Here is a 64,329-nt window from a genome sequence, read left to right on the forward strand (position 1 = left end):
AAGATCTCAGGGTAAACCGAAAAGGGTATGGGTAAAAGTAGTAAAAAATGATATAAAGACTAACAATTTAACAATGGATATGACTTTAAATACACAATTGGAAAAACAAGATGATGAAACCTCATATAAATGGGATAATGCATGGATAATGATGATGATGAAGATTTTCATTGTGGATGTTAGATGCTTCAAGCCAATTCAATTTCATTTCACAGCTAGTTTCACTCAATGTTCTACAAAACTGGATTAACCAATGAACCAAAACTATGAATGGTTTGGTTCAGTCCAGTTGGGCCACAATCTTTTTTTTTTTTTTTTTTAATGAAGGTTCGGCGACAATCTGTACCTACAGAAAGCTGGTTTCTATGGTTTATTAATGTGGTTTCTTATCAAACTAGTTTCCTAGCTAGCTTGGTTCATCAATAAACACGTTTCTTGATCAGTCGATCTAAAGAAGAATTGGGGTTTGGTTGATCAAACGAGGGGATACTGAAAATTACAAGGTGGATCAATGGGTGCTCGATTTCCTCATTTGGTTCAAGTTGATGTCCTTGTCCTTGAATATGTCATCAGTGATGTCAGGATCTGTTTAAGAACAAGGAATAAAAGACCAGCAATACGACCCCCAAGTATACCAGCTTTGAAAGCACAACAGAAAATAGTTATCAAATGTGGAGGTGATGATACTGGGTATTGATTTTCAGGCCAAAACCCAGTTGACTGCTGGAACCCTCTTTCTAGTAGGATGATACACATCTAAGATGAAAGTCTCTCTGCACTATCAATTAGATATGGCTTTAGGATGAGTTTGCGGCTTTGATCTCGGCTAAGGGGTTTCAACGTGATAAGGACCAACCAAAGCTGTCTGCTTCAATGGACTCTTCAAATGAAATACAACATTTTTGAACAAAAAAAATTGAGAAGAAGATAAGGGTATGGTGCCCTGGATGGTCCACTTTCTGCTATTGTAATCGGGTTCTTTCTAAAGTTGTTTAAATGGAAACAAGGAAACGACAAATAAAGGAAGATATGGCGTGGCTATTTGGCTCTGTTTGTAAAAAGAAATGAAAAGAAGAGAGAGAGAGAGGAAAGAAAAGAAAGGAGAAACTCTCACTCTTTGTAGCTTCCTGGTCAGAAAGATAATTAGATAGAAGCTACCCATATATGTTTATTTCAATTTGGGGTGGACCATTGTCCTCTAAATGGTATTAATTAAGTATTGGGCAGTGGGCACCCTTGTCTCTGATAAGTCAGTGGTCTTTTCATGACTCAGCATTCACACCCATTACTAATTACTATTTTCTGGCAACTGTTTTTTATTCATTGAAACACTCAAGCTGGTGATGGGTCCATCTACTTTTGAAATTTTGAATCACTACCAAATTGTGGGGCAATAGATAGCTAACACACGACCCTACAAAACTTGCATTTTACCACAATAATAAGCAATACAAAATTGTGGAAACCGAAAGCAAGAAAGTATTTGTATGTGTGAGTGATTTTGCTCGTAAAATATCAAAAGAGGATGGTAGGTGGTGTGGATGAGAACATCATCATGCTTGAGACATTATTCAAATCTGATTAGACCATTCATTAATTCCATTCTGTGAGCTATATCTTCAATGGCTCATTATTGTCTAAACCTGCTTAAATTCTTTGATTTTTAATAATTTTTTATACAAGTTATACTTTTTTTTGGTAAATCACCCTCAAGTGGTCACATTATATGCATCTTATTCAGATGAATATGGCTGCGTTACAATGCAAACGAAGATGTGTACACTGAAATATGGTTTAGATTTTAAACTATTTTTGCATTCATCTTGTTTATTTGAAATCAGTGCTAAGTGTGGGTCTCATCATTAAATCAATGTCTTAACTTTGGTTAAAAAATTGATTATAAAAAAGAATACAAAATTGTATCCAAAAAATAGGTATAGTAATACTCTTTTTTCAGAGTATAAAAAATCAAAAAATACATTTTTGATCTAATAATCATTACATTTTTATATATCAAACAAATACTTGCAAGAACCGCAGTATATAAATACCCTAATTCGGCGTTTGTATTACAAACAAACGGAGCCTACGGGAATAGACATAGGGATTTGGAATAAGGCCCAAAATATAGCAAAGATTCAACCTATTAGTATTTATCATATGATACATACAAGTTTTTAAACCCATCGAAATATTGTTAATATTAACTTATGTTCAAACATAAAACCCCTCTTAACAAGTGTTTGGAAGGGTATAGCTCATTAGGCTCAGTTTGGAAAGAGTATAAATACAAATATGTATAGTATAAAATCTTGTATTTTGTGTATGTATTTATATTGTGCATTAGACCTGTTCATGGGCCGGGTCGGGCCAAGTTCGGGTTTTGAATATGTATCAACAGAATACACTCAGGCGCGAGCCTGAGCTCGGCGCAACCATCAGGCCTAAGTCTTGAGCTTGAGCCTGGCCCTCATTAAAAGCCCAAAGCCCGGGCCCAAGCCCGAGCCTGGCCAGAAATTTGAAAATAGATTTTTTTCTTCTTTTTTATTCAATAAAAAGTGTTTTATTTATATTAAAAACCTTCAAATCTCAAAAATAATAAACATCTCACTATTACTTGAAAAAAAGAGAAGAACAAAGAAAAAATATTGATATATATTTTTTATTAGCGGGCCTAAAATTATGACCAAGCCCGACTTAATAATGGGCCAGGCTAGGCAAACCTGTCAGGCTACCTGACCCATGAACAGGTCTACTGTACATATTTGTATTTATACACCTTCCAAACTGAGCCTAAGAAACATGTGAAACGCAATTTTTGCATTTTGTACAAATTGATATTTTGAACCATGGTTTGGAAGGGCAAGCCAGGTCTACATTGGCTTAGCTTTATCAATTTAATAGGAGACTTGAGGAGCTTAGGAGGCAGAAGCTGTGAATCTACCTGGCTTTGGCTTTGTCTTTAGCTTTAGAAAACCATGGTGTTATTATCACCTAGGACTTCATCAAATCTGCAGCCTATACCTATGGTTCTCTTCTATACCTAGCATTGCCAATTGGTTGGGTTAGGTATGACTATCCACAAGAACACTATCCACATCAACCCATAATACACTTAGGCCTCGTTCATTTATTGGTAAATAGGGGGAGAGGGGGGGGGGGGGGAGTTGGTCAATGGGTATCTATTTTCCACTGACCAATTTTACCATGTGCTTTTTACATAATGAATGGCCCCCTACAATAAAACCAGTTCTATTTACACAGGTGAAACTTATTCATCTCCTAAGTAGATAAATAACTTTTCCACTTGAGGAAAATTTTATAAAATATGATAGGACAACATCATTTATAGGTAAAAATGTAATTTTATTACTTATCTTGAAAACCTGAGAATTAAAAGAACAAGAATAAATAAATTTATCCAAATAAATATTACCCAAAAAAATTTACCTGATAAATGCACTTAGCCGAATAAATTATAAGATTCTAAACAAACAAATTGTATATTATAATCATGTCCTCGTAAATAAGTAAAATATAAATAGAGGAGATATTCCCAATATAATGCTAAAATGTAATGTATAGATCGCATTCTTGGGTAATAGATATATGCATGTCTAGTCCCAAGTGGCCAATAAGTAGATGTGTTTCCCATTTATGAATCAGACCTTATATACGGTTCCAAAACTGACCCAACTAATATTAGAAGCTATCAGGTCTATTCTAATAACATCCAACCATAATTTACAGCCCTGCGTTTTGGGCTGTAATTTGATAATAAACCTATTTAATAAGTATATCATGAGAAATAGGCTTGGGCCCTAAACGGGTGTAAATGATCACACCAATTCTGACCCAATTATAACGGTGACAAGTTATGCAGACTCCAGACCTGATCCTGTATATTTGGATCGGGTCAGTTCAGTTTTGTCAGGTCTGCCTGACTCTATTGATAGCCCTACCCCTACTACATATACATTGGCTTGAAACCACTTTTGATAGTGTTGGATTAAAACCGTGAAATCACGGCCTTTGAAGTATTGATGTGACCCCACTTGTAGTAGATGAAGTACGTCAAGGTGGGGCCATTGAAGGCTGGGATTCACGGTTTAACCCAAGGCTAAGACCACGTCACCAGACTTTCACATGGTGTTGTCATTATACCATACACCATGATGTCTTTTTGTCATGAAACCAGTGGCTTTGTTTGTTGAATTTAATTAATCCACTATCACATGGTCTGAAGTCTGAACCTACGTCTAATTATTAATTGTTTTTTAATTACTAGATTATGCTAATTTTTTAAATCCAAATAATTCGAAAGAAAAATAAGGAAGTCCACGTCAGTGGACGTACATACTGGATAGGCCATCCATGCGAGTTCAAACCGTCTACGGTTCTAATGGCAACACAAGGGCCTATTGCGATGGACCACGTCATCTCCGTACACGTGAGCCCCACGCGCCATGGTGACGTGGCAGATCTTGATTGAGAAAGAGATGACGTGAGTACACGTCATCCACAGCAATGACGCGTTGTGGTGCGTAACTGGCGTTGACGCAGGACTCCTCCGTTCCTCCCTCCCCGTATTTAACCACTCTCCCGTGCCCCTACCTTAAGGGCAGGGGACAACCCAGCCCATCTCTCTCTCTCTCTCTCTCTCTCTGAATTCTTCTTCAGTTGTTCTTCTCTCAAAACTCTCAAATCCATATCTACCCCATCAACTTTGAGTCATGCAACAGGCAATCCCATACAGGAATTGGCTGCGGGTGACGGCGGCGGCCGATGGTCCAATCGGACGGACGCCTCCGGCGGTTCATGCCGAAACTTCCTCGGTGTCAGGGAAGAGTGTCAAGGGAATGGTGTCGGAAAACGCTGTGATAGTGTTTGGGAAAAGAGGGTGTTGTATGAGCCATGTGATGAAGAGATTGTTGTTGGGTTTGGGAGTGAACCCAGCTGTGTGTGAGGTTGATGAAGCAGATGAGGTGCGTGTGATTGATGAATTGTCCACAGTTGGTGGTGGGAAAGACCACGGCAGACCCCAGTTCCCGGCGGTGTTCATTGGAGGGAAGTTGTTTGGAGGGTTGGATCGGCTCATGGGTGCTCATATTTCTGGTGATTTGATACCTGTGTTGAAGCAAGCTGGGGCCTTGTGGCTTTGATTAACTCATTCTTTTCTCCTCTTCAAGCAATTTTATTGTGGGAGAGGATTGCAGACAGCAGACTACTTTTCTTTTTCTTTTCCTTGATAGAATCGGGTCTTTTGTTCTTGCTGCTTTCTGCTTTCTTTTAGAGTTAGAAATGGGATGATACATACTGAAACAGAAACACAGAAATAACTTGAGGGTTTGTAGATTTGTAAGCTTTTCTTGTGTAGATTAATGGGCTTGATTTGTTTGGATTTGAAGAAATGGGAAACTATGAATGTTATCTCTCCATCTTTCTCACTTGCAAAAAAAAAAAAGGAAAAATAGAAGCTTCCTTCCGCTGTGCTTTTCGTTGCTTATTCTTTTCTCAAATTTTGAATAAAGGTTTTGTTTCTCACCATCTTTCTCTTTCATGTTTACTCCTCACATTTAGGTATATGTTCAACTCCATGCTGAATTTGAAATATAGAATTCAATGCATGGCCAGTCATTAATTTATTATTATTGTTATTATTTTCAATTTTTTTGTTTTATATTACATATTAAATAAAAAACTAAACTCTCAAAAGTAAATATTCAAAAAAGAAAGGGAGGAAGGAGAGGGCAATGGATTTATTTAAGTGGACAGTATTCTATTGAATCGCAGTCCAGAGTCTAGACTAATAAATTGAGGGTACCCATTTGGTAGCTCCTGAAGTCTGAACCAGAGTCCAGACTAATAAATTGAGGGTACCCATTTGGTAGCTCCTGAAGTCTGAACCAGAGAACCCACCATGCTTTAGGATGCCAGCTTTTAAAACATTGACATTGTTACTGATCTGAGGTGTTCAGTTTTGTAATCTGTTCAGCTTTAGCAGTATATGGCTACAGGAATGAAGTAATGGAAAAAAGAACAATTCCTACCCTGACAATGATGAAAATTAATTGAATTGAAAGAGCCCCATAAAAGATTTCTAATTTTAAAAGGAATTAAAAGTTGTTCTTCACCTTATTAGATGAATAGATCCCCTCTGATACAACTACGATTTCTATTTTAAGGGGTTTGATTCAAAGAGGGCTCCTCACAAGTGGTTGTCACAATAATCAAATATTCAGAAGCGTCACCTGAATCAGGTGTCCCCTCATGAACAGCTAGCGATCCTTAATTTTATTGAAGGAGGATAGACAAAGTCTAGAACGCGCCAGTGGGGTTTGTACATTATACTTTTCACCCTAATTAACAATTAAAAATTTAAAACTTCAAAACAGCTCTAGAAAAAAAAAAAGCAAAGGTAAAATTCAGTGGAATGACCTATTAAGGCTATAACCAGTTATCAACGATAAGGTGGGTATCAATGATCAGAACCGTCCAACTAAGCCATTTGATCAGTGGTCTCACTGTTTGAACAGTCAAGATGGTCTAACTAATAAGACATGATATATAATTTCCCATCAGAGGAAACCATCCATGGTCAATCATGTTAAATTTGAGATTTTGATAATGCAACTTGCTGAGTTCGATCCCACTGGGTTTTGGACCGGACCATCCTTAACTTCCTCCTAACTTGTGTAATCTATGTGCACACCCAATTAAATTTTTATTTGAGCCAATGAGCGTTGTTTGATTACTGATAAAATTAGGTGTCCGAGGTCAACCACAACTGTCATTACATGTAAGGGATGACAGAAGAATAGGAGAGAAAAACCAAAAAGAAATCCCCTCACCTGTGTCAACTACCCAAGATTTCTCCAAACCCTATCATAAGAATCCTCTCTCTGATTTCAGATTAAAAAAAGATAAAGAAAGAGCCATCCGTTACACAAAAATCTTCAACTGCTGTTGAATATTCGCACCTTGATTAAAAGGATGCCAACTGGACCAATTGATATACAATTTTGTTTCAAGCTTGATACTTGGAAAAGGAGAGCAGAATTCTATAACCCGGTCAGGGATGCATGGAGTCAATCTGCAGTTGTGCATCTGATTCTGGTGGCGGGACTCAGCGGTTACTTGTGTTAGAACTCGGAGCAAATCGTCATACAACACACAAATAGAGGTGTGGAGGAGAGATGAGACTGAGAAGCTGTGATAAACTAATCGTGGACTTGTATAAACTCATCTAAATTAATGGGCATGTGCTATGTGCAATTTTATACTATTGGATGGTCCTGAGTACTCCAGAGTCTGGATAGCTTGTGTAGCCAAGTTTTCTATAGGACCTGGCAAATATCGTTCTTTTTCCCTCAATAAAAATGTGGATTATTGCCAAACAATGAGATGAGCTGCCAAATCTACAAGACAAAGTCCCTGTGTATTGTCCTTTTCACTATGAGATCTAAATAAGCTGCCTTGGGCCTTGGCATCCTCCAACTGGGTCGGTCACTCCTTACGTAGCATAGGAGGGAAGGTAAGAGAAAGCTCTGTTTGTGTCGGTCACTCCTTCGATAGTTGAGTTGACCCACATTAGATTAGAATACATGGTTCTGATAAGGGTCATGTCTGACTCATGAGGATTCTGGGTTCAATTTGTTTCCAAGGAAAGAAATCTGGGTAATGATGCAACTGCAGCCTGCAAGGTCAAGGCAAGGCACACCCTGCTGCGGCCCCAATGTAGTCATAACTTACAGCCCTGAAACGACACTGAGAAGCCAACCCCCTCGGGACTCAAATTCATTGCTTATGTTGGTATTTGGTGAAAACTGAAAACTAAAAGCCTTCTTGTCAATGGTCATCCGCCACATCATCACCACTCAAGACTCAACATTACATCCTCTAACCAGTAACTGTATCTAGCTATAGATATTCTCCTACAGAGAGGAGCGGGATTATTGCCACATTTCATGTCATCATATATATAATATTCAACTATTGCCTGAAGCATCATGCTTTGATTGGTTGGGCAGGAATGATTGAAGGGTCAACCGAGGTTATTAAATCTGACATCCAATTGAGTCCTTTATCGACTATGATATGAAAGAGATGATATTCGAAAAACAACTGACCAATAAATAGGAATCATAAATGTGGTAGGTAATAAGGTGTTATTTATCAAAATTCATGGGTAGGCTTTGATAGGTCAAAACTCCTTCCATACCATATCTTTTCCGTATCATAGATTTTCCTAAAAAATAAAAAATAAAAGCATGTTGTTGAATTGTATTTTGTTTTAAGAAGCAAAAATAAGTTGGCATGGTTTTTGAAACCATCGAAATGCTGATTTTCAAAACAAAAAGAAAACAAATGTTAGAATACAGTTAACGTATGATTTATTAAAGATGATAAGATATATTGTATGATTTAAAACAAAAACATGTTCTCCAAACCAGGAATTCAAGAACACAGTTTTTGTTTCAGTTGAAACAAAAAACACATTTACAACCAAGAACATGTCTTCCATGTTTTTGCTTTAAGAAATAAATTGTTTTCAAACAAGATTGTTTTAACTTGTTTTTGGAGTTCTCAACAAGAAAAAACAATTCACATTGAGGAACACTCCCTAATAAACCAGAGGTGATACTTGAAAAGGGGGGGGGAGAAATATTACAAAGAACCTTTTTAGTGAACATCTCGTCCCAACTTATACCAGTATCATCCCAGAGTGAAACTCAATAATCACCAATTCCTGCTCTCTTCCGTGCATAGTGGAAAAGGATGTATGCGACTCGATCGGGAGATTTTCTTCCCAGGATCTTAAAGCATTCTCTAGGTTGAAGATGCACAAACTGAAACATTGAGGGTGAGGGTGGGAGGAAACTTGACTATAGATTAACCATAATAAGGAGAATCCAAAAAAGGAGGTGCAGTATCAAACCCTGGAACTGCAGGCTCTCTGTGGTATGGTCGGTGGGCCTGGACCTCACATGCACTCTGCTCTGTTCCTATACCTGAGTCCCCACTAATATGTTGTATGTAAGACCAAAAAAACAAAAGAAAAAATAATTATAATAAGGTTAATCAAGTTCAGAAATTCAAGTTGTATCCAGGCATCCAGCCATGAATCAAAACTGTCCAGTAGAGTAGTATTGGGAGAAGAAGCTAAGGATGAAGAGCAAATGCAAGATCTGTGGAGCTGCCTTTTCCAGTTGATGCTGTATAGCATTGTTTTGGTTCTTTAGGTTGGATGCTTCAACGAGTAGGTGGTCATCAATTGCATCATCAAAGTTAAAGGCATAAGATACATTTTCAAGCATCTGGGTTTTGTTATTGGACAACTGGGAAACTGTTAGTGCCAATCTTAGTCAAGCCAGATGAAGAACTTTGTTTCACCAAACGAGTCAAGAAGCATATTAAGCGCCGATTTGGCCACTGCAACCTCAAAGAGTGATTGTTTATTTTCCTTTCAAGTCTACAAATAACTTTTGTTATATTTGTCCTGTGGACCCCATAAACACACTTGGATTACTGTCCACTGGCACTGGATTTACTAGCATGGTCCCCTTGTGGAACAATGCTGGAACTGAATTATCACTGTCAACTGTCGCAGATGGTGTAGTATTAGTCCTCCTGACATCCAAAGTATTTACTCAATTTGCATGTCTATCGAATTCCATTTTATCCAAACAATGCTTATGTGTTTCATTTTCAGGTGTTGTTTCAACTTTCAACTAGATCAAATTCCTGGCTCTTGCTTTGTCTTAAATCCTTTACAATGCTGCAAATCCAAACATAGTATTAGCACTATCTAGTGAAATTTATTACATTTACATAGTTTGTTTTGTATCAAGGAATCCCCACCCAATATAGACAACCACAGAGGGTAGCCATGGAAGTTGGTCTTTGCAATGCCCTACCACCTTCAGGCTATAAATGATAACTAGAACAGCTAAGGCACACCAAAAACCCCCAAGGAAAATACCATCTAGCGCTTGCAGAAGGCAGAATGCAAGAGATTCCATCAATTATGATACCTGGGTACCCTCACATGCTCACTGTACTAGTGTCAGACATGATATGTATTCAATATTAGAACAGATATAGCACCAACACTTCAACATTATATGGTGGTATATTTTAACAACGAGCTTTGATAGCTTCACCACCACCATAAATTGGGAATTTACTGCCTATAAATAACATGAAACGTAGGAAGGGTGAGATGGTTAATCACAGAAACAAATTAAAATAATAAAGAAAACAGAATACATAAATAAATAAGAAAAACTATGGGAAAACCTCTTCTGTGGCTCTATCCTACAATCCCAAACCGTTTCTTGTTCTCTTTTTCCCCTTTCCTAGAGTTAATCTTCCTTCTCTTTCTATCTTGAACTTTTTCTTCTTCTGAAAATAGAAACCGGGGGCAACTAGGGAAAAAATTCTCTTTTGATAATTCCCCTTCTCTTCCTCTTCATCTACCCTAATTTACAAATCAACAATCAAACCCTAACTTTGATCCATCACTCATAGCAATAGAACCCACAGACATTTGTTCACAAGAAGTGCAGAACCTTCAACCTACCACCCCATTCTCATCCTTAACTAACTTTGAAGCAAATCCTCTAGAGTCTGACAATATTGTGGTGAATGCAGGTCCCCCATTCTCATTTCATGATGCCACTAATGGAGACAAATCATTGGGTATGGCCTACATAAATCTTACACTTGAATAAAAGAATCAGAAAAAGATGTGTTTTTTTATGTAATTTAGAAAAAAGAAGAAAACAAGTCAACCTAGGTGTGAAGAGAAAAAGAAGAGAGAAGAGAAAAGAGAAGAAAGAAGAGAAAAGGGTGCAGTTAGATTATTCTAGACGCCCCACTAAATCTTATACATGTTCATTACTTCATAATAAGTAGAGTTACTCTAATACCCGTACTTAAAAACAAAAGAAAAATAAATATGGCCCAACCGACCCAACTATCAAAACTATAACAATAAGAAATAAACAGTAAAATAAAGTGTGGGGCTGGAACCACACACACACACTAATAATCTATTAGCTATCTCTACACTCCCCCTTAAGTTGGGAGTAGATATTTGTCATTCCCAACTTGCGTAAATCTGTTTCCAACTTGATTTTTGTGACTGCTTTAGTAAAGAGATCAACAAGCTGCATATCTGAGGCAATATAGGGAAGATACACTTCTTGAGATGCAACTCGCTCTCGGATAAAACGTTTGTACACCTCGATGTATTTAGTTTTGTCATGTTGTATTGGGTTATGGGCAACATGGTTTTCAAAACCGGACCGGAAAAACCAGGAACCGGTCAGGTGATCGGTTCCGTTTTTCCCCAAAACCAGATTTTTGCCAAAAAAAATGTTGATTTGGTCAGCAAACCGCTGACCTGGGTGGTGGAACCATTCGAACCATTCAACGGTTTTGACGTTTGTTTATTTTTTTGTCAGAACGATTCGAACAGTTGGACTGTTCAACCCGGGAACCGGACCCCTGACCAGTTCGTTGTCTAGGTCGGTTTTAAAAACCTTGGTGGGTAATATTAATTGCAACTTGATTATCGCAATATAGCATCATAGGTTTCTCATAATCAATTTCCAACTCATTAAGCAAAGATTTCAACCATAACACTTCTACAATACCATTGGCCATGGACCTGTATTCAACTTCAGCACTGGAGCGAGCAACAACATTTTGTTTCTTGCTTCTCCGGGAAACAAGGTTTCCCCCCACAAATGCACAATATCCAAAGGTAGATCTTCTGTCATCAATACATCTAGCCCAATCAACATCCGTATATACTTCTATCTTCATGTGACCACTATTCCTGAAAAGTATGCCTCTCCCTGGGCATTTCTTCAAATAAGCAAGTATCATTTCCATTGCAAGAAGGTGAGTGGTCGTAGGAGAATGCATGTACTGACTCAACACTGACAGCATATGAAATATCTAGTCGTGTTAGGCAAAGATAAAGAAGTTTCCCAACCAACCATTGATACATAGCCATGTCCTCAAGAAGTTCTCCACTTTTTGCACTTATTTTATGGTTTAACTCAATGGGTGTGTCAGCAGGCTTTACTCCTAACTTTTCAATTTCTTCCAATAAGTCAAGAACATACTTTCTTGAAAGATAAAAATTTCATGCTTAGATTGAACTACCTCAATTCCTAGGAAATAGCACAATTCCCCCAAATCCACTTCAAATTCCTTGTGAAGATGCTGCTTAAGAGATTCAATCTCACTAATATGACTTTCTGTCACCACAATGTCGTCCACATAGATAGCAAGTAAGGTCAAGGAGGACAGACTATTAAAGAAGGTGTTTGGATCGGCCTGGACTACTGAGGACGGGAATCAACCTGCCTCCACCATTGTCTGTGATACACTCTCAACTCCCTCCACTTCTGACAACCCTCTTCACTACACTCCCCCTCAGTAACTGGGATTAGTTAATAGAACTTTTGGGGCTGAAATCCCTTCGTCACTACTCTCCCCCTAAGGAAAAGTCCTATGATAGTAGGGCATATCCTCAAAAAAAGTGACATCCATGGACACAAAACGCCTCCCTAAAACAGGCTCATAACAGCAATATCCCTTTTGATTTTGTGCATACCTAAGGAAAATACATTTAGCAACTTTGGAATCAAATTTGGAACGATAAAGTCCAAGGATTTGAACAAAACAAGTACACCCAAAAGTTTTAAGGGGAATAGTGAATGGGTCATTGTCTAGATACAGAAGATTGAATAATGTTTTCATGTCTAGAACCCGTGAAGGAATTATATAATAAGGTAAATAGCTATATGGATTGCATCCCCCAGAAGCATATGGGAACATTAGAGTTGAGCATGATGCTTTTGGCTACCTTCAAGATGTCTATTTTTTCTCTCAGCAACCCCATTCTGTTGAGGTGTATGGGGACAAGTGCTCTAAAGAATGACCCCATGATCTAGGAGATATGATGCCAAGTACTCATTGGCATTATTAGATCTAAGAGTTGTGATCCTGACTTCAAATTGGGTTAGTACCATCTGATGGAAAGCTTGGGTCAAAGAGGGGATCTCATCTCGAGAGTGCATAAGGTAAACTCACGAGAAATGAGTATAATCATCAACAAATAACAAGAAGTATCCTTACCCCCCCCCCTTCATAGCAAGAATATGATATGACCCCTAAACAACTGTATGCACAATTTCAAAAGGAAGATTGCTTCTTTTATTGTTCAAAGAATAAGTTAATCTACAATGTTTTGCAAGTTCACAACTTTCACACCTCAAAGTAGACACTTGGATTGACTCAAACAAATTTGGAAACAAACTCTTCAAAGACCCAAAAGACAAATGACCTAATCGGTCAAAAGACAAATGACCTAATCGGTTATGCCAAAGTATACTCTGACTCCAAGATTGAGAAACAAACAATTTCCCAACTTCTGCTTCCCCTGTAAATGCTCAAGCAGGTAAACTCCATTCATCTCACAGCCAATTCCAATCACCTTCCTTGTTTCCAAATCTAGAAAAATACAAAGACAAGAAAAAAGGTTACTAAACAATTTTGACTCTTAGTAATACTACTAACTAAAAGCAAGTTAGCACTAAGCTTAGGGACATGCAAAACTGAGGACAGGAAAATGGCATCCGAGAATTTGATATCTCCCTTGCTAGAAACAGGCACGAGGAACCATCAACAATAGATACTTTGTCTCTACCAGAGGATAAACAATAGGAGGTAAACAAGGTGGATAAACTGGTCATATGGTTAGAAGCACCTGAATCTATCACCTAGAAGGGTCTAGTGTTACTTGGGGCTGAAGTATGATATGTCGTAGCTCTTGTACCTGTGTGAGCAAAGGCTAAAGTAGGATTAGTAGATGTAGAAACTGAATGCTGAGATGATGATCCAAAAATACCAGCTTCATTCTCTAATTGTGTCAAGGCAGCCCGGACAGCAATTAAGGCATCTAAGGATGTGGTCCTTATGCTGGAAGTGGATGCACTATCTGTAATAACTGCCACATTAGCACTTTCCTTCTTGTTTCCGAGTCTCACTGGCATTAGGTGGGGATGCAACTTCCAACAAGTGTCCCTAGTATGTTTTGGCTTCTTACAATGATCACAAAAAATGCCTCTTTTATCTTCCTTCTTCATTTCCCCTTCTTTCTCCCTTTCAACGTTAGATTTTGTTGCTTCTAAGGCTGAGATGATAACATAACCTTCCTCCTACTCTCTTCCCTATGAACCAATGAGTAGGCTTGAGATAATGTCACACTCTCCCTAGTAAGAAATTGTTGTCTTACAATGTCAAAATCTAAGTTCAGACCAGCTAAGAACTCAAAAACTCTATCTGTTTCAATTAGCTTTCTATATGTTGTTGCATCTCTCTAACTTTTTCGCTCAATAGTTTCCAAGTAACCAATTTCATGCCATAGGGATTTCAGAGTAGCAAAGTACACTGAGGCTTCTCCCTTGCTTGAGATTATTCACTTCACACTTCAACTCATAAGCTCTAGCAACATTAAGAGGTTTGGAGTATGTCTCCTTCATGTTATCCCAAATCTCCTTGATTGTTTTTGCCCAAAGGTAGTTTCGGCTGATTTGAGGTTGCATAGCCAAGTCATCACCAAATAGTTCTCTTGAACCCATTTGGGATGTGATATGTTTTCCTTGGCCGACTTCTTTGTGTCTTCGGTCACATAACCTTATTTACCTCTACCTCCAATGGCCATCATTGTTGATTAGGCCCGTTCAAAGTAATTGGTTCCATCAAACCTAACAGTGATAATTTGAAAAGAATTTTCAGTCATACTACAAGTCCCTAAAAATCATTCCCCTTAAGTTTTTAACTCACTTCTAGCCTTCTCCATTCTATGTACAACACTAACAGGTCAAAAACTTCAAGAAAATAACCAAAAAGGAATTTCTTTTATGCTCAAAAAGGAAAGCATCCATAGTCAAAAGTCAACTCCCCAATTCATCATTAGTCAAAAATCAGTCTTTGAATCCTCAAAAAACTGATCATAGGGTTTTAAACGAGGGAGAAAACAGCAGGGAATACTCAGATTTATTAGATGCTGCTTATAGAGAGGCTTAAACTACTTCTAACCAAGATCGGCCTTACTAAAGATTGTACCTTTCTTAGAAGAACACTGATCGCCACCTCATATTGAAACCCTAATCTTGGTCGCACTTGATTTCTTTCATTCTTCCTGGTCATTGGGCAATCTCCAAGAATCTTTCAATTCCTTGGGCAGTCTCCAATACTCTAGCAACCTCCAAGAACCAGGCACTACTGTAAAAAATCCAGTTCTAAAGAGTTCTCATGTAGCCGACAAGATCAAGCTCACATAAGAACCCTAATCTTTCCTCGCCTTGCTTTGATACCAACTTGAATAAAAGAATCAAAAAAAATGTGTTTTTTTATGTAATTTAGAAAGAAGAAAAGAAGTCAACCTAGGTTCAAAGAGAAGAAGAAGAAGAGAGAAGAGAAAAGGGTGTGGTTAGATTATTTTGGCCGCCCCACTAAATCTTAAATATATTCATGACTTTACAATAAGTAGAGTTACTCTAATACCCCTACTTAAAAACAAAAGAAAAATAAACATGGCCCAACCGGCCCGACTACCAAAACTGTAACATAAAGAAATAAACAGTAAAATAAAGTGTGGGGCTGGAACCACACACACACTAATAGTCTATTAGCTATCTCTACACTTACCAACAAGGGATGGAAAAGTTATCAATATAGTTGCAAGAGTATGAAACGTAGAAATCTGCAGTGACTGAATCTAAAGATAACATGATTAAAGTTTCTAGTGGAGACATACGTTAGAAGGTTGAATTATGTCTTAGACATGAAAAGTCTCTAGAACAGAGAATCACATTAATGGGGCCTTTGGGCTTAAAGACGAAAAAAGAAAGCATGAATGGCAAATGTCCCTTTATCCGCTTTTAAGCTCAAAGGTAAACAACAAGTAAATAAATACAAAAGAAAAAAAAAAGAAATATACACTACTAGAAAGATTGCTTTTAAGGGCTGGAGGGCAGAGGCATTTGATAAAAAATGCCTCTATAAGAAGTCAATTACGATAGAGTAACGGAACTTATGTAGAGGCACTTTATAGATGCCTCTGTATTATACTTCATGCCACTAAGGGTAGTCTTGGTATTCACCACAATTTATGACATTTTTTTTTTCTTTCATTCTTATGTGATTATGCCCAAAATGCAAGTGATGGTGAGACGATACTCACGATTATGCCCAAAATCAGTTTGGCTTCTCCTTCTCCTCCATTCAGTATCGAAGAGTGAGACAATCATTGATTTGGCTAGTTCTTTTGAGATTTGAGCGGATAAGAAGAATGAATCACCTCAAAAACAACTATAGCAAACAGGTTAGGGCTTGGAAATTTTATTTCTTTTTTCTTTCTGATTTAGTTTGTTAATTTGAGGTCTGTTTTTGAAAGTTGATTGATTCTAATCTCTTTCTCCTCCTCCAAATAACCATTTTCACCTCCTCTCACTCTATTCCAAAGGATTTAGCGGATAGGAAGCTGTAATGCAGAATGAGGCCAAAGCAATATCTGTAGCAGTTTTGAAGAAAGACACTAGATTAAAAGAATGGATGATGGTGCTAGTTTAGGATTCCAAATCTCGGATCCACAGACTTAACATCTCTTTCTACGCACAACTCTGAGAAGCTTTGAGAAGCTCCGTTAGCTCTTTCAATTTTCCTTCACATCTCTGCACTATTTGCTTGCTATTTCTGATAATATCATATATGAATTTCTATTTTTCAAATTCTTATTCCAGATTTCATATTTTGGAATATTGATGTTATTGATTTAAATACTATTTATGGAACATGATTTACTGCTTTTGAACCAAAATCTAATTCAGGAATATTGATGTTATTTGTATCATAGATGAATGATTCACTAGAGTTGATTTTAAGCTGACAATAATCAAGAAAATCTAATACTAACAAAACTCTGTACCAAAATCCAAAATGCAACATAATTTAAACTTTTGTAATTCTTGATCAAGAACTTTCATAAGCATATAATATGCTACCTTTACAATTTCATACTTCATCCATTAGAATAAAATATACATATCATGTAAATTTTAACAATGCATCTCTTTCTGCTTTTTTTCTTCCTTCTACCATGTCATATCCCAAAAGTTTCAAAAAAATCAATACATTGCTGTTGTGCATACCCCTTTGCAATTAAGCGTGCCTTGTGCCTTTGAAGACTTCCATCTAAATTAAATTTGGGCTTGAATATCCATTTCAATCCAATGGCTTCTTTACCATGAGGTAGATCAACCAATGTCCATGTGTCTTTTTTCACAATAGCATCTATCTCTTCTTGCATTGCATTACACCATTCTTCTTTTGTCATTGCATCTTCAAAACAATTAGGTTCCATAGCACATAAAGCAAATTCACAAGAAGCATATATCTCATCAAGTCTTTTCATCTTCCTTGAAGGGATTGAAGGAGGAGAATCAGATGGTGTTATATCATGGATAGGCTCAATAAAGGTTTCATTTGGTTCAATACATAAAGGCGCATTTTGATTAGTTTCCCAATTCCAAGCTTTATTTTCATCAAAAATCACATCACGACTTATGATTAATCTTTTAGAGGTATGATTATAGAGTTTATAGCCTCTCGTCTCCTCACTATACCCAATGAAAGTGCATTTTGTACTTTAGCATCTAATTTTTTCCTTTGTTCTGAATGTACAAATGCATAGGCTATAGAACCAAAAAATTTTTAGATGACTTACATTGGGTTTTCTTCCTATCCAAGCTTCATATGGAGTTCTACCTTTGATTGCTGTTGTGAGAAATCAATTTATCAAGTAAACTGTGGTTGCTACTACTTCAGCCCAATATTCATTTGGTAGCCCTTTATATTGTAGCATGCTTCTTGCTGCTTCAACAATGGTCCTATTTTTGCGCTCAACCACACAATTTTGTTGTGGTGTGCTAGCAGTTAGCTGCCTTTGGATCCCTATGCACTACAAAACTCCTTGAATTCTTTGGAAGAAAATTCACCACCATGATCAGTACGTAAAGTAACAATAGAACATCCACACTATTTCTCAACAAGTTCTTTAAGTTGTTTGAAAATGGAGAAGGCATCAGATTTTTCTTGCATGAAATATATACCCAATTCATTCTTGTGTAATCATCAACAAATAAAATGAAATACTTATTCCCACTAAAGGAAGCAGTTTGCATAGGACCACATATGTCAGCATGCACAACAATGGTTTATTTGCTCTTCATGATTTTCCTACTAGAAACTTCTCACAATGTTATTTCCCATACACACAAGCTTCACACACTTTTCCATCATTTTTAACAAGTGGAAGACCAACAACCATATTCAGTTTATGCATCACATGCAACCCACAAAAATGCAAATGCCCATATCGTCTATGCCACACCATGGAATCTTCACTAAATGCAGTAAATGCATTGATTGCAAGCTTTGCAAACATAACTAGATACATTTTATTTTCTGTCATGCTAATGGAAAACATCAACTTCTTATCGTTCTTATTATGTACCATGCAACTACCATTGTCAAAAACAACATAGTAACCTTTCTTCATCAATTGTCCCAAACTTAACAAGTTTTGGGCTAAACCAGGAACATACATTACATCATTAATAAATTTCTTTCCAGTCAGAGTGGTGATAACAACAGTGCCTATTCCATGCACTTGAACTCGGTTGTTGTCACCCATTGTCACCCCTTTTTTTATTTTGGATTTTCCTTTTCCCACCCCTTTTTTTTGGGTTTTTGAATTTTCCATATTTATCTTTTGGGATTTTTCTTCTGCTCCCTTTTTATTTGAGATTTCCCTTTTTTTTATATTTAGGTTTTTTCCTTTTTTTATGTTTTCCCCTTTTTCTCTTTTTGATTTTCCATTTTTTATTTATTATTACTATTATTTTGGACTTTGGATTTTCCCTTTTTTGTATTTTGCTTTTGATTTTTTATCTTCTTTTTTTTATTTTTTATTTTTCTTTTCTCTTTTTTTTACATCATGACTTTCCTCTTTTTTACCTTGAATTTCCCTCTTTTATGGTTTTTTTGTATTTAGGATTTTCCCCTTTTATGAATTTTGGATTTTTTTTTAATTTTAGTTTTTTATTCCTTTTTTTCTCTTTTAAAAACTTGCCCTTTAATTTCTCTCTTTTGATTTGTTGGATTTATCATTATATATTTTTTATTTATTTATCTTTTACTTTTATTATTTGATTTTTTAGATTTTTTTCTTTTTTCTGTTTTATCTTTCTCTTCTTTAACTTTTTGGATTTTAATTTTTTATAATTTTTTTTTCATTTTCACTTATGTATTGTGCTTAATTAAACCTTACTACCCCTTTTGTATTTCAAATTTTATTTTACTTTTTTACTTTTTTTGTTTTTACTTTTTCTTCTTTTTTGTTTAAATTTTTTTTTATCTTATATTCTTTTATTTTTTGGATTCTTCATTTTTTTGTTTATTTTTTACTTTTTTTCTTATCTTCTTCCTTTTTTATTCTTGACTTTATGTTATTATTTGATGTGGGCCCACAAGGGGCATGCAAGCAAACAAACTAGGTGGCTAACATTCTAGCTGACTAAGTTGGCACATGTGTACTATATGGAGTGTGATGCATGAGGGGGAGGGTTTGACACCTAGACTCAAGGCTCCGACAAGGTTGCCAGCCTTCAAACCTCCACCCGTCTGACAAACAGGCTTCTCTGGTTGGTGGTTGGTTTGTGGGTTGTCGATGCTGGCCAAATGGCCTAGCATCTACTAGCCCCCTCCTAATAGGAAATAGGATACTAAAATCTAACGCAAATCGTGTTTGTAGAGTGGGCATAGACAAATAAGGAATTACAGAAGTAAAACAACAAGCAGCTATAAAACGGCTCCCTTGCCACTTAAGCTAGAAATGGAATCACCACCCATCAGGTTTAGAAAGGGAGGTGAAGGGGTTAAGCACCCCTCACCCAAGTCCAAGGAGCCCACATGGAATCTCAAACAAGCATGATTATAAGGCTGCAAATAAGCAATTATTCAATCCACTAAAGGAATAATAAGACGAATAAGAAATAAAACATCACAAAGAGTTCCATAACATGAACTAAACTTTCAGAGGATCTTATTAAGTCATAAAAAAAAATAGACAAAATAATAGAGAAGCATAAGAGAATCTACTATTCTGCACTTTTTAACTATTCTATTTAAAAAAGAACTTTCAACCTCGATAAACAAAATAGAAATAAAATGAACGAACCGAATTAAACGACAATCAAAGATTGAAGCCAATAGATTCAACTAAAACCAATGAAAGACTAGAAACAATAGCCATTGGGAAATCAATAGATTCAAAGTAAAACTTGCACAACTATCAAAAGAAGAAGAAAATCTGCACTGGTACCGAGAGTTACAAGAGCTAATCTAACCCGGTCTCTCTCCTCCTAGCTGCAGATATATAGTAAAGCCAACAAGCACACAAGAAGACGAATGAATCCAAAACGATGGAGCAGAAACAAACATTGAGCGTTACCTGACTGAAATGTAGCTTGAACTTAGAATGCTGCAATGGAATATTTCGGCTTCGAAGTTTTTTCTTTGGATGACACGATGAGAATGAGGGAGTGCGTTTCAGAACGGATCTTAGCCCGAGTTCGATCGCTGGAACAGGGGTGCTGTTGTTTATCTTCTTGCCTCAAACAGACATGGTGTTCGGTGCTTGAAATTAGGAATCTCGATGGAAAGCAGATGGGATGGTTGCCGCCGCCTCTGCTGGATGTCCAAAGTGGAAGGCGATCAACAGTTTCAGCTGAAAGACAGGGAACCGATGAGAAGGAGGAGAGAGTAATAGAGAGATCTGGCCGGAGGTCGCTGCTGTTATTCGATGTTGGAACCTTTGCTCGCAGCTGCCGTTTCAAAGATGAACAAATGCTGGTTTGATCTAGAGAGAGAGAGCGACGATTATGGATCTGATCGATTTCCGGTCTTGACGGTAATGGTAAGAGGGAGAAGGGAAAGAACGAACGGCGCAAACGCCGTTGCTCGAAGTTGCAGCGGCGGGGAGTAACAGGGGAGGGTGAATCCGAGAAAGAAAAGGAAAGAGGAAGAAGAAGAACAAAAAAGGGGAAGGAAGAAGAGAGAGAGAAGAAAGAGAGGGAGTACGGGCGAGCGGAGAAACCGTCAATGCGCGAAGCAGCGGCGGTGACTGACAAAGATGAAAACAGAGGAAGGAGGAGAAGAAGAAGAAGAAAAAGAAGAAAAAGAAGAAAAAGAAGAAAAAAGAAGGAGAAGTGGAAGAGAGTGGTTTGTTGGGGGTGCCGTCGCCTGTGGTTGGAGAAATCGTCCGCCGCTCTGCCGCTGTGTATCGATGGGAGCAAAAGAGTGAACAGTGGATTTTCCGAATGTTTCTGGATTAGGGCGAATGAGAGATATTGTTGAGTTTATCTGGGAGGCAGGGGTATTTTCGTAATTTTGAGTAATTTTGGGGGGAGGGTATTTTGACAATGTTCGACAAAATGGGTCAAATCGGGTTAAAGGGGTTAAATTGGGGTTTTGGTCCAATGGTGGGTGGTTTCGGTCCAAAAAATTGGCGGGTTGAAATGGGTCTGATGGTTGATAAGGGTTTTGATGCGTGAAGGCTAATGAGATTGGTCGAAATGGAATCTTTTTGGATGAAGAGGTAAACGGGAGTAGTTTTGAAGGAAATTTCATGGGGTGGGGTTTTTGGACATTCTGGGTTGATTTGCGGGGTCAGATTGGTCCGAATGGGCCTGGATTGGGCAGATCTGGAAAGGGTTCGATTTGATTAATATGAGGGTTCAAAATGAAATATTTGTGTGATGAAGGGAAAAATAAAGGCAATTTTGGGTGAAATTTCTCAGAGTAGGGTTTTTGAGTAGTTTGAAATGATTGGTAAAATCAGATTGAGCCAACTAGGCCCGGATCGGGCAGATATGTAATTCGGTCAATCTTGAACCTTGAAATGGAATCTCGGTATGATTAAGGCTAACTGGAGGTGTAGGGGTTTTTTGGTATTCTGGGGTGATTGAAAAAGTTTGATTGGTTTAGATGTGTTCGGATCAAGTGGATATGGGTTGTGGGCGTGAGAATGGTCGAAATAGAATCTTTGAGTTCAAATTTCATGGGTAAGTGTTTTGGGATGTCCCAGGTCTGATGGTTGTGTCTAATCTAATGGTTGATGTGTAAGTGAGGGTCGATTGGGGCCATCAGATAGGTATCGGGCAGGTTTAATGATGGATCTGAGGGCTTTCGGGGTGAAATTTGGGTTTTCTAGGTTTTAGGGTGTTTCGGAAAAGTCGAAGGGTTTGATTAGGTGTTTGGGGTGAATTGGAGATTCAGGCAATAGGACCGAGCAAAAATCGGGTACTGACACCACAATAATTTATGGTATTACTGTAAAGATTGATGATGTCACCCTTGTTGTTCTGCATGGTTACAATACAGTACGAAAACATCACACGGATTGAAAGACCCAGTAAGAGATGAATGAAACTTCCCCTCACCCAAGATAGATAAACCAGCTTCAACACTGCTTAGTGATGCATTTAATGTCAGTATGCAGCCAAAGACAACACATCTATCCTAGATCGACAGAAGTTTACTATCCCAGAGGAAAATGTTCCAGCTGTGAAACAGTTGTCTTTATGAAATAAAATACTAGCAGTCTCCAAAGTGAATGCAGTACGATCAGAGTAAATGTTGGCAATGTCTTCACATGAATTAGATTTTAATAAACGGGGGAAGACCCTTCTAGATCAGTTTGAAGAGGTACCTAAGATGTTTTTCTTTAAAACGGGAATCGGAGTGGATGACTGACTTCATTGCTGAAACCAATGACCACACTTCACCGCAAGACCACTTCAGTGGATAAATGATGAATGACATTGACCATCTTTTTGACCAGTATGAGTTAAGATGATTATCACAGAAAGGAGTATGTGGAAGGTAGGGTAGGTGCCGTGAGTGCTAGGGATTTCTTTTGGGTATACTATCTGCACCCTGATTTGATGTGTATGATAACTAAAAGAAACACAACTTGGACCTTAGTGTAACATGTTATAAGTTATAACTATAAGTAATGAATAATCAGTATGCTGCTACCCACATGACCACTGTGACAACTTTCTCTGAATCCTTCAAGGCTTGGCTCTGCATTATGTATAAGCTCACCCAAGTTGCAGCCCTACTGGTTAGATGGTCCATCTCAGTTGTAGAGGAAGGTCAGTTAGATTCTAACTCTACAGAACAGCAAGGTGAAGCTTCAATCAGATTTGGTAAAGGTAGCAGCAGCTCAAGAGATAAGGAGAGTAAGTTTAGTTTAAATGTAATGTAACAAGGAGAATGATTCAGGTCAAATAAAATGGACAAATCAGAGTAATGCAGGTGATGTTACCAGCAGTAAAAGCTTAAAAGTAATGTGGGGAGACTCCGTATTGAAGGAAAATAGCAGTAACATTGGCAAGCTATTGAAGGGATCTAGAAGTAATTGGTACATATCTCAAGAGTTCTTTCAAGGCTAAAGGATGTTCTCTTTGGGGCAGATTTTATCAGACCATGCAATAGAATGTGATAGATTTGATGATTGGGTCACCTCTTACGGTTCACGTTCTATGTTTTCTTTCCTCCATTGCTTTGTCAAGCACCAAAATCCCCAAACACGTCCCATTTATATAGAGGAGGTTTGACCTACATCTTTGTCTAATTCTCTTTAGAAAAATGCTTCTTGAAGTTTATATGCACATAGAACCATGCAGAAATAGTGTTAACAACAACAAATTATACATTAATTCTTTTATGCCAAGGACAAGACTTTGCCAAGGAATGAAGGAATGGCTATGAACCCAACTGAACTAATTATACATTAATTCTTTTATCTCCTTGATAACATTACTAAATAGCCACAGAACCTTGTCCCCATTTTGCAGCCAGCCCACAACCACTTTGGAATCCCCTTAAATTATCAGATGTGTGAAATTTAAATCCTTTAATAGGTTCAGCCCTTGCTCACTGACCAGGGTTACCCTTGTTTCATCCATCAAAGTTCAGCTTTATAAATTGTGCTGTAAATGTCCAGCTAGCCTTGACTGCAGCCTTATATGTGGAGGATAAAGCCCCCATTGCCAGCCTTAAATGATGCCATCAATGATAAAGTCTTGTAATGCTAGTCTCATCACTAGCATTACAAAGAAGGGAAACAGTTGGCTTGCTGAAACTTTCTACCATTTTCCCATTTGTCTTACTTTGGCATGACCTTGGTTGAGTGGATCAATCTGTGCTTCTTGACAATACTTGCCACAGTTGGCTTCTAATCTTACCACCAGTTGTCTAATTGATCTCTGATCCCTAATCCTCAAATAAAATGAACTTTGACCCAAATCAAAAGCCTTTACATATACAGGCCAAATACTTTTGTCTGCTTTTGTAAAGGTTCCAACCACATCCAATTCTGGTAGAATCAGCATCCAGTCCAGAAGCTTTGCTCCAATAACCACTTCCAATCTTCCCTTGCTCTTCATCTTCCCTTAAAATAATAATATGATTGGGGTGCTAGTATGTTAAGCATTTAATGTGGATGACCTGTTAAGAGGATGGTAGATTATTGCAGGATTGCCAATGGGAAAGCCCACACTGTCCACGGATGATTATATGCTGGCAGCCTCCACAAGCAGGCAATCTCAAGTTAAATTTTGATGATTGTTGTCTAGGAAACCCTGGTGAATCCAGGATTGGTGTTGTGGCAAGTGATGATACTGGATCCATTAAACTAACCTTTATGGTTTAGTTGGCTTTGGTATTTCTCTGAAGGCTGAACTGTTAGCAGTAATTCGAGGGATTAAACTGTTGACTTTGCAGAAATGGAGGGAGGTCATCATGGAAAACGATTGTAAAGTGGTTATTTCTTGGCTCAACAATGATGTTGATCCAGCCTGCAGTATAGAGTTTTTGTTAGGGAGGCCAGAAATTAGGGAAGAAACCTGAACTGCTCATTCAAGTGGATCACAAGATCAGCCAACTCCTTAACTGATAGTTTAACTTGAGCTGGTGTGAATGGGGTTGGCCTGGGCCAGGGATCCCTTTGTAATCTGTCTTATGTATATCTTTGTTTGTGTTCAGATTTGTGTTATCTTTGTACTTCCTTTATCTTATTGATATAATTAATGTTAAATATCAAAAATAATTGTCTGAGAATATAGTTAACTAGTCTAAAGAATAAAAATAGATAAAAGTTCATTAGTGAATTTTTAGTTTACAGAAACATTGATGTTGTAATCACTTTTCTTGCAGCCAAACTTCTGGGGTCAAAACTTGTTGGTTTGCCTTGGAGACATTGGATTAACCTAACTTCTAGTTCACTTTCTTTCTGATATCATTTAAATCTTCTCTATCTTAAATCAATAGCACTTTCTCTGCATTGCAAGTTGTCATTGCTATCTCAGCATGGAAACCACAGCCCTTAAATATATCAATAGCACTTTCTCTGCTCATGTCCATGCTAGAAAAGAAACATGTCAAGGAATATCCGTTTATTCTCTTCATCCAATGCATCATAACTTTTCTTTAACAAATTATGGAGGTCATCTGGAAGAATCTTTCTCAACTTCTGCAATGTATCTTCCCAGTACTCTATTAGTTTCTAACCAAGCAAAAGAGAACCAAAAACTTCTAATGCCAATGGTAATCCTCCCGTGTGTAATGCAATTTCCTTAATAAAACACGTGAAAGTTTCCGGAGGCTTCTCCCTCCCAAAGGCATGGTAACTGGAGTTTGAGTGACTCACTCTCATTCAATTCTTTAACAGCATAGGTTATATTTACGATGTCCTTTAATATCTGTCCATGTCTTATCACTACATGAAAAATGACTTTTAGCGACAGTCAGCAATCTGCTGCTAAAAGAACTCTGTCACTAGACGTTCTTGCAACAAGTTTCTCGGCTGCTGGTATAAATATATAACAGACGGTAAAAATACTTTTAGCGGTAGTTGCGACTGCCGCTAATACTGAATCGATAGCCACTAAAAGTACTTTTAGCGGTAGTCGTGACCGCCGCTAATACTGAATCGACTGCCGCTAAAAGTAGCCATGACTGCCACTGATACTGATTCGGCTGCTGCTCTAAACTTTATTTTGGCAGCAGCCATGGCCTTCTTTAAATCATTTTTTTTACATAATCCATAATTTCTTTTTAAATTATTAATGCTTTGTTTCAAATAACTTGTTTTGTATACATTCATCTAAATTAGAATGAAATACAAAAATCAATATAAATGCAATTTAAAAGATCCATTTTACATTCAAAATATTTTTCTACCAAAAAAATTAATACATTTGATTTACAAATTAATATATATCTTAGTTTCAAATTGATACATTAATCTCTAATACAAATTTCATCATCCATTCTCAAAACTCAAAACACTTGTGGTTGGTTTCCTCCTCTCAAAGTTATCTAAGTGGTTGCCTAGCTTTATGTTCCTTGATTGAATCCTCTCTCAAATGGATGCAAAGATGAACCAGGTGTAAAGAACTAAGTTTGAATAAGTTCAGATCTTAACTGCAACTTTGATCTAGCAACCTCTCGCAGCTTTGCCTTAGCAAGAGGATCATTAAAATGAATTTCTCCACCTTTTCTCCAGGTAATCTCCAGGATTAGGCAGCGCAACAGCCTCTGCACTTCCAGGAGGCATAGCTTGAGTAGGAAATGCCATCTCATGTAATTGGAGAGCATAATCCAGAGCAAGCATTTCAAATGTTGCACCTTTAACTCTACTTGGAGTCCCTTTGAAACACATCTGGATCACCTCAGATGAAAGGCCCAAGGCTTCAAACACTTCTCAGCCATTCCCCATACGGCCTTACTAGGGAATACTGCTTCTTCAGAGTTGCATCATCTACAACGATATGTTTTTCAAAATCTACTAAAAGCATCATTCCAGGGTTTAGCCTTCCCTTCTTGCAGACATCTTCAAGGGGGATGTCTACAACACCAACTTCACTTGCCATGATAACTCTCCCACTGTGTGTAATATAATAGCAACCAGTACGCAGTCCATTGCAATCCAATGTGGCTCCCAGATAGCGGCCATCAGTAACTACAAATTTTCAACATAGGTTATAGCACAAGTTGAGAAGGAAATTTATGTAGTACCAAATCTCGTAACATCTCTTACATGAAATAAGGGCGCAGGTCCATCCCATGGCTCCATAAGAGCTGAGAAGTATTCATACAAGGTAGTTCTATCTGGATCCATATTCTGGTCGTTTTCCCATGCTTCAGGTATCATCATCATGATAGCTTCAGGGAGACTTCTCCCAGCACGAACAAGAAGCTCAAGGACACCATCAAAAGCTCCTGCAAGAACCACAGAGAAAATTAAGCTTACCTATGTACAAGAACTTCCCTTCTTCCTCCATATATTCTTGGGAAATACACACATGTAGCATATGAGCATGCATTAGTAACCTGCCTGTCAGTTAGTAATTTGGCATCACCTTTACAACATTCCTTTTGTGTATTAGATGCAAACAAAGGGAATAAAATTGAAATTTTGAAATCATTAAAGGATTCAGGCCCAAAAAATTCACAAGTAAAAGAAAGAAACTAGTATATTTTTATTCGTCTAGGAAGCTTAGTGATTTTTATCAGCAAATCTATGATTTGGCTATGTAAAACCACTTTGATCATTACTGAAAATTACTAATAAATTTTCTACAAGGAAAGCTTCTAACTTATACAAGCTGCAAGGTAATTGTGGAAATGCATTATGGAAAGCAAGAAATGAAAAGGGATTGATCATTTCCAAATCTATAGCATGCTTTTCCATTCAAGATAGCTTGCCCTGTGCTAGGCTAATACGCATTGCTTGCCCTTCCAGCTCCTACAAGCCCATGATAAAAGTAAATTCTACAAAGAAATAATAGGAGAACCAAAGCAAAGATTCTGTCCGGATGTGTGTGTTTGTGTTTTAGAGAGAGAGAGAGAGTACCACTCCATTAAGATATTCAAGCGCAGCTTCCATCCCTGGCTTTGATTAGTAGTATACAAAGCCATAACCACAAGATCTACCTGTCTCTCCATCATACGGGAACCCTTGCTCCAACCACATTTCCATATTCTTGGAACACTTGTCAAACTTTCCGATGTGACTGACCATGATAAGTTCCCAACAAAAAGCTTGTATTCACCTTCAGGATACAAAGGTTCTCTAGGCCTTGGTTTGTCCGAGAAGTTCACTCTCAGTGTCTGCCCACAGTATTCCTGAAATCAAATATTTTATTCTGGTTGCATTTTCAGTCTAGGAACTTAGAATTTGGAAAGAAAGGAGCACTAAACAAATAAACATCCTAGAAACAAATGAAATCTATATACTTGATCAATAAGCATTTCATATACATATAGAAGTCACTAGAGGTATCACATGATAAACGTGTTTATCTGAAAGCTTCAAATAAAAGTTGATATGGAAATTTATCTGAAAACATCTATTTAGTTTTTAACAGATGATATAGCCTTAATGAATGGAAGATGAGAATTATCATAGAGAGAGAGTTTTTACACTTCCATCAATATTTTCAAAGACTCTGTTAGCATCTTCAATGTTGCTCATTGTGACAAATCCAAATCCTCTACTTTTTTCCAGTATCCCTGTTGTAAAGTTTCAAGTTTCAAGTTGCATCAAACTCAAATTATAATTTCTGTTAATATTTGTAAAATCTCATAAATTAATTCATGTTACAATCCAACAGCTTTCATTATGTCTATCATTGTACCTATATGATTTACCTGTCTTCATTGATAGGATTGTTTACAGATGTATCCACGTAGTTTTCTGAGATGCTATTGAAAACATCACTTTGACTGAAACTAGATGATACTGAAACAAGCCCGGGAGATTATGACAGATTTTCATTCAATTTTGCAGCCAATTCACTGTTGACCTGCTCAAATGGTGGGGAATCCCACTGGGGGGAGTACTATTTCCTGGATTGTGTTTAGAGAGAGCTGTTGTAGCATTGGTGAATCTCGAGAGCACTGTGTCACCTCATTAGTAAATTGAGCATAGGAAACATATTCTACTATTGACCTTCAAACAGCAGTACGAAGACCCGATACAACTTGAGGGTTAAAGAAGCAGGAGAGGCATTGTATCACCTCACGAGTAATTTGAGCATAAGATGCATATTCTGCCATCAACCTACAAACAGCAGTAAAAGGACCCCATGTAACTAGAGACTCTAAAGGAGAGGTTGGAGGAGACTAAAACACTTGTGGGTTGATGTACTGAGGAAACATCTGAGGACCCATAGGTTAACCGAGACAAGAACTTGATGGAATGGAATGGCAAAACAGGATTAATTGCTCCTGACCTCAAGTAGTTGAGAAATGATTTATAAAGTTCAATTACATACTTCTATATAGATGCACAATCCTGTTTTCTCATGTCTGCATGAAAACCAATTCCAAAGAGTTTGAGGATCTAAGGAAAGACTACACACAAAAGTATTGGTATAAATTCAAAGAAGTATTTGTTCTCAATCTGTCATATCTCCAGGGCTTCATTAAATTCTTCTCTCCTTCCCTCTCTCTCTCTCTCTCTCTCTGGTCGTGTGAAGTGATAAACCCAGTAAAGTTTGTCTGTTATCTGGTTAAAAAATGTCTGTTTTCTGCTACATACTCTTGCTTACTCCCCCCCCCTCCTTTTTCCATATAACCTATCCTAACTTTTACAGATTTATTTCTTGTTGCATGAAATATACATGTTATGATCTCCCAACATGGAAAACGAAAATGAAAACCATATATGAGCAGTAGAATTTTAGGCAGGTCAACGATGAAGGACCAATGCACATAGACATTCACAGGAAAACAAACAAGGACCCCCAAGGCCAAAATTTATTATCAATTCATTGATGCTGAACCCAATCCCTAATTGAAAGTTTAACTTGAGCTGGTGTGAATGGGGTTGGCCTGGGCCAGGGATCCCTTTGTAATCTGTCTTATGTATATATTTGTGTGTGTTCAGATTTGTGTTATCTTTGTACTTCCCCTCCTTCTGTCCATTCCGGACAGACTCGGGTTCTTATATCTTATTAATATAATTGATGTTAATCATCAAAAATAATTGCCTGAGAATATAGTTAACTAGTCTAAAGAATAAAAATAGATAAAAGTTCATTATTGAATTTTTAGTTCACAGAAACATTGATGTTGTAATCACTTTTCTTGCAGCCAAACTTCTGGGGTCAAAACTTGTTGGTTTGCCTTGGAGACATTGGATTAACCTAACTTCTAGTTCACTTTCTTTCTGATATCATTTAAATCTTCTCTATCTTAAATCAATAGCACTTTCTCTGCATTGCAAGTTCTGTCATTGCTGTCTCAGCATGGAAACCACAGCCCTTAAATATATTAATAGCACTTTCTCTGCTCATGTCCATGCTAGAAAAGAAACATGCAATGTCAATGAACATCCGTTTATTCTCTTCATCAAATGCATCATAACTGATCTTTAACAAATTATGGAGGTCATCTGGAAGAATCTTTCTCAACTTCTGTAATGTATCCTCCCGTGTGTAATGCAATTTCCTTAGTAAAACACATGAAAGTTTCCGGAGGCTTCTCCCTCCCAAAGGCATGGTAACTGAAGAGTTTGAGAGACTCACTCTCATTCAATTCTTTAACATCATAGGTTATATTTACAATGTCCTTTAATAACTGTCTATGTCTTGTGGTTATAATAATCCTACTTCCATCACAAAACCACTCTCTCCCACCAGCTAAAGCCTCAAGTTCTCTCACATCATCAACATTGTCCAGAACAACAAGATCAGGCCTTTCATGAATTTTTTGTTTGATAACATTGATACATTTACTGACATCATCCACAGGTAATGCATTAATAGGGAAAAAGATCATGAATGACCCTCCGATGAGTGAGAACCTGAACCCGATAGCCACCTCCGACCACATCTCCCTAGTACCCAATAATTCAACATCTTTTACTTCAATTTTAGTTTCAAGAGGGAGAATGGTTAGATGTTAAATCAGCACACACAATCAATATAATAGTAGAATATCAATAGGGATTCGTAACTAGCGAAACAAAGCATATTAAATAATGCAAATCTTGGCAAAAATAGAAAAATAACTAAGAGGAAAAACGGTGGTATGTCAGGAGAAGCTTCTTAGCTTCCTCGTTCAAATCGACTTCAAATATGGGGAAACCACATAGTGCGAATGAGGCAGTAGCATCATCAGTAACGCAAGAAATAAAAGAAAAAAAGAAATAATCAGTTATTCCCAAAAATTTATGAACCAATACAATATTTCATGATGAATTCCAACAACAATAAAATAAATCAAAACAAGGAAAAAACGACGGGACGGTGGATTGGCGTCGACCTCTCAAAAATTAGATTTTTGATGCCTCACTTCCGATTCCGACAACCAGTTGTTATTGATTGTCTGATGGCAAAATGGTGCAGAAAAACAAAGAAAAAAAAAAGAAAACTAACAAAGGAAGATTTAGGAGTAAGAGGACCTCCTGACTGCATTTTGGCCTGAGATGAACGTTGCAACATGGACCGAGATCGTGTAGCTCCTAAACTCCGACGAAGAGTTTGGCGAAAAAATAGCTTACGGGTGAATGTTTTAGCTACAAGTTAAAACTCAGAGACTTCACTAACTTAGCAAAGATGTACAGGTTGAATGTTTTAGCTACAAGTTCAAATGGGGCAGCTTCTTTTATATTGTCAGGTATCAAAGAAAGTTTGGAATTCGGAATTCATAAAGGAGTGAAACTCAATTGCACCCTTTCCTTGAAGTTTCTTTGATGTTAAAAATGAAGCTGTGATGCTTAAATTGAGAGACCATTTTATTAAAAACGGCCTTGGCAAGAGTTGTCTTGCCAATCCCACCCATTCCAACAAGTCCCACAACTCGGACATCATTGGATTTAACATCTAACACTTTCATCAGTTCTTCTAGACAAGAATTGAGACCAACTGAACTCCTTGGGAATCAAGACTAGGTTTACATTCATCATGTTCAGGATGTCTCTTGCCTTTGTTAAATAATGATCCAACTGCCAAAGACCATTGCCTTTTGAATTCCAAGTCAATTACGGAAACTCCTTTATGAATTCCGAATTCCAAACTTTCTTTGATACCTGACAATATAAAAGAAACTACCCCATTTTAACTTGTAGCTAAAACATTCAACTAGTACATCTTTGCTAAGTTAGTAAAGTCTCTGAGTCTTAACTTGTAACTAAAACATTCACCCGTAAGCTATTTTTTCGCCAAACTTTTCGTCAGAGTTTAGGAGCTACACGATCTCGGTCCATGTTACAGCGTTCATCGCAGGCCAAAATGCAGTCAGGTAGGTCCTCTTACTCCTAAATCTTCCTTTGTTAGTTTTCTTTTTTTTCTTTGTTTTCTGCACCATTTTGCCATCGGCCAATCAGTAACAACTGGTTGCCGGAATCGAAGGTGAGGCATTGAAAAATCTAATTTTTGAGAGGTCGACGCCAATCCACAATCCCATCGTTTTCTCCTTGTTTTGATTTATTTTATTGTTGTTCGAATTCATCATGAAATATTGTATTGGTTCATAAATTTTTGGGAATAACTGATTATTTCTTTTTTTTTCTTTCTTGTGTTACTGATGATGCTACTGCCTCATTCGCACTATGTGGTTTCCCCATATTTGAAGTCGATTTGAACGAGGAAGCTAAGAAACTTCTCCTGACATACCGTTTTTCCTCTTAGTTATGTTGCTATTTTTGCCAAGATTCGCATTATTTAATATGCTTTGTTTCGCTAGTTACGAATCCCTATTATTATTCTACTATTATATTGATTAGGGCCATTCATAAGAAGGCCCAACCCGACCCAACCCGAGTCGGTCGGGTTTTCATCAGCACCGATCGGTTTCGGGTTGGGCAAATTCATAAACCGATATATCGGGTCGGTTTTCATCAGCACGGTTCCAGTTTTGGGTCATTTTTTATAACATTGGTTTGATATGCATCTCAGTCGGTCTCAATTAATAAAATAGACAAATTGGTAGCATCGATTCGGTTGGCAAAACTAAATAAAACAGACCGAACCGTCTTTAGACAGGAGCCAACAACTACTTATAAAATGAGTCTGTCTATTATGTCTACCCTATCTTCTTTCGTTTGATTAAGCTCTTCTTTCTCTTACATTTTTTTCTTTCGTTTGATTAAGCTTTTCTTTCTCTTACGTTTTTTTTTTCATGGCAACTGGAATAGGAAAGGGAGCGACTGGAGCAACAAAGGGAGATAATATATTCTATCTTCTTTCGTTTGACTTAAGTTTTCTTTCTCTTACTTTATCGTTTATCTTTCTTGGCGACTGGAGCAGCATATGGAAATAAGATCTCGAGGAAAATCGACGAAAAAGGAAAGGAAGTCAAAGAATCAATTGAAGAAACTGAGAAGAAACAATATGCTGCGTGAAAAACATCTATGAAAGAAATGAACTACATCGAAAACAAAATAAATGATGAAAATGCAGATTTGCTGAGAGCAATAAGGAAAGTGAAGATACATAGGAGAAATGAAGAGAGAAATGAAGGATTTGACGAGAGAAATGCTTGAAGAGATGAGATGAGGAAGACGGTGGTGAAAACGACGGTCACCACATTTGTTTCATATATTACAGTGGTTGTAGTTGGAGTTGCAATTTTATACCAGAAAAAGTTTTTGTGAGATCCTGATGTAGAGAACTTTACTTCACTCGATAATTTTCTACCTAGTATGATGCACCCATTTATTGAACTTTTGTTGTATATCTCTTGCTTCCTTTTGTTAGAGATAGAGAAAAAATATGACTTGAGATGGAGAACAATGTCACATTTTTTAATATAACATTAATTTGATTAACTTTTGTTCATTACTATTGGTGTTTTTTTCAGTTAAATATATTGAGTGAGAACAAGGGGAAAGAAAGATCGTTTCCTTATAAGTCTCAAAATTCTATTAAAATGAATCGTGACTTAGACTCTTAAGAAAAACCAGATTTCAATGTTCAAACATTTCGGAACGTTTAGAATTCAGTGACAAACAAGATAAGTGTACTTTACTCGATTGACTCCCCAATTGGAAGATTTTAAGCATGGTTTTCAAAACCAGACCGGACCAAATTGTCAGACCGGAAAAACTGGGGTGACCGGTTCCATTTTCCCTAAAACCAGATTTCCCCCCAAAACCGTTGATTTTGGTCAGCGAACCGCTAAACCGGGCGATTAACCATTCGAATGGTTATGACCGTTTTTTATGTTTTCGAATTTTTTTATTTTTTTGTCAGAATGGGCCAAGTATTCGGTTCGAACAGTCAGACCGTTCAACCCGGTAACTGGACCCCTGACCAGTTCGGTCACCGGTTTGGTTTTAAAAACCATGATTTTAAGTATTCAATGACAAACATTTCGGAACATTAAAATCTTCCAATTGAGGAGTCAATCGAGCAAAATACACTTATCCTGTCTATCACTGAATTTTTAACGTTCTGAAATGTTTTAACACTGAAATCTGGTTTCTTTTAAGAGTCCAAGTAACCACTCATTTTATTAGAATTTTGGAACTTAAAAGAAACTGTATTTCTTTCCCCTTGTTCTCTCCCAATCTATTTAACTGGAAAAAAAAATACCAACAGTAATGAACAGAAGTTAATCAAATTAATGTTATATTAAAAATGTGGCATTGTTCCCCATCTCAAGTCATACTTTTCTCTATCTCTAACAAGAGAAAGCAAGAGATACAACAAAAGTTCAATAAATGGAAGCATCATACCAGGTAGAAAATTATTGAGTGAAGTAAAGTTCTTCACATCAGGATCTCACTAAAACTTTTTCTGGTATAAAACTGCAACTCCAACTACAACCACTGCAGTATATGAAACAAATGTGGTGACCGTCGTTTTCACTGTCGTCTTCCTCATCTCTTTCATCTCTTCAATCATTTCTCTTGCAAAATCTTTCATTTCTCTCTTCATTTCCCCTATTTCTCTCTTCACTTCCCTTGTTTCTCTCAACAAATCCACGTTTTCATCCTTTATTTTGTTTTCAATGTGGTCCATTTCTTTTATAGACGTTTTTCACGCAACATATTGATTTTTCTCAGTTTCTTCAACTGATTCTTTGACTTCCTCTCCTTTTTCGTCGATTTTCCTCAAAATCTTATTTCCGTATATTGTTCCAGTCGCCATGAAAGATAAATAATAAAGTAAGAGAAAGAAAAACCTAAGTCAAATGAAAGAAGATAGAATATATTACCTCCCTCTGTTGCTTCAATCTTTCCCTCTCCTACTCCAGTCGCCAAGAGGTTATATCCACACCATCAACCTCAAGCTTTAGTATCAAATTTTTCCTCCTCCCATTAGCCAAAGCATGAAAGAATTTGGTATTCCCATCCCCTTCCTTGATCCACTTATGTCTGGATTTTTGTCTCCAAGAGATCTCCCTCAACAAAGTCTCCTCTAATTCCTTTTTCAGTTTCCTCCTCATTTCTCTGTCTTGCTCATCCATCATCCCTTGGGATTCTTTTGCATCTAACTCCTCAATCTGAACCAATAATCTAGCTTTTACCTCCTCCACTCTTCCAAATTGAACCTTATTCCATTCTTTTATTTTGCCTCTCAACCTTTTTAATTTTTTGTGGAATCTAACCCCATCCCATTTCACTTCTATCATCTCTTCACTCCACCATTCCTTAACCTTAGGCAAGAAGTCCGGGTGTGTCAGCCACATATTTTCAAACCTAAATGGTCTAGGTCCATTACCAAGAGGTTCTTGTCCTACTTCTATAGGGTAGTGATCAGAGGTTATCCTAGGTAGGGCCTTAGCCACCAAATCTCTCCAATGGCTCTCCCAACCCTCATTAAATAGGAATCTGTCAAGCTTTGAGCAGGTTGGGTTTTCTTGGAAGTTGGACCAAGTGTAGGTAGCCTGTAGTAAAGGAAGCACCCGTAACTCACAGAAATTTATGAAATCATTGAACTTCCTCATACTAGTTGTAATGGCCTAACTAGGATTATTTGACTCATTTGTGCATCTTATTGCATTAAAATCACCCCCCAAACACCAAAGACCTTCCCACAAACCTTGAATTACATGAAGCTCCTCCCATAACTCATTCCTCTCTCTGTGATTATTTGGACCAAGTAAATCCATCTTCCACCATTCTGAATTTTAGGGATACAATGAAGTTTCCTATTAGCTCCTCTACTGGTTCTCCGAAGTCCTCCCTCCACAAAGTTACTATTCCCCCTGAGACTCCCCACGACGGAGCTGAGCACCATCTTACCCCTCTTATTTTCCAGATCTCCCTAACTCACCTTCTATCCAGTTCAGCTAATTTTGTCTCCTGCAACATCACAACATCAGGTCTTTCTCTCCTAAGTAGCTCCTTAATCGTTCTCCTTTTTCTAGCACTACCCAAACCCCTTACATTCGAGCTTATTATCTCCATTACCTCTCAAGAATTTAGCCCTCCAATATAGTGTTCCTTCATTTAGAACCCTTCTTTCTTTCCCCTCTGCCACTGAACTCGATATCCCCTTCAATGTCCATTATTAGTCTCTCTACTTCAGACTTTTTCTTCTTTTTCCTACCCTTATTTCCCACTAACTTCCTATTCTGCCCTTTATTTCCTAATTCCTGCCCCAATCTATTGGTTCTTGCCTCTGATTCAGGGTTTTTTGGAGCCACCTCTATCATTTCCTCCTTCTGTTTATATTCCTCCAGCAGGGCACAAATCTGCTCCCAAATCCATTCTAACTCCTCTTGTTTCCTTTCTAACAACCCAACTCCCTTCTCTAATCGGACTCCATCATTATCAATCGCCACTTCCCTGCTACCAGTTGGTTGGTCTGGTCGGGATTTCAGGACATCTGTTACAGGCAGAGAACCCAAGTTGGTATCTAAAACCAAATGGACAGGCTTACCTGGAATTAGCATAGATTGTTGCATGTGGACCGGCTGTTGGGTATCAATTCTTGGAGTCATGACTAGGCCTTTCCCCTTTTCCGGACTCAGTAGTGGAAGCGGACTAGGTACAACCAAAACTTCTTCACCCTCTACAGTCATAGAAACTTCACTTCTCTTTCCCTCTGCGTGAATCCTTAGGTAAGGCTCCAAGTTTGAACCAAGTTTGAATCCTGTCTCTCTGGCCTGATGTCCTGACAGGGCTGCACATGTGGGACGCACTCGTTTATTAGCCGGGGTGCACTCTGCCTTACCTCTTTCAGTGTTCCCAACTCGACCTGTCTTTTGTATAGCATACCCAGTTTGGGAAAGATCTGTTCTCCGCTGCTAAGGCTCACCCTTCTTTGCGTTTTGATATTACCAGAATTTTGTGAATCCGTCTCCTCCTCTAGGAATAACAGTTCAGTGTTTAGGCTACCCTCTTCCAATATATCTCTTGGCTTTTGGAGGTCGATACTTCCCAAGCTAATGATTTCTTCCAAATCTGAACCGGAATCAGAAAGTTCTTCATCGTCTGTCAATCTTTCCGAAACAGAGTCAAAAACCTCACTGCTCTTCACACTCCTGGTGTTACGGCGATCCTGTTCCTTATGCGGCATCTTCTTCAAGGATCTCCACTGTAACGAGCTGGAGACCTTCATTGAACTGTTTGAACGAGAGAAAGAGCTTGAGGAAGACGATGGTAGACGGATTTTACTATCTGTCACGTGCTCCTTTAAGTTGTCACACACCCCCCTCACTCTTGGGTCTTTTAAGCATAGCCCACTTAACTTTTCGGGCCTACTGGGCCCAAAATTACAATTTAGAGATTGGCCTGCTGGTTGGACTCCCGTGCATATTCCTGAGGCTACCAATACCTCTGCCCTTCCTTCATTTGAATCATTCAAAATATTTTGTTTGGTGCCACAAGCAGCTACCTGAGCAAAGGTTCTATTGGTTGTCAAACCTTTACCTTGTGTCACACGTCTCCTAATAGTCTTCTGACCCAAATCTTTTGCACTGCCTAAAGGTAGAGTTTCCATTTCAGTGAAACTTCCTTGCCTCTTTTTTCCAACCAACTTCAAGCTACCACGTAACTCCATTTCCTCCACCTTTTCGTCTTCCTCCTGCCTTGCCTCCCTCCAAAGGTTAGCTTCAATGGAGGACACTAACCAAACAATTAAGAACAGTTCATCCACAATTACAGTCACCTTCCTCGGTATATCTTCTGGTTTTACTCCACCCAGTACAATGGCTGCACTTCGCAGATCTCCCCAAAAGACACCATCAAGGCGAGCTCCACACAGCAAAGCAATTGAGTTTGCAGTTTCTTGATTCCAGAGATGGAATGGCAGCCCAACCACTCGGACAATAACATTATCTTCCATTAAGAACACTTTCGAGTTTGAAGAAAAAGACCATTTATAGACCGAAAAGGTCCCTAGAACATCTTGGATACAACATGCTCTAACATTTACCTGGTTTTCGAGAGGGTTCAATACTGCCTTAGCAGAATCAAACGGAGTTAAGACGAAGGTGCTCCTTAGCTATAGTTTGAGCTTCAGTAGTTTTGCAACTTTCCACCAATCTGTCACCAATCCTCCAGCTTCAACCACTAGTGTTCTTTCCCATTTTCCTGCTGTTCCATCTGCTATCCAGGAAGAATCCCTCCTATTGTTTGCCATGGTTAAAAATTTCTTTTCTGGTACCTCTTCCTTATACATGATCTATCTTCTAGTTTCTGGTCTTAGTTCCCTTTCATCAAATAGTTCTTTTTTTCCAATTCCCTTCTATTTAGGAATTTTGTTAGTATCCAAGCTATCTTTATCCATCCTTTGCCATTCTTCCCTTGAGGGAAGCAAACCATCTGCTTCCTTCCTTGAGAAAAATATTCAATGAGAGATATGAATGCACCCTTTGCATTCCCCTTGTTCTCCATCGCATACCTCCTACCGGATTCTGAGGACTTTTCTTTCCATTTTGTTTGTTTCCCTTTAGTTGCTGCATCAAAGACAAAATCCTTCACCCAACCAATCATGTTTGAGCCTTCCACAAGAACCGTAGCCCTCTTTTGTTCTCTTATTTTCAGTCCCATTTGATGGAGCACAATCCGGTCGGTCCTAGCTGTCAACGATTTTGCCTCTGACTAGAGCAAAAGGTGTCTGAAACAGGGAAGAAAGCGAGTAGTCTCCGGGGAGGAACCCGGTGAGAGTGCTTCGAAGCTCAAGTTAGTATTTTCTCAAAGGCAAGATAAAAAACCAGATGGCGCAAAGTTATCACATACCTCCATTCTTAGGGGGAAGAGGGCCTTTTATAACCACTTCGCGCACTCACTCCCAAGCTCCTGTCAAGTCAGGTATCATTACCTCTGCACTTCTACCAGTTCGGGTGTCGTCACCTCTGCTGGGGCAGACAACCGCCACTGCTCTCTTTGTCGGAGCCGTCTCTGTAACTGGAGGTGGCAGTGGCAGGTGGCCGTTGAAGTGCGGCTGTCAAGCGTCAGATACTAAGTCAGTCAGGTGCGTCGCTTCAAGATACGGACTCCTTTGGTGTCAGGTACGGTTGTTCAGTTCGGCGGCCTGGAGACAAAGTGTCGGAGTGGTGTGGGAGGTGAAGTCTTGAGTTCGGATAGAAGTGTGGCCCGAACTGCCCTGGGGTGGGCCAGTTCGGGTTGTTGCCCTTTGCGTTCCTCGTAAGGCTCGGGGCCAAAGAGAGAGTTCGGGCTCTTTTTGGGGAGCTCAGACCATGGGTTCCTCTTCTCGGAGCTCGTGCCTTGAGCGCACTGCCGTGCCGAGCTGTCACTCCTACCATGTCACCATCGGTTGCTTCCACGTGTTGGGTGGCCAAGAGGTCGGGCCAAATCTCCCTCCAGCAATTGCCCCCCACTCCTCGCGCTAAGGGTCTTGCCCTAGCGCGGGGAATTCGCAAGGTGACGGGTGGATTTGACCCGTACTTCAAACCGGTTGACTGATGGCGTGAAGTGCGTACGTCAAGAGATTTCCGGATTCCTCGAGCGCCAAAAAGTCAGAAAACGCGCCAATCCGTCTTTAAATGCTGGGAGACGTGACGGCGGGCGTTATTTCAAATTCAAAAAACGCGCCACTGCTTCCTTCAATGCTGGGAGACGTGCGCCACTGCTTCCTTCAATGCTGGGAGACGTGCGCCAGCGCCGCTTCAGTTTCCAAAGATGTGCGGCCAGTCACATCTCGGTCTTAGGAGGCGTGCAGTCAGCTTGATTGTGAGCCGTTGGATTTGCCTCGATCAGAGTCGTCGGTTTTCGGTCACTGTGGGTATAAATAGTGGGGGACCTTCAGTCGCTTTCCATCGCCATTCTCCTGCGTTTGCTTCTTGAGCTCACGTCCAAGTTTTAGCTCGCGTCAACCTTCCGTAGTCCATTAGCTTTTTCCGGGTGAGTCAGTACTTTCTTCCTGGCTTTCCTTTCCTCCCGATGTCTAGCTCGGACAGCTTAGACAGCTTGAGGGGGTCAGATGCAGGTTCCACGAACCAAGTTGCGGCCTCCAATAGCCTTAGTGAGCCCGAGGCGGAGCCTGAGGTAGAGCTCGAGGGAGAGCTTGAGGAAGAGTTCGAACCCGTAGGCCGAGTCGCCTCGGGTAGTTTGGTGTCCTCCTCCTATCGAGGTCGGACGTTAGACAAGTTCGGGTCCTCAACCATGACGCCTGAGGGGCTTTACTCCCTTATCACCCAATTCATCCTGCCCGGAGAGTATACTTACTTTATACCCTCGGGCGACTTCCCTTGGGAACACGGCCCGAACGAGATCGTGATATTCCAGGAGCAGCTCGTCGTCGGGCTGCGCCTACCTTTCCACCCTCTTATCGTCAAGGTTATGAACCACTTCAGCGTCACCGTCGGTCAGCTCCACCCGAACTCTATCCGCAATTTGGTTGGGACTATCTCCCTCTTTTGCGAACACATTCTGCCTTTAGACCTAGAGATCTTCTCTTCTATTCTCATGCTTAAGAAGCAAGCGAGTCCCCTTCCCGGGTGTAGGCGGGCGTACTACCTGTCTCCTCGCCCGAGGTTCAAGCTTTTACACGATCTTCCCAACAAGGTCCCAGCGTGGAAACGGGACTACTTTGTGGTACGAAGTGCAACGGGGTCGCCGTTCCAAACCGGGTGGGGGTTGGCTGCCCCTGACCCCGGTGTTATGTTAGATAGGGAGACGGCGAAGGGACTCTGGGACTGGGCCCGGCTCGGGCTAAAATGCCACCATTATGTGACAGAGGCCAAGCTCATCCAGGCTGGCCTGAGTTTGGGTAGGTTCCTTTGCTCAGAGGCATGCCTTTGTTTTGCTTTCCATTCTTTCGTTTTCCTGATGTCGAGCTCTTTTTGCAGGTGAGATGGACGCAGAAAAGACTCGCGGTGGGAACCTGTTTCATGTCATGAAGAGAAGGAAGCGAATAGCTAAATGGGCTCGTGCCGAACCGCCCCGAGATGCGGAGCACGAGGTACCGAGCTCTCCGCCAATGGAGCCGCCCAGGGAGCCCGAGGTGGCCCCTCCAGTACAAGAAGCGACATGGGCCCCTTATGCCGAGGCTGCTTATGCGGGGGCTCCTTACGCTGAGACTGCTTATGCGGGGGCTCCTTACGCTGAGGCTGCTTATACCCGGGCTGGGCCTTCAGGCTCGGGAGGCCAAGGCGGGTTCAAGAGCGTGCTGTCGCTGAACCATGCTGTTCAAAAAAGTAAGGAGACCGTTTACCCTGAGGAGGTCGCGGCGTGGACCGAGCTTCCCTTGAACCACATAGTTGGGCGTGCTGCTTCTTATGCCATGGTGGTAAGTCAGCGACTTCTTGTCGGGCTCCTTGTCATTACCCTTCTTGTTATTACTCTTTTTCAATATTGTCGTTATTTTCTTTTTGGCAGGTGAACTCCATCCATGCTTTAACGATCCAAGCGGAAAAGAGCTCGAGGCGGGTACGAGCTGCCGAAGAGGCTTCCCGCGCTGCCGAAGAGGCTTCTCGCGCGGCACAGGCCAAGTTGGCAAGGTCTCAGAGAGACACCGAGGCCCTAGGAGTGAGGGTGAAGAACATGGCGGACCTGAAGCTGGACTTGCAGCATCAGGTCGAATACCTTCAAGAGGATATTAGGGAGAAGACTGAGATCTTCTCTCAGGGCATCGAGGATGCCAAGAAGCAGGTCGTCGATGATTATATCGCCTCGACGCGTTTTGACGAACTGATGGTGGGCTCGTACAGAAGGGGTTTTAAACTGAGCAGGTGGATATAATCATCGACGCGCTGCCGAAGAGGCTTCCAACCACACTTTCAGCCTCGGCGTAAGAGGCCCCTGCCGCTTCTTGTACTGGAGAGGCCACCTCGGGCTCCGCATCTCAGGGCGGTTCGATACAAGCCCGTTTAGCTATTCGCTTCCTCCTCTTCATGACATGAAACAGGTTCCCACCGCGAGTCTTTTCTGTGTCCATCGCACCTGCAAAAAGAGATCGGCATTAGGAAAACAAAAGAATGGAAAGAAAAACAAAGGCAAGCCTCTGAGCAAAAGAACCTACCCGAACTCAGGCCAACCTAGATGAGCTTGGCCTTCGTCAGATAATGGTGGCATTTTAGCCCGAGCAGGAACCAGTCCCAGAGGCCCTTCCCCGTCTCCCTATCTAGCGTAACACCGGGGTCAGGGGCAGCCAACCCCCACCCGGTTTGGAACGGCCACCCCGTTGCACTTCGTACCACGAAATAGTCCCGTTTCCACGTCGAGACCTTGTTGGGAAGATTGTGTAAAAGCTTGAACCCCGGGCGAGGAGACAGGTAGTACGCCCGCCTACACCCGGGAAGGGGACACGCTTGCTTCTTAAGCATGAGAATAGAAGAGAAGATCTCTAGGTCTAAAGGCAAAATGTGTTCGCAAAAGAGGGAGAGAGTCCCAACCAAATTGCGGATAGAGTTCAGGTGGAGCTGACCGACGGTGATGCCGAAGTGGTTCATAACCTCGACGATAAGAGGGTGGAAAGGTAGGCGCAGCCCGGCAACGAGCTGCTCCCGGAATATCACGATCTCGTCCGGACCGTGTTCCCAAGGGAAGTCGCCCAAGGGTATAAAGTATACTCCCCGGGCAGGTTGAACTGGGTGATAAGGGAGTAAAGCCCCTCAGGCGTCATGGTTGAGGACCCAAACTTGTCTAACGTCCGACCTCAACGGGAAGACGCCAAACTACCCGAGGCAACTCGGCCTACAGGTTCGAACTCTTCCTCAAGCTCTCCCTCGAGCTCTACCTCAGGCTCCGCCTCGGGCTCACTAAGGCTATCGGACGCCGCAGCTCGGTTCGTGGAACCTGCATCTGACCCCCTCAAGTTGTCTAAGCTGTCCGAGATAGACATTGGGAGGAAAGAAAAACCAGGAAGAAAGTACTGACTCACCCGGAAAAAGCTAACGGATTACGGAAGGTTGACGCGAGCTAAAACTTGGACGCGAGCTCAAGAAGCAAACGCAGGAGAATGGCGATGGAAAGCGACTGAAGGTCCCCCACTATTTATACCCACAGTGACCGAAAACCGACGGCTCTGATCGAGGCAAATCCAACGGCTCACAATCAAGCTGACTGCACGCCTCCTAAGACCGAGATGTGACTGGCTGCACATCTTTGGAAACTGAAGCGGCGCTGGCGCACGTCTCCCAGCATTGAAGGCAGCAGTGGCGCGTTTTTTGAATTTGAAATAACGCCCGTCGTCACGTCTCCCAGCATTTAAAGACGGATTGACGCATTTTCTGACATTTTGACGCTTGAGGAATCCGGAAATTTCCTGACGTACGCACACTTCACGCCATCAGTCAACCAGTTTGAAGTACGGGTCAAATCCACCCGTCACCTCGCGAACTCCCCGTGCTAGGGCAAGACCCTTAGCGCGAGGAGTGGGGGGCAATTGCTAGAAGGAGATTTGGCCCGACCTCTTGGCCACCCAACACGTGGAAGCAACCGAGGGTGACCTGGCAAGAGCGACAGCTCAACACGGCAGTGCGCTCAAGGCACGAGCTCCGAGAAGAGGAACCCGCGGTCCGAGCTCCCCAAAAAGAGCCCGAACTCTCCCTTTGACCCCGAGCCTTACGAGTAACGCAAAGGGCAACAACCCGAACTGGCCCACCCCAGGGCAGTTCGGGCCACACTTCTATCCGAACTCAAGACTTCACCTCGCACACCACTCCGACACTTCGTCTCCAGGCCACCAAACTGAACAACCGTACCTGACACCAAAGGAGTCTGTATCTTGAGGCGGCACGCCTGACTGACTTAGGATCTGACGCTTGACAGCCGCACTTCAACGGCCACCAGACACCGCCACCTCCAGTTACAGAGACGGCTCCGACAATGAGAGCAGTGACGGTTGTCTGCCCCAGCAGAGGTGACGACACCCGAACTGGCAGAAGTGCAGAGGTAATGATACCCGACCTAACAGGAGCTTGGGAGCGAGTGCGCGAAGTGGTTATAAAAGGCCCTCTTCCCCCTAAGAATGGAGGTACGTGATAACTTTGCGCCATCTGGTTTTTTATCTTGCCTTTGAGAAAATACTAACTTGAGCTTCGGAGCACTCTCACCGGGTTCCTCCCCGGAGACGACTCGCTTTCTTCCCCGTTTCAGGCACCTTTTGCTCCAATCAGAGGCAAGATCGATGACAGCTAGGACCGACCGGATTGCGCTCCATCACCATTCTTCCTTTGATCCGTATTTCTTCAAAGAGAAAATCTTTTGCCTCTATGCTCAAAGTTGACCTCCATTTTGCTTTCTCCACAAAGCCTCCTTCCACTAAGCCTCTATCCATTGCTCTGTAAGGGATACAAAGCCTCCTTTATGGAACTAATTTTAACATTGACAACTTATTTTCACAGATGCAAACTTTTCAATCAAGTGTGGTGGTCTAGCCATGGCATCTACTGTTGGCCGACTTTTTGTTGACTAGCCCCCCAAATTTTCATATCAGCTAGGTCCGGTTTTCTACCATTCCACATTTCATGAGGTGTTAAGCTATTAACTTTAGTTGAAATCTTATTTTGAATATATACAACAGTACCTAAGGCTTCTCCCCAAAAGTGTGTTCCTAGACTTGAGTGAGATAACATTGATCTCACTAGGGCTGTTCACGAGTCGGGTTGGGTCAGTTTAATGGGGTTTTCCCAACCGACCCGACCTGGTCGGGTTACCTGAGGTGGAAACCGAAACCGACCCACTGATAGGCAAAACCAACCTGGTCGGTTTGAGTCGGGTTGGGTCGGTTTGGATCGGTTTCAGTTTTTCTTCTGTATAAAAAGGATAAAGAAGCCTAAAACTAGAAGGAAATTTATTTGACCATCATTTCAGCCATCTGAATTCAATTCAGAGTCCAAGATAAATCTTCATGTAAATCTGAATTAGTTGTTGTTCAAGAGTCCAAGATAAATCTGAATTCAATTCACGTAAAGAATAAAATCAATAAATTCTTCATGTAAAAACAAGTGTCAAGTAAGACAAAAGTTATCAATAAAATAGAAAGTCAAACTGTTTTATAGAAAGAAGGCTGAAATATTTATAGTTCAAGAAACTTTCTAAATTCTAATCTAAGTAAAAAAGGACACCTAATTCTAATTGTAATTGCCTAATTAGTTGCCTATTCGGTTCGGGTCGGGTCGGTTTATGAATTTGCCCAACCCGAAACCGACCGGTGCTGATGAAAACCCGGCCGACTCGGGTTGGGACGGTTCGGGTTGGTCGGTTTGGTCGGGTTGGGCCTTCTTATGAACAGCCCTAGATCTCACCATATCCAACAAAGTCCTATTTCTCCATTGAGCCACTCCATTTTGTTGTGGCGTGAAGGACATGATTAATTGGTGTATAATTCCATTTTGTGTACAAAAGTCACTAAATAGGTTAGAGATATATTCTCCACCTTTATCACTCCTAAAAGTTTTTATTTTTCTACCTAATTGGTTTTCTACAAGTGTTTTATATTCTTTAAATTTCTCTAACACTTCTAATTTTCACTGAATCAGATAAACAAAACCAAATCTTGAAAAATCATCTATAAAAGTTACAAAGTATTCCATACCCCTATGGGTTTTTACATTCAAAGGGCCACAAACATCAGAGTGTATTATTGCTAATAATTCCTCTGATTTCTTTCCTTTCTTAAAAGGGAGTCTAATCATTTTTCCACTGAGACATGGTTCACAATAATCGAAATTTAATTCTATTTTGGGAATTAATCCATTGGAGCTCATTCTCATAATTTTGTTTTTGTTTATGCGACAATGTCTCATATGCCAAATATATGCATTCTCATCCACATGATGAACACAATCATAACTAGAAAGAGCATCAACTTTATTTATAGCCAAACGATACAATCCATCAGACTTATTCCTGAACATTAAAACTCTACCATGCTTTCCTATGGTCACTTTTCCTCCCCTAAAACATACATCAAAACCCTTCTCATCTAACAGAGGTACAAACAATAAATTTCTCCTAAAATTAAATGCATACAATACATCATTAAGAATTAAATTTGTGTTCTCATTTATGGGGATCTTCACTTTTTCGGTTCCAAGTACATCAGTGTAGGTGTTGTTTGAATAAAAGTTGTGTGTTCTCCTGTCTTCATTTCCTTCAATAACAGGAACATCTCTTTAGTTTTGCAAATATGCTTAGAGGAACCAGAATCTATGCACCAATCAGAAAAATCGGAATCAGTAAAATAGGATTCAAAGACTACACAAACTATGGATTTCTTTTCAGTTTTTCCCTTTTCATTATTTGATTTATTCTTCTTGCATTCAGGGCAATTAAATTTTGTATAGCCATGTTTTCCACAGTTAAAGCAATGTTTGCCCTTAGTCTTCTTGAATCCTTTTGAGAATTTAAACTTTTTATTGAATTTCTTCCCATTATTATTTTTGAAAATTTTGCCCTTAGGCTTTTCAGCCATTTGGGAAGTTTCAACATGTTTGAGAGTAACCATTAAGGATGAAGGTTGGGATATATTCCTCTTCCTTTCATCCTATAAGCCTAGCAAAGTAGGCAAGTTTTTTATGCTAATTTCTCTTTCAGATAGGTTTAAAGTTGTTACTACAGAATTCCAGGAAGATGGGAGGCTATTAAGAATGGTGGAGACCTGAATTTTCTCAGGAATGGGGTTTCCAATGGCTGCCAACTCTTTGGCAATCACCTGAATAATTGGTGTTATTCAGTTTCTCAGTTTTACTGAGTTCTTGCGATAAGGCAGTAGCAAACATTGTTCAAAATAACAACAGTATTCCAAAAATAAATAAAGTGCAAACATCGGAGGCTCGAAAAAAATAAAGTAAATGAAGAGAGAGCACTTAGATCAAAAAAAAAATGCTAATCCCCAGCTCAAGTTATTTGGCTGAAGTACTATGATCAGCAATCAGATTTAATCTGTCCGGCTCCCACTGCTCCTATGATCCTTCTAAGTGGCTTGGAGCCTCGGAAAAAAATATCCTCAAAAATGACAGTAAATAGTAAGAATCAACGAATGCAAAAACGAACAAAAAAATGAATTAAGAGAAATAAATAAATAAATAAAACTCTAATACCCGATTTGAAATGCTTGGGTTCGGCTCCTGGTCGAATCCGCCTTATCTAACTAAATTTGTTTTGTGGTGAACGAAAACAGTAAAAAGCCCTAAATTTATTTAGGGTTTCTTGCCTCAAACTTCAGATCTGAGCAGCTGTGGAGATGACTGAAGTTTCTGAGATGACCGTGGAGATTTTGTAGGATGGTTTCTTATTGAAGAAAAAAGAAGAAACGAAAGAGGACGAAGCTTCTGCAGTTCCTCGAGCAGCAGATTCGTTTATGTATCTGAGAAAACTTGAATAAGGGTCTGCCGTCAAATAAGTCGCCGGAGCCTGTGTTCGTTCGGAGATGGGAGAAAATAGATTCGAATAGGTGCTTCGGAGGTTGCAGCAATGTTGGAACTGAGGCTGGCGTCGATTTCGAACAGCCTTTTGAAGGAATCGCCTGGCTCAAGTTGAGTTTTATAACTCCTCGGTGAAGAAAAAGAACAGTTGGGAGATGCCAACGAACAGGGCTTCTGTGGAGATCAGAGGAAACTCTCGTACTAGTTCTCCTTCTCGCAGTAGAAGCAGAGATGCAGAGATGAGAGGAAACCCTCGAAGTGGCTTAGTTTTCTCTGTTTTCTCACTCCGGTGCTTAAAAGGTGAGGCACTATTCAGTGTGGCGTGACTACAGTCAAAATAATAGATACAGAGGTGGACGGCTGATACTTGCATAAAAGGAGAAAACGAGCAACTGCACAATATAGGATTGGAGACACCAATTTCACAAAACCGTCAAATCTGGATGGGTCGAAATTTGGAGGTTGCTTGACCTTCCAAACTATATTGATTTTGCACACTTTCCTATCTTTGTGATAGTCATATATGCATGTCTCGGTCGTTCTTTTCCATGTTTTGAGGAGAGAATTTAACCAATTTGAATGTCTTGGGGGAAGACCAACTTAAGGTCCTTCTCGGTTGAGACAAATGTCTCCTCACCAAGGATATAACCACTTAGTCATCCCATCTAGACTAGGTTAAATGGATATCCATTGACTTAATAAGAATTGAAACTTGGATCCAAAATAATCCAACAATATTGGTATTTTCATGCATAAAAACATTTTCAAATAAATTTACTTTTTATAGAAAATAAATAAATAGGTAATAATTTAAAATGAATGATTATGTGTGAAAGTATTACATAGAGATAACAATAAAATAATCATCTTCCATCAACATGTGACTTGTTACATGGCCATTGGATATTCCAACATGTTGAGGATCAAACGAGGGCTTATGGGCAGTGTACTATCAGAAAGAATAAGAAGATAGAGATAGGGAGAAAAGAAGAGAGAGGAAAGAGAGGCCAAAAGAGGATTGAAACGATCGCCACCGCTGGTTTGGCATCTAGAGGTAGAAGAAGGTGAACAGTGCCTCTCTTTGAATTGGAAAAAAATTGAAGTGGAAGGAGAAATGGAAGAAGAGAGAGAGAGAGAGAGAAAAAAAATATCGATGGTCGGTGATATTGTAGTCGTCGCTCGGGTTTTGTTCGAACAAGAGAGACGATGAACAGTGTATCCCTCAATTAGGGCGACTGTTGGATTTTTAGAGGGGGCGATGGCATGTTCGTATTTTTTGGGGAATCTAGGGGTAGTTTTTGATAATTTTGCAATCTTGGATTCTCCGGTAAAAGTCGATCCATGGGGTTCAAACCAAGATTCTAGTCCAATAATGAGGGGTTTGGGTTAAAAGTTAAAATGTGGAGGTTCGAGGTGCGTCTGATAGCATTGAGGGTTTTGTGTGTACGAACTAGTGTAATTGGCTGAAACGGAATAATTTTTGATTAATTGGTAAATTGAGGTATTTCCGACTAAAAATTGGAAGGATGAGGTTTTTGGACATTTTGAGTTGATTGAAAATATCGGTTTGGGCCAACTGGGCCCAGATTTGGCAAATCTGGAAGAGTAGTGGTTCAATCAATATGGAGCCTTAAAATGGAGTCTAGGTGTGATGAAGGGGCAAACAAAGGTATTTTGGGCTGAAATTTTACAGGTGAGTATTTTAGAGTATCTAGGATTTGGTGGAAATGTCTGATCGATTTAGGGGTGTTGAGACCGTAGGAATTCAAGTCATTGATAAGATCCGAAACAGAATCTTGGTTTGATGAAAGAGTAAACGAGGGATCTTTAGTTAAAGCTTTGTGGACAGGTGTTTTGGTGCATCTAGATTTTAATGGTGTGGTCTGATCGACTTCGATGTGTTAAGATCGAGAGAATCTGGGTTATGAGGATTTAGGCTAATAAGAAGGCTCGGAATGGAATCTTTGCTTAATGAAAAGGTAAATGAAGGAATCTTGAACTGAAATTTGTGAGTAGGTACTTTAGGTTGTTTGGGATCTAATGGTGGCGTCTAATTTGAGAATTGAGGTGCAAATGGGTGTTGAATGGGGTCATCGGATTGGTATCAGATAGATTTGATGGTGGATCTAAGGGTTTTTAGCTGAAATTCGAGTTCTTCGGGATTAATGGTGTTTTAGAGTGATCGGAAGGGTCTGATCGAGTGTTCGGGGTGAATCAAAGGGTTTAGGGGGTTGATCAAGCAAAAATCGGGTGCTAATAACGGTGGTTCAAAAACCTTGTATAAAACCGTTAAACTAATTTTAAATGCATTTCAGTCAATTTAATCGTTTAACCGAACTAAAACCAGTCTTTCTTCAAGGAAGTCCTTCATGTCTTCTATGTGCTCGCCAATATTCCACCATGACCTACTGTATTCTTTAGATCAGTGAAGGAGAAGGGGAAAAAAGTAAAGGAAGAAGAGAAATGGAGCGGATTATGGCAATTAGAACTATTCATGGGGCCGGGTCGGACCAGGTTCGAGTCAGGCTTTGCCTTTGTATTTGAAGAATATACTCAGGCCCAAGCCCAAGCTTGGCTCAACCATCGGGCCTAGGTCTTGAGCCCGAGCCTGGCACTTATATAAAGCCCAAAGCCCGAGCCAGGCCAAAAAATTAGAATTTTTTGTTTAATTTACTTTTTTTTATTTTTTTAATAATATTTAAACCATGACTTAGTTATTAAAGTTTTTTGTTTAAGAAATTTTTTAAATTTATTACATAACTTTGTTATTTTAGATATTGAAAATTTAGTTATGTAAAACATTTTGTTATTTAAAATTTAAATAATATTTTATTGAAATTTGTAAAATAATATTTAGTTATGAAATTGAATAATTTATAAATTATAATTTATATTGTAATTACATAAATTTGTTATGAATTTCATAAAATATATAAAATTATTAATAATCTGAACATTATTAAATATATTTAATTATTTTTGTTTTTTTAATAAATATTTTAAAGTTATTACATAATTTCGTTATAGTATTTAAGTATTTATTAAAATTTATAATTCAAACTTTCTTTAGAAAGATACTAGCGGGGACCAGTGCGATGCATAGACTTTGTTAAGTGAAAGCTAAATAATAGAAATACGTAAGAGTAGATAATTGTTTTATATATTAAAATTTTAAATAATTAATAATTATTTATACTTTATATGTTATTTTTCATATTTTTTTGTAATAAAAAAATAAAAATAATTAATCTCAACTAAGGTCACTCATCAAATCAATGAAACCGACCAACTCAAAAAATGATAGGTAAGCTAAGCCAAACCAACTCTATGAATTAAATGAACCACATGCCTTTGTTTGTGTGCAAGCCCAAAGCTTAGTCAAGCCCATTTTAACCTCAACTTGTGCCATATTTTTTTGCATGTATTACATTTTATTTTATTTAAAATTTTAAATAATTAAATTTTTATTATTGATGTCATAGGCTAAACTCATTACTCATTAGGCCTAGAAAAACCATAAGCCTAGCCTGGGCATGTGTAGGGCTAAGATTAGGCTTGCAATCTAGGCTCGGGTGCGGGTTGGGTTGGGCGTGGGCTTAGGATAATGCACTTATCATTAGTACTAAAATCAGCCCAGCATAGCCCGACCCATGATCACCCCTAATGAGATAGAATGGTCTGAACCATTTGACCTGAACGGTTGAACCAATGACATGCAAATCAGTGGAAAAAGTGGGATAGCCTCTGAATCAGTTTTTAAAACATTGGTTGATACAACTCAAGTTGTCCAATTTCACTAGTGGTCAGTTAGTTTCAAGTGACCAACTCCCCAACTGGACCAAATTAGTTTGGTTGGCCAAATAATCTCTAATCGAATCGAACTAACGAGTGAACTCTTTTAATTTCAAATAAATTAGTAGTATAATCAAGTGTCAGATCCCAAGTCAGTCAGGTGCACCACCCTTGGATACGGACCTCCTCGGTGTCAAGTATGGTACGTTTGTTCAGTTCGGCGTCCTGGAGGCGAAGTGCTGGAGTGGTGAGCGAGGTGAAGTCTTGAGTTCGGATAGGGGAGTGTCCCGAACTGCCATGAGGCAGGCCAGTTCGGGTCATTTGCCTTGTGTGAGGCTCGGGGCCTAAGGGAGAGTTCGGGCTCCTTGTAGGGAGTTCGGACTACTGGTAGGGAATCCGAACTGTTGTTCCTCCCTTTGGTGCTCGCGCCCTGGGCGCGCTGTTGTGTCGAGCTGTTTGCTTTTGCCACGTGTTGAGTGATTACGAGGTCGGGCCAAATCTTCCTTCATTAATTGCCCCCCACTCCTCGTGCTAAGGGTCTTGCCTTGGAGCGGGGAGTTCGCAAGGTGGCAGGTGGATTTGTCCCGTACTTCGAATCTCGGTTGATTGATAGCGCGAGGTGCGTTGTCAGGGTTCTTTGGGTTTCTTCGAGCGCCCAAAAGGCGGGAAACGCGCCGACCTGCCTACAAATGCTGACAGACATGACAGCGCGTGCTTTATTTCAAAAATTCAAAAAGCGCACCACTGGGGGGACGTGACAGCAGGCATCTTTTCAAATTTTGAAAACGTGTCACTGCCGCCTTTAATGTGAGGAGACGTGCGCTGGCGTTTTGTCAGTTTTAGAAAGACGTGCGCCAGCGCTCTGTTAATTTCAGAAAGACGTGCGCCAATCACGTCTCGGTCTCAGGGGACGTGCGGTCAGCGCGACTGCGGGCCGTCGGATTGGCTTTGATCTGTGCTGTTGCTTCTCGGTCACTATGGGTATAAATAGTGGGGAACCCCAGTCCCTTTGTCACTTCTGTGCTTTGCCTCTTGAGCTCGCATCCAGGCTTTCAGTTCGCGTTCAAGGTTTTTGCTCGTTCAAGTTTCCGTAGTCTTGTTCAAGCTTTTTTCCGGGTGAGTACCTTCCTGGAATCCACCTTCTCTCCTCGATGTCTAGCTCAAATAGCTCAGACGATTCTTCAAGTGGGTCGGATGCAGGTTCTACGAACCGAGTTGCATCCTCTGATAGTCCTAGCGAGCCGGAGGTAGAGCTCGAGGAAGAGTTCGAACCCGTAGGTCGAGTCGCCTTGGGTAGTTTGGTGTCCACCTCTTGTCGGGGTCGGACGTTAGACAAGTTTGGCCCCTCGACCATGACGCCTGAGGGGTTCCAATCCCTTATTACCTATCACAATTTGCCTGGGGAGTACACTTATTTCATACCTTCGAGTAGCTTTCCTTGGGAACATGGTCCTGATGAGATCGTGATATTCCGGGAGCAGCTCACTATGGGGCTGCGATTGCCTTTCCATCCCCTCCTTGTTGAGGTCTTGAATCACTTCGGCGTTACGGTCGGCCAGCTTCACCCGAACTCCATTCGTAATTTGGTGGGGACAATCTCCCTATTTTGCGAACAGGGCTTTCCTTTAGACTTTGAGATCTTCTCTTCCATCTTAATTCTTAAGAAGCAAGCGGGTCTCCTCCCCGGGCGTAGGCGGGCGTATTACCTGTCTCCTCGCCTGGGTTTTAAGCTTTTACATGAACTTCCTAACAAGGTCTCGGCGTGGAAGCAGGACTACTTCGGGGTGCGAAGTGTGTTGGGGTGGCCGTTTCAGACCGGGTGGGGAGTGGCCGCCCCTGACTCCGGTGTTACGCTTGACAAAGAGACGGTGAAGGGCCTCCGGCAATGGGCGCGGCTTGGGCTAAAGTGCCAACAGTATTTGACGAAGGCCAAGCTCATTGTGGCCGGCCTGAGTTCGAGTAGGTTCCTTACTTAGAGGTTCTATTTTGCTCTGTCTCTTGGTTTTTTCTTATGCCGAACTCTTTTTTGCAGGTGTGATGGACTCATGAAGGACTCGTGGTGGGCACTTGTTTCAAGGCATGAAGAGGAGGAAGCGAGTCGCCAAGCGAACTCGCGCCGAGCTGCCCCGAGATGCGGAGCCCGAGGTACCGGACTACCCGTCAGAGGATCTGCCCAGGGAGCCCGAGATGGCTCCTCCAATGCAAGAAGCAGCAGGGGGCCCGTATGCTGAGACTACTTACACGGGGGCTCCCACCTACTCTGGTGCTCCTGCTTACTCTGGGTCTGCTCATACGCGAGCTAGGCCCTCGGGCTCGAGGGCCCCAGGGGAATTCAGGAGTGTGTTGTCGCCGACCCACGCTCTTTAGAAGAGTAAGGAGGCCATTTTCCCCGTGGAGGTCGCGGCGTGGACTGATCTCCCTCTGCACCAGGTGGCCTGTCATGCTGTTACTCATGCCATGGTGGTAAGTCAGACTTTTTATCGAGCTCTTTTGCTTTTATCCTTCTTGTTGTCGTTCTTTTGATCACTCGTTCTTTCTTTTTGGTAGGTGAACTCTTCTATCCATGCCTTGGCGGCCCAGGTGGAAAGGAGCTCGAGGCAGGCGCGAGCTGCTAAAGAGTCTCTTCGTGCTGCCGAGACGACTTCCCGAGCTGCTGAGGCGGCTGCTCGTGCTATAGAGGCTAGGCAGGCGAGGTCTCAGAGAGATGCCGAGGCCATGGGAGTCGTAGTGATGCACATGGCGGACCTGAGGTTGGATTTGCAGCATCAGGTCGAATACCTTCAGGAGGACATTAGGGAGAGGACGCAGATCTTTTCTCAAGGTATTGAAGATGCCAAGAAGAAGGTTGTCGATGAGTATATCGCCTCGCTGAGCTTTGACGACCTAATGGTGGACTCGTACCGAAGAGGTTTCAAGCTAAGCCGGTGGATGATCCGGAATACATACCCCGAGCTCGATATCAGTGCCATATCCACTTCGCGCATAACTCAGGAGATGGCCAATGCTGCTAATGGTGAGCCAGATTCCAAGGGCGAGGCAGGGCCTTCGAGTATAGTTGAAGTGCCTTCCGATAATGAAGAAGTAGCTCTGGGCCTGTAAATTTTTTTTTTTCGAAATGTACTCCCTTATTTTGAAATGGAATGACTTTTCTTTTGGTTAAGTGTTGGTTGTTCTTTCTCCCGAACTGAACGTATTTGCCGAACTGACCATACGTTCGGTCTGTTTCCTACCCGGGTTACCACACTCGCGCGGCCTGTTTTCGTTGTCTCCGTTTGGCCTTTGGCTGACTTTTCTTTGCTTGCCTATGCTGAGGTTCCTTCGTTAGCTCGGCATCCTAGCCCTTAGGCTTTGGTGGCGATTTTATCCACTTCGCTTGGTGGTCTATAGGTAGTACCACCTTAAGTTGACAATGTTCCATGCTCGGGGTACTTGCTTACCCTCTAAGGTTTCGAGATCGTATGCCCCCCCGAGTGCTTTCTTTACTCTGTTAGGTCCTTCCCAATTTGGTCTGAGTTTGCCCACGCCGGGTTTGGGTACCATGATCTTACGGAGAACCAAGTCGCCGACGCGGAAGCTCCGCTTCTTTACTCTGACATTGTAGTACCGAGCTACTTTTTGCTGGTAGGCCGCTGTTCGGATGTGTGCGAGGTCTCTTACCTTACCAGTAGGACAAGGTTGGTGCTTAACTCGTCTCCGTTTGTCTGATCGTCATATGCTTCTAGTCGCAGTGTAGGTATTTCGATTTCCGCCGGGATTACCGCTTCGGTGCCGTAGGTGAGGTTAAAGGGGGTCTCTCCCGTGGTGGTTTTTTCCGTAGTTCGATGAGCCCATAGAACACTTGGTAGCTCGTCCGCCCACAACCCTTTAGCTTGGTCTAGTCGTGCTTTCAGTCCGCGGAGGATGGCTCTGTTCATTACTTTTGTCTGACCATTTGCCTGCGGGTGTGCGACCGGTGTGAAGTTCTAACAAATTCCCATATCTTCGCACCATTCATGGAACTTCATATCCTCGAACTGTTTGTCGTTGTCGGAGATCAGTACCCGAGGTAGCCTGAAGCGACATACTATGTTCTTCCAAAAGAAGTTTTGTATGTTTCGGGCTGTGACTGTTGCCAGAGGTTCAACTTCTATCCACTTTGTGAAGTAATCTACAACCACCACTAGGAACTTTCTCCCACCTGTTGCTGGCGGGAATGGCCCCAGGAGGTCGATCCCCCATTGTGCGAAGGGCCATTGACTGGTGAGGTACTTGAGGTCGGCAGCAGGCTGATGGTGGATATTGGCATGCTTCTAACACTTGTCTTTTTTTCTGACGAGCTCGACGGCTTCTGCTTTCATCGTTGGCCAGTAGTATCCTTGTCGAAGTGCCTTTTGGGCGAGGGCTCTGCCCCTCAGGTGTCCGCCGCACACACTTTCATGAGTGTCGCGGAGTACGAGCTCGGCTTCGGCATGTCGCAAGCAACGCAGGTAGGGGAGCGTGTAGGACCGTCGATACAACCGTTCGTCTATTATGACGTATTTGGCTGCCTGGCGCTGTACCCTCTTGGCTGCATTGCGGTCCGCAGGGAGGGTTCCATCTAGCAAGAAGCTCGCGAGTGGGTCGATCCAGCTCGGCTCTGCTTCAAGGACGAGAGCGACCTCCTCTGCCCCACCGAGAATGCTAGGCCGAGGTAAGTCCTCTATGTACACGGTTCTCATGGTGTTGTGACTCGTGCTGGCTAACCGGGACAGGGCGTCGGCCCCAGTGTTCTCTGACCTCGGGATTTGCTTGATCAAGTGTGACTGGAAGTTGAGCAGAGCCTCCTTTACTTTTGCCAAGTATGCAATCATAGTGAGCTCGCGTGCTTCGTATTCGCCTGTAACCTGGTTGACCACGAGCTGGGAATCACTGTAGATAACTACGTGCTTTGCTCTTACCTTGTTGGATGCCGCGAACTCATAGTGAGCTGGGAATCACTGTAGATAACCTGGTTGACCACGAGCTGGGAATCAAGCGTCAGATCCCAAGTCAGTCAGGTGCACCGCCCTTGGATACGGACCTCCTCGGTGTCAGGTATGGTACGTTTGTTCAATTCAGCGTCCTGGAGGCGAAGTGCCGGAGTGGTGAGCGAGGTGAAGTCTTGAATTCGGATAGGGGAGTGTCCCGAACTGCCATGAGGCGGGCCAGTTCGGGTCATTTGCCTTGTGTGAGGCTCGGGGCCTAAGGGAGAGTTCGGGCTCCTTGTAGGGAGTTCGGGCTCCTAGTAGGGAGTTTGGGCTCCTTGTAGGGAGTTCAGACTGCTGGTAGGGAATTCAGACTGCTAGTTCCTCCCTTTGGTGCTCGCGCCCTGGGCGTGCTGTTGTGTCGAGCTGTTTTCTTTTGCCACGTGTTGAGTGATTACGAGGTCGGGCCAAATCTTCATTCATCAATTATTAATTATAATAGCATGAAATCTATTATAATTTTTTTTCAACTTTTAAGAAATTTTATAAATTTATTACATAGTTTCTTTATTTTAACTTTCAAATTTAGTTAAGTTAAATATTTAGTTACTTAATTATTTGAATACTATGTAAAATATTTAATATAATTTGTTACTTACCTTTTATTTATTTTAAATTTATTACATAATATTAAGTATTTTGTTATATAATTATTTAGCTATTTTAATACCTTGTTATTTAATTATGGAAATATTTAAATAATATTTTTTTTCAAAAGTTAAATTTTTATTATTTGAATAACATTTAAATAATTTTGTTATTTATTTTTTCAAATATTATTTATTTATTAAATTGAATAATCCTTAAAATTATAATCTGTATTGTTATTACATAATTTCATTATGAATTTCATAAAAATATATGATAGTTAATAATCTGAATTTTATTAAATCTATTATTTTTTTTATTTTTTAATAAATATTTTAAAATTTCTTCATAATTTCATTATAATATTTAAATAATTGTTACATTTTTTTAGTCGAACTTTCTTTAGATAGATATAGATGAAAAGTGGGGGAAAGGATAAATAGGAATTAGAGATAATTTAGTAGAGAACTCTCTCATAAATTAGAAAACTTATGAGATAAATAGGAATTAGAGATAATTTAGAGGAAAGTGAGAGATAGTGGTGTGACGTGACAAATAGGGGATAGGAACAAATTGGAGTAAGGATTGGCTTTACAAAGGACTTTTATATCCTTCCTAAAAAGTAGGTGCTCACTATATGAGTTTTGAGTTTTATTAGTTTCTTAATAACAATAAGAGAAAAAAGTGAGGTAAGGCATGCTGAGGTCACAACTCTACATACTTGAAAAGGACAAGCTATCTTACATAACCTACCTTATTTTAATGTGTTTGTGTGTATACTAGTAAACGTGTATGTGCATTTGCACGTGGCAGTATCTCTAAGACAAAAGTATTTATAATTTATGACCACTTTTTATAATTCATTTATCCAAAAATTATCAAGGTATTAAGTGGGTAGTTTTTGAACAGTTATAATTCATGGTTCAAACACCTTGACAGTTTTTGAACAGTTATAAGTGGGTAATTTTTGAAGTGAGAGTAAAGGACATATATGCCCTCTTTATACCCGTTGTGTGCTTAGCCAAAAGGATAAACTAGGATAAGAGATAATTTAAGAGAAAATAGGGATAGTGGTGTTGCGTGGTTAGAGATCAAAAAAACAAATCTCCCTTTCTTTATCTATTAGTTGTTTGTGAAAATTACATGGAATAAAATAAAATAAAAATTTAAAAAAATGAGAAAAAAAATAGACTTCCTTGTTTTAGTGTGTGTGTGTGTGTATAATGAGATGATAAGCGGTGATGGGGAATTTTCATACAATGAGATGATAATTTTTATATTAGGTCCATCTAAGCAGGGATGGGGAATTTTCATGATGTTTTTATGAGGTATTACATGTCCTACACCATTCGATCTGAATAGGGCATACAATAGTTACACTAGTGGCAATAAAAACGGAGAGATATATAAAGTTCTAACTTTCTTCTCAAGGAGTTTGGAACTAAAAAGTATGAAATCCCACAATTCTTATCTTATTGCCAATGGAGTTAGCCAAAATGTGAAGAACATTAGTGCCTAGTGGACTATTTTGTTGAGAAATTTAGCTACTTTACCACTACATTAATCATGGGCTAAAACTTTGAATCACAACCCTCAATGTTTTAATTTTTATTACCTTGCTTTTATGAGTTATCTTATTTTAATTTTTAAAGTTTAACTTATACAATGTACTCAGAAGGTTGAGAGAGAGAGAGAGAGAGAGTCCATTGAGGATGTGAGATAGTATTTAAGAGATGCTTTAGGAAAAATTATGTGGAGGAGATAGTTTAAGAGGAATTTTAGGAAATGGTAGGTTTTAGGAGTGATTCAATGAGATGACATAATTATTTAGGGAATTAAAAGTACTAAAATGAAAAAAAAAATACAAAGAGGATTTGGAGTCTAATGTGGATTAAACTTAAAGGGGATAACTTGCTTGGTCGAAGCATGTCCAATACCATGTCTTTCAGGTATCATAACTTTTGTATAAATAGATATACAAATAAATTTATTTTTGTGTGGTACCATGATGATTATGTGTTTTTGGGGATGGGGAAGAAAGATCTATATCGAAAATGGCACACTTATTTTTAAAAATCCCTACACTAGCTTTTGTTTTTCTCTTTCTCTCTTCAGTGATTGAATGCCTATATGACTCTTGGCTTTCTGCTTCTTATTTCCTATCAAACCAAATATATCTTAAAGTGCATCAAGAAGATTAATTGCTTCATATTCATGACATGAATAATGAATTATCTAAATTTAGCAGTACATATTTACGAACAAAAAAGTTTAGATGTAGAGTTGCAAACTACATATTAGTTTAGAATAATAACAAAAGCACATTAAAATATTCATTATAAAATTTGCAATTCATACATATAAATGAGTCTTAAAAAGGAAAAATAGTAACAATAGAACAATAAAATGTAGTTGGAAAAGAAAAATGGGATGGGTCCAAAGTCTTTGGCCTTACCTACAATGAACGAACATGAGAGAAGAGAGTTGAATCGTGGTGAGAAATTTCAATGGTTCCCTACCTTTGGTGTTAAGGCTTGATGCATGCCTCAATTGAGACTTAGGAGAGAGAGAGGGAGATCCAAAAGTGAGGTTTGTCTATTTACTTCATATATAATATTTATTGACTGTTTACAATGGATAGGTGCTAAGAAAACGGAACTAAATAACAAACTGAATACACTTGAAATGAGAGACTCAAAATTTTGGTCCTTAATGGTCGATGTTTTTGAACGGGTTAGAAGTAATGGAAGGGGAATGGGTTCAAGATTTTATTACCAATAAATTTGATAATTTTGTAAACTTATTATTTTATCAATTGTGGTAATTTTAGAGAAAATTAATATAATACAATTTTGTTAACTTACAAAATTAATATTGGTGAATTTGGACAAATTAGTATTGATAATTTTGGTAAGTAATTGTGGTAAACTATTTTTGTGGTAATTTTGTAAAATTCATTTACCAAAAAATTAATTAATAAAAATTTTGTAATTTACCAAAAATATTACTTTCAGTAAATTAACATTGGTTAACTATGAAGAGTTAATAATTTATCAAAAGTTATTAATTTTTTAAAATAAAAGATAATTAGTTTGTGGAGAAATTTATTGATTAATTTATATTAAAAAATAAAATATCAATAATTGAATTGACAAAAAATATTTAAAATTATTACATTTTCAGAAAATTGTTGAAAAAAGATAAATTATTTCGTTTTCAGAAAATTCTTGATAAAGTATTACATTTTTAGGAAATCATTGATTAATTTATATTAGAAATATTAAAAGATAAAGAATTTTTATTGAAAATAAAGGATAAATTATTAAAATTTCATAAAATTATTGAAAACAAAAAATAATTTGTTTTATTGCTAAAAAATTATTAATAAATTATTACATGTTCAGAAAAATTATTAATTAATTTATATTAGAAAATAAAAGATAAATAATTGTAATTTGAAAAATAATTATAGAGTGATCGCAAAGCTTATTGGCCATGACTAAATAGGGGTTGGTAATATAGTATAGACTTAGAGAACTTGACAATGTTGTCCACGTCTTCCATGAGAGTGATTAGGGACGGCAATTTTTCCCTACTACACCCTCAATGTGACAGTTTTCCCCTATTTTAACGGGGATAGGGTGGGAACAAAAAAAACATATTTGCCTCAAATAAGGGACGGGGTAGGAATGAGAAACATAATTCTATAAAACAGATTTTTGTTGGACTAGACCCGGACCTTAATTTTTATTGGACTAGATCCAGAGCTTAGACGCCAAACCCGTCACAGATGGACCAGGTGATAAGAAACATAATTCTATAAAACAGATTTGCATATAGAAATTCTATTTTTATAAAAAACATAATTTTATTGATTTATATATTATCATAATTAAGAAGATATGAATAGGAATAGTTTTTGAAGACCACATACGGTTTAAGATGTGAATAGGGATAGTTTTTGAAGACCACATACAATTTTAAGGTCCAAAGCCAAGCCTATAGCCATGATCGGTTCCTGTGTCAAACGGTCCAATCATCTAGTTTGAAACCAACAAATGGTTTTAAGGTCCAAAACCAAACCCAGAGCCATGACCGATTCCTGGGTGAAACAATCCGACCAACCAATCCAAAGCCTACATATGGTTTTAAGGTCCAAAACCAAACCCGGAGCCATGATCATTCCTGGGTGAAATGGTCTGACCGTCTGGTTTGAAACCCACATACGATTTTAAGATTCAAAACCAAACCCAACCATAACAAATTCCCAGATCAAATGGACCAACCATCTGTTATGGTCCCGCACGTAGGATCCCGTCACGGGTCGGTCCACGGTGCGAAAGCCCCCTGCTTCCCCTTGCGCCTTCCCTTGCTTACAGGCCCTATTACGGAAACCCAATGGGTGATTTGTCCAAGAGACCACCTGAACTCTCCTTTGGGGTGATTTGTCCAAGAGACCACCCAAACTCTCCTCACTCTTTTCTTGGCTGGAAAACTGAATAATGTTTTATTTCAATTCGTAGCTCCTTAAATAGGAGATTACAGAAGGAAATTCCTAATTAAACTCAAACTCCTAATGGTAACTTACTCTTACTTAAGATAAGATAAGGATAAAGGTTAAGATAAGGAAGGCTGGTGGCAAGTTCTCTTTGATGTGTCCTGATAAGGGTGGGCCCACCCCTATGAGCTGTCATGTGGGCCCCGCTCTGCTGTTGCTGCCTGGGTGCGTGCGCGCGGCTCATGGTGCTGCCGCCGCGCGGTGCGTGTGTGCGGTGCCGTTGCCGCGCAGTGCGTGCGCGCGGCTCATGGTGCCGCTACCACGCGGTGCCGACTGTGTGCGCGGTCGGTGCTGCCGTGCGGTGCGCGCTGCTGCCTCTGTTGCTGCCGTGTGGTGTGGTGCACGCTGCCGGGCGGTGCGTGCGGCTGGGCGGCCCGCTGTGCGTGTTGCTGCCTATGACTACGTGCTGCTGCCTCTGCTGCTGCCGTGTGGTGCGGTGCGCACTGCCGGGCAGTGGCCCATAACAGGTGCGTGTTGCACGCTGCCAGGCGGTGCGTGCGGCTGGGCGGCCCGCTGTGCGTGCTATTGCCTTATGACTGCGCCGCAGTGTGCTTCCGGCTGGCATGCCCATAACATTACACCCCTCCCGGACTACGAGCTTGTCCTCAAGCTCGTGTTCTGGATACATGGCTTGGGATTCTGCGAATGGATCCAACGACTGCACACAATTTCTCAGTCCAGCAACAGTATGAACAACAGGGACTGCCCCGTCTCTCCGTGCGTCACGCTGGATTATTTGGTGCCGATCCCAGCCACCTTCTTTTGTTTCCCGCTCCCAGGCATAGCCATGGCTTACAGTGACTATACGCTCTGCTGCACTCAGGACAGCCGCAAGGACATTGAAGTGTTCCCTACCTCCTGGGTCATATAGTTTGAAGTAGTTTTGTGGAAGGTCCACATAACAGAAATCACGTACTGGACCACGACCCCGTTGTGCTCTATTGTGGATCATAAGAATGCTGTACCGGGTATGCTTACAGTAGAGGACCTCCAGAGCGGCCTTACCGAAGAGGACCATGCGTTTTAAAATATCCTCTCGGCCTTCCCCATATATTCTTTCCTCAATATTACAAAACATAGGACTATCCATGAACACAAAATCTATGTCATCAATATAAGCTTGGAAGAAAATTACCTCTATATCCTGGCCCTCCACCTTACATCTCTTGCGCACTCCTGTTTCTTGGATTTCTATATAGTTACCATACGGTGGTGCCGCAACCATAACTTTATGTCCACGCTGAGCCAAGGCCTTCGGTAAAGCCCCAGCAACATTGCCAAGCCCACCTGCCTTCGTCAAAGGAGCGCATTCAGCAAGTTCTACTATAATGTTCGTGTCATCGTCCCTGGCCAAAAGAGGAGACTTTACAGTTTCATCCTCCGTGCGCTGATCCTTGGAATTAACTACAGCTGTAGGGGCAGCGATCTGTTGTTCACTGCATGCCTCTGCCCAGTCCGGACGGCGTCTGTTTGTGTTGGCGATTCCCTCCGGACTCATTTCTTTATTGGAGAGGAATGCTTCCAGCAGGCGTCGCATCTCCCGGACGTCTTCCCTGACTTCACGAACCTCCATGCTGGTTTCTGCAAGTTGGTGTTCCAGTTCGTGGACCTTGGAAGACAACTTCTCCATATCGCCCATGACGTTTGGCTCTGATACCAAGATGTTATGGGCCCGAGCGTAGGATCGCGTCACGGGTCGTTCCACGGCAGGAACCCCTGATCTTCCCTTGCCCTTGGCCTTGCGCACAGACCCTATTTTGCCTATCTAGTGGGTGATTTGTCCAAGAGACCACCCGAACTCTCCTTTGGGGTGATTTGTCCAAGAGACCACCCAAACTCTCCTCACTCTTTTCTTGGCTGGAAAACTGAATAATGTTTTATTTCAATTCGTAGCTCCTTAAATAGGAGATTACAGAAGGAAATTCCTAATTAAACTCAAACTCCTAATTACCTACTCCTAATGGTAACTTACTCTTACTTAAGATAAGATTAAGATAAGGATAAAGGTTAAGATAAGGAAGGCTGGTGGCAAGTTCTCTTTGATGTGTCCTGATAAGGGTGGGCCCACCCCTATGAGCTGTCATGTGGGCCTCGCTCTGCTGTTGCTGCCCGGGTGCGTGCGCGCGGCTCATGGTGCTGCCGCCGCGCGGTGCGTGTGTGCGGTGCCGTTGCCGCGCAGTGCGTGCGCGCGGCTCATGGTGCCGCTGCCATGCGGTGCCGACTGTGTGCGCGGTCGGTGCTGCCGTGCGGTGCACGCTGCTGCCTCTGTTGCTGCCGTGTGGTGTGGTGCACGCTGTCGGGCGGTGCGTGCGGCTGGGCGGCCCGCTGTGCGTGTTGCTACCTATGACTACGTGCTGCTGCCTCTGCTGCTGCCGTGTGGTGCGGTGTGCGCTGCCGGGCGGTGGCCCATAACAGGTGCGTGTTGCACGCTGCCAGGCGGTGCGTGCGGCTGGGCGGCCC

General features: G+C 40.4%; 2 protein-coding genes and 1 long non-coding RNA gene across 5 annotated transcripts; 1 reads left to right on the forward strand and 2 right to left on the reverse strand.

The window, feature by feature from the left end:
• Positions 1-4,733: 4,733 nt before the first annotated feature.
• Positions 4,734-5,162, forward strand: LOC104589079 (glutaredoxin-C9-like). The gene has a single exon (XM_010247268.3). It carries the CDS (start codon positions 4,734-4,736, stop codon positions 5,160-5,162), a length of 429 nt encoding a protein of 142 aa, XP_010245570.1.
• Positions 5,163-11,364: 6,202 nt separating this feature from the next.
• LOC104589080 (uncharacterized) lies at positions 11,365-22,200 on the reverse strand. The gene is made up of 2 exons (XR_733899.3): positions 20,597-22,200; positions 11,365-18,062 (listed from the first exon to the last, which is right to left on the reverse strand). It is a non-coding gene; the product is annotated as an uncharacterized LOC104589080 (long non-coding RNA).
• Positions 22,201-26,322: 4,122 nt separating this feature from the next.
• Positions 26,323-48,558, reverse strand: LOC104589081 (uncharacterized). Of its 3 annotated transcripts, none has more exons than XR_733901.3 (4): positions 47,626-48,431; positions 28,070-28,341; positions 27,254-27,435; positions 26,323-27,175 (listed from the first exon to the last, which is right to left on the reverse strand). XR_733901.3 is itself a non-coding variant. In XM_088894223.1 (3 exons), exon 1 carries the CDS (start codon positions 38,457-38,459, stop codon positions 37,230-37,232), a length of 1,230 nt encoding a protein of 409 aa, XP_088750349.1. In that variant the 5' UTR covers positions 38,460-48,558; the 3' UTR covers positions 26,323-27,175; positions 27,254-27,435; positions 28,070-37,229. The 3 variants fall into 3 exon arrangements, 1 of the variants encoding a protein (XP_088750349.1); XR_002022234.2 differs by having other exon boundaries at positions 46,606-48,431; XM_088894223.1 differs by having other exon boundaries at positions 28,070-48,558.
• Between the last annotated feature and the right edge of the window lie 15,771 nt (positions 48,559-64,329).

This window comes from Nelumbo nucifera, chromosome 1 (assembly GCF_055504915.1).
Source record: "Nelumbo nucifera cultivar China Antique chromosome 1, China Antique-T2T, whole genome shotgun sequence".
In the NCBI taxonomy this organism is placed as follows: domain Eukaryota; kingdom Viridiplantae; phylum Streptophyta; class Magnoliopsida; order Proteales; family Nelumbonaceae; genus Nelumbo; species Nelumbo nucifera.

What these genes read in the sequence shown, in the direction of transcription:
- LOC104589081 (XM_088894223.1), bottom strand. Translation starts at nt 38,459, where the DNA reads ATGGAAGATAATGTTATTGTCCGAGTGGTTGGGCTGCCATTCCATCTC.
- LOC104589079 (XM_010247268.3), top strand. Translation starts at nt 4,734, where the DNA reads ATGCAACAGGCAATCCCATACAGGAATTGGCTGCGGGTGACGGCGGCG.